Source organism: Perognathus longimembris, chromosome 8 (assembly GCF_023159225.1).
Source record: "Perognathus longimembris pacificus isolate PPM17 chromosome 8, ASM2315922v1, whole genome shotgun sequence".
NCBI lineage: Eukaryota > Metazoa > Chordata > Mammalia > Rodentia > Heteromyidae > Perognathus > Perognathus longimembris.
The window spans coordinates 64,791,245-64,863,333 of record NC_063168.1 but is presented as its reverse complement, the minus strand read 5'-3'; positions in this window follow the sequence as shown (position 1 = coordinate 64,863,333).

Here is a 72,089-nt window from a genome sequence, read left to right as displayed (position 1 = left end):
CCCTGCCTACAACTCGTAGTCTCCATGATGCCTGAAGACAGAGTATTCAAATGAAGGTTTATCCCTAAACATGAGGACCAGAATATCATGTGAAACAAACACAAACCAACAAGATTGTTCTAAATCTAGAAAATTCCCCTCCAAAACCTGAAAATGGTATCATCATTTGTCACAACCAAATCAATTTGTCAAATATTAGCACAAAAGTTTTCTTCCTATCCAGATATTAAAAAAAAATAAAATTTGGCCAACTCTGTTTAAAACCAAATGGACAACAAGTAAACAAGCAAGTAAAATAAAGCAACTAACTGGCTAGCTAGCTAATTAAGATGGATGGTTGGCTGGATGCATGCATGGACAGTGGATAACATACATGCATACAGGAAAGGGAAAAGGACAAAGAGAAGAGATGGTAAGTTATTTTTACTGTTCTTTAAAGAACCAAGAAACTCCGTGTACACTATTGCAGTTTGATCTAATCACAAGACCCTAGATTTTTTTTTTTTCCCTGTGACTCAAGTGTCCTTCTCCGGTTCACAGAATTCATGTTCCTATGAGCCATGACCCCTTCCAGCCTCAGAATGTGTGGAGCCAGGATGCTGACGTTGCTCCCGCTTCCTCGTCCGCTGTCTCTGATCTTCTCTGAACTTTAAAGCACAGGGAAGCAAGTGCAGGTGAAGCCCCGCCAATGTTGGAACTCAGGCGCAATATTGCTCTCATCATTGCTTGATCCCTCTTTTCTTCCCAGAGCTCTATTTTAGTGCCTCCTGCTCATGAATCAAATGTTTTCTGCTTCTGAACCACATCATGCACCTGCCTGAAGCACCGCTTAGATTTTCTCTCTGGGGCATCGTTTGTGTGAAGCCCACTGAGTTGAAAGTCCTTCAGCATTTTCTCTTTCCGACACCTGGGAGGCAGAGCCGCAGCAGACCGTTTTGTATTCCAGCCGCTAAATGTTAGAAAGTCAGGCGGAGACAGAAAGTTCAAGGTCTGGTCACATTAAGCATTGGTATCACAGTGCTGCCCATTTCCACGACCATTTGTGAGGCAGGAACACTAGCTTTAGGAACATTTTACATTTAAGATATAAGAACAGTCAAATCCTCTAAGTCCTCAATTTTATTCATTCTCCGGACCCAAATCATAAACCCAGGCACACACACACACAAAAAAAAAAAGAAAAAAGAAGAAAAAAAATCACTTGTTCTGAAGTAGTGTCCAAATGAAAGGGCAGAGTTTTCTTATGTTTACAAGGAGGAAGAACATGATTCATTCTACTGCAAGAATACAGATGTGTGAGAAAGAGCCTGGGCGAGTATGTCCAGTTCATTGTTTTCCTGAAAAGGCCAAGGAGATAACACCACTGGGAATTTGGCTTTGATATGGTTAAAAAAAAAACTCCTCAAATCCAGAAACGCACAAACTCAAATAGTAAGATTTTTTTTTCCCTCTCCAAGTCTCATAAGATGGAAATTGAAGCACAGAATGTGATCCTGCTAGCAAAAGCCTCGCTTTTATACTAGCATGGACCAGCAACAGAGATCAATGCCGGCTGAGATACCTTCTAGCTGTAGAAACCCGAGGGGATTATCTTGCCCTCTCTGAGCCTTTTTCTTGACAATATCATATGACTAATTCCATTTGACTTTCAGGATTATGATAAAAAATTGTTTAAAAACATACAACATCGAGGGTCTAACTTTGACCATAAAGAGCCTAAGTTTTTTAATGATGTGTCTTATGAAAATCAAACATATTTCTTTTTCCCTCAGAGGTGTAGTGCTGGCTGTCCTGAATGCATTAGCAAAAATTGAAATCTTTCCTGAGAGGTAGAGCTTTGCAAAACTTAATGGACTAAATGTGTTATGGCTTAATTTATTGATGTACTTCATATAAATTTAATTTTTCACTGGATTCTCTGACCCTCAAAGTAAATAACTGAGTATGTGATCTGATCACTCCGTCCACACATTAATACAAGTGCTTGGGAAATGTAGGGCAAGACTTTTAGGTAGACTAAAGAAAAATACAACCTTAAAACAAATCTCTCAGTAACAATTTTAACAATTATAAAACTAGCTAACAAAAATATATGTCAAATTCATATATGTTTAGATGATGTCAATACTTTAAGGAGAGTATGCTAACATAATTAAACTGGCTGAGATTGTTTATGAGTATATAGAATGATGCAACCTTTTGTTTTTTTTATATTTTTTTCTCTAATGATTAGAAGAAAATAAGACCTTATCTCCGTGTAGGTGGAGCCTTGAATCTAAGCTCAGTTCCAGGCAATTAAGCATTTACAGAGTGAAAAGGAAAATTTGGAAACTCATTATTTTTTATTAGTAAAGCCAAAAGGATGTTTTATGATATAATGAGGAAACTCTCCCAGGCTTACAACCAGACATCTTTAAGGCTCAGCCTTAAACTCCTTGAGGTCACAAGGCCTTTCTCAGTCTCCTATCTTCCCAAGCAAACATTTCAAAAGTCTCAGCTCACACCCTTTAGTGAAGAGCTATTCCTTTCAGAAACTTCTTGAACCCTGCTTTAAAAAAAGAAAAGAAAAACATTACATCTGTTATGAACTTGCATCTCAGGAATCTATGCTTCCCATACATACATCATTCTTTCTCTGGGGACACAATTCCTAAATCAGCTTATATTTCTCCATATGCATCCCTCTTAGGAAAAGGTTGAGCCGAGAGCCACCTACCTGCCAATGCTGTTTGTGTGGAACCTGTAGTAATGGCCCAAAGGGACTCCATTGAACCCTTTAGAGTTGTAAATTTCATGCTTACAAGAATCTCTTCCTCTTCCCTAATTTTACATGCCAGTTCACCTGCCTCCTTCTTTCACGATTGCCAATACTGACATCTTAGCTTTGACTCTATTTGGAGCTGGAGGAGAATGGCACGGAATAAATTCAATTCTTGTCTCAGTTTTTCTAACACATTAAGTCTGTCACCCCTTTTTAGTGTGTGTTCAATCAGCATCCCTTAGGTCTCCATTTCTAATTGTTTGGGCAATGTATCCTCCAGCGCCTTTTACCCTGAGGTTACTGAAGGACAGGAACATTTCTCTCCCCTGAGATTTAGGGCAGCATTGTAATAATGGACAATGAAATGTGTTAGGACAATGAGAAGTTGAACAACTTATGTGAGATAAAAATAGAAAACTTCACAGTATTTCTTTATTTGACAGAGTAGAGCAATCATTCTTAATAAAGTTTACGTGTATGAATTATTCACAGCCTTAATGAAACATTAGAAACTTAGGTAGACATAATACAGGGGATTATACACATGGCCTTGGAGCCAATTGAGTAAGCTTCCTAGTAAATCTAAACCCATGGGCTAGCTGAATAACCTTCGTATGAACTTTCTTTTCTTCATTTATGAAATGAGGATAATCATTTCTATTAAACTCTGTTTCAGAGTTGCTGTGGGAATCAAATAAAAATGCATTAACAAGTGAATTGAAATCTGAAAAGCATAATCAAATGGCAATTCAATAATACTATTAGATCCTGAAATTTGTCATGTTAAAAGGGGACCATGTATTACCAGAGAAGAAGTTTTACTGTAGGAAAATTAATTACTCTTCAATCAGATAGTGACTTGGGCATTGGTGATAAGAGAGTAGGATGCATTGAGCTGAATTCTGTATAAGTAACATATGAAACTGTAACCTCTCTGTACATCACTTTGACAATAAATAATAAAATAAAATAAAAGCTTGCTATGGGCTCTGGTTGGGGATTCAGATCTTTGAGACAGGAGTCCATCTGCAGACTGCTGGTGCTCTAATAAAGGCTTTGCATTCGACCTCTCAAAAAAAAAAAAGAGAAAGAAAACAAGTAAATTTGAAACTCGTTTAGTAATTGTCTGACTAGGAGGATGTTAAGCATCACAGAATCTCAGAATCTTTTTATCTATACAATTAATATGAGTATGCACCAATTGAGTATCACTTATCTGAAATGCTTGGGACAAGAATTATTTGGAATTTTAGATTTGTTTCAGATTTTGGAATATTTAAATATACCTAATAAGATGTCTTAGGGGAAGTCATCTATGTATAAACACAAAATTCATTTGCTTCATAAGCAACATAAACACATATATATATCTTAAGGTAATTTGATATAATATTTTAATTATTATATAAAAATATATAATATATATAACATATATAATTATATGTTTTGATTATCCATGAAACAAAGCTTCATACTATGAAAATATTCACTTAATATTCAAAATGTTTGGAATTTAAGAGCCGTTGGGATTTCAAAATATGAATATTAAACCTATCTTTTGTAGGCCAGGAGTTTTAAGCTTACAGTATGAATGTTGAAAACTAACTTGACAGTGATCATGTTAAAAAGCAGGGCCTTTATAATGAGTGTGGAGTTGCGAGTTAGCCTAGTCCTCCCTTCAACCACAAGAAGACGCATAGAAGGTGCTGTGTGCATGGAATTAGCTCTTACCAGACATGAACTTGTCTCATGTTTCAGGCTTGTACTTCCCAGCCTCCAAAACAGTGCACAAAGCATTGCCATTGTTGGCAAACTATGCACCCTAAGATATTTTGTTACAGCAGCCTCAAGAGACTAAGACTGAGAATGAACAAACACTTGCTGGTCAGAGAGCCTGGCTCATAGTACTTAAATAATAATTGAAATAAAACATAACTTTAGCAAGCTATGGAGAACAGACTACTTCTTTTTCAAACTGAAAAAATGTATTAATCTCTCAAACATGATTACATTGCTTATTGTTTGGGACTGGTACTTTGTAATTGTTACAGATTAGTCTGTTTGGTTCAGTTCTTTACCGAGTACTGCTTATCATTGCCTGACAAGTTGAATTTCTGTTTGAGATGATGAAATTATAAAATTTAATCAATCTTGTTGCTAAGCCTTTGGTAATTAAAGAAGATTTTTAAATCATAATGTGGCTTATTAACCATTTGATTTTAAAAATCATTTTGTAGTCTTAAAATACAGTAATAAAAAGTTTACAATAAAATATTTAATAATATATAAATGCATAACATATAACAAAGTGATAAGTAAAATATGAAAATAATAACAATAAATAATAATACATAAAATGTAGAATAAAATAAAGTAATAAATGTGTACAATTTATATTTAACATAATAAAATATAATTCATAGAATAGTAAATTCAACAGTGTGACTTTATATAAAATTATATTATTTTTAGAGTGAAGTTATCTGAGGATAAAATTACCCTGAGTTTAAGGTGGGTCCTAAGTCCAGAGACTAGATTTATATTAGAAAGGAGAAGATTTGATATACCCTGAGATAATACATCATGTGAACACTGGACAGAGAAGAACGTTGGGCTACCACAAGCTAAGAATTATCAGAAACTACCAGAAGTAGGATGAGGATGAGGCATTGGTAAATGAGTGGCCCTTCTAACACTGATTTTATATCCTGGGTGTATTGTTTAATTTCCATATATTTGTGGATTTCCAAGTTTACTTTCTGTTATTAGTCACTAATTTTATTTTTCTGTAGATGGTGGATATATATTGATGAATCCTCTTGAATATTTCAAACCATTTTATAAAAAAAAAATCTAACATACAGTCAACTGGAGAGCACACTTTGTTTACAATTTTGGTAGTACTTGAAGAGTTTTGAGCCTTTAGTTTGGGAGATTAATAGTTTTCTTCAAATATTAGGAGGTTTTAATCCTAAACTTTATCCCTGCCAGTATTTCTTCTTTCTTCCTTTCATTCTGGTTTTACCACTCTCAGTATATTGATATATTTGCTGCAAAAGCATAGGATTTTGAGGCTCTGCTCATATTTTTGTTCTTTATGAGATTATGTTTATCAGTTAATATATGTTCAATTTTACTAGGTCTTTTTTTTCTGAAGTCTCAAATTTACTATTAAAAATTTCCCTTACGTTTTTGGACTACTGTAAAGTTTTCTCATCATATTTCCATTTCAGTGATTAGACTACTGTACTCAAGATTTCTGGTAAATTCTTTCTAAAAATACAATTTATTGAATTACTGATATTCTCTTTCTGAAGAAACATCTCTAAACTTCCATTACTTTTTAATATCCTGGTAATGTATTTTTTTAAATGTTTGATTACTAATTTGGCTTTGCCTTGGGACAATTTCTAGTGGCTTCTCCCCACAGTGTGGACCATTTTCTCTTTGTTCCCTATATTGTGGGGTTTTTTAAATTAAAAGTAGAGATTTGAAATATTACAACATTGCAATTATGAAGCTAGAACCCATCCCCACCAAAATGTGCTACTATTTTTTTTTTTTTTTTTTTTTTTTTGCCAGTCCTGGGCCTTGGACTCAGGGCCTGATCCCTGTCCCTGGCTTCTTTTTGCTCAAGGCTAGCACTCTGCCACTTGAGCCACAGCGCCACTTCTGGCAGTTTTCTGCATATGTGGTGCTGGGGAATCGAACCCAGGGTTTCATGTATTAGAGGCAAGCACTCTCGCCACTAGGCCATATCCCCAGCCCGTGCTACTATTCTTGTTGAGCGTTGTCTTTCTTTATTCCCTTTCATCCATCAAAAGTGTAGATCTTATTTCAACATAGAGATCTTGGTTGGCATTATGTTAAGTGAAATAAGTCAAGAAGGAAAAATACTGCTTTCACCTGTTCTTATGAGTGGTTTAGAAATATCAGACTCAGAAACAGAAGGACGTTGTTCTTCTTGTTCCTCATTTGTTTACTGGTTGGTCTGAACTAATTCTTTATCACATGTTCATAACCAAAGTCTCTAAGTTTAAGGTTTGATTTTGATTGAATATAGATTTTTATTAAATAGTTTGGTACTTTGGACTTCAAAATCTCTTCGCTTCAGGTGGAGTGCTTTGTTTGTGAATTGCAGTGTACTTATTGGTCAGACAAAGAATTTACAGTTCTTCCAACTCCTGTTTTTGCAGATTCAAGATCAGCAAAAGATGAAAAATGAGGGTAATTTAAATCCTTTCCTGTATAGGTGTATATTCCTACACAGTCAGGCAGCCTCATAGAGTAACAGAAATCTAGAAAAGATTTCCATGGCCCCTGGTACATATTTAATTCGTCATAATTTCCTTTAATTTGTTTTGTTTTTATTTTCCTCTCTCCATTTATTGTTTTAGACAGTAGAGATGTTAAAGTTCTGAATAAAATTTTTACAATAAGCTTGATTTGAATCAAGTAATGGCAATTCTTACCTATGAATATTTTCAGGGAACTGTCAAAGAGATCGATTAAGTCCTGTGGTTTGGGGAAGGAACATTTCTGTGATCTTCTAGCTCATTCTCCCTCCCTTCACTGCCTGTTCTTCTACTGGTTTCTGGGCTGACCCAGAAGTGGAGAGGGAGTGGTACGAACAGATCATGTTATAATGCCAATCATTTCTCTTGCATCAACATTATTTGACGTGTTGGGTGAGTTAGTCCTTGATTTCAAGATTAATGATAATACTGGTTTGGACTTTTGTGTTTTGGCAAGTGTTTTGTTGAATTGGTGAAGACAGAAGCTTTTGGAAATCCTCGTTCCTTTTCATTACCGCCTCTGTCATGGTGGATAGTCTCTTTTGTATTGGAGGTGGATTGAGGTTTTTTGATTGTAACCAACAGACATCTATCATGGTTTAAGAAGGAAGAGAAGAAGGATTTGGAGAATTCTGGTGCTAAAATGATAGCAGAAGGACCAGGTTATAAGAAGTAGTAAACACTTATTGCTACAGGTGTAACCAGAGAAAGGCATGGGATAAAATCCTTGAAAGAGTTGGTTTGAAGAACTGTATATAGAGGTTGAATTTTCTTTGCCCTTTAAAAATATTGAAAGAAAGGAATTAAATATCATTTAAATAAATGAAAAAGGAAAGCTGGTGTAGACCTGGAAGTTTCTGAAGCACCCAAGCCAGCCCAGGGAGTCCATCAGTGCATGAGCTCAGGGTGTGTCAACGTCTCTTGGCAACAGGGGCAGACTGACATTTTTAACAGCATTCTGTATCCAGTCACATTACGTTATCAAACTGTGAGTTGTTTATTCTTCATGCAAAATTCAAAATCACAAAACAATAAAAATTTTCGCCAGAGAAAGAAGAAACCCAGACAAAATGATGTTTTAGACCTCACACCCAAACTGTAGGATTTCTGTCAGGCCTTGCCACTCATCACTATGTGGCAAAGAAAGGGACATGACGAAGAGTAGAGAAAATAAGTTTTTGATATGATCTCGACATGCCACAAGAATACAAGACTTCAGCTGTCTTCAGGGTACAGACATTTGACTTAGTTGAAATAAGGAATATATTCAAAGTTAAAAGGAATTAAGAAGTAGATAGATAGAAAAATAAATACAAGTACATATATAGACTTTGATGTGATATGTGCAAGTTTGCAACAATTCCATACTTAAGCAAACACAATCTCTAAATTTGACATTTTTCATAATTATCAAATTTTACTCTTGCTTTTTACCATTAATAATATGCAAGATTAAAGTGATATATACTTTGCTATTCCATCACCCTACACCTGCATCAAAAATAATTGTGTAACATCTAACACTTAGAATGAAGTCCTAGCTAACCTAAACTCTTCCTTCTTGGCAAACTTTGGTCTTACTTTTCAGTGACATTTTTCTTTGACTATATATATATAATATATCATGTACCATATATATACATATTGTGTCCATGCAAAGTTTTATATTTATGGTTTATTCTTTCTGGGAAGTTCACTCTCTTTACACAAGTCCTTCTTTGTTCTTTTCTTTTTTTTTTTTTTTTTTTTTTTTTTTGGCCAGTCCTGGGCCTTGGACTCAGGGCCTGAGCACTGTCCCTGGCTTCTTCCCACTCAAGGCTAGCACTCTGCCACTTGAGCCACAGCGACGCTTCTGGCCGTTTTTTTTCTGTATATGTGGTGCTGGGGAATCGAACCTAGGGCCTCGTGTATCCGAGGCAGGCACTCTTGCCACTAGGCTATATCCCCAGCCCTGTTCTTTTCTTAATCTTACAAATTTTAAATAGAGTTTACCAATGAATAAAACGGATTATTCATATTATTCATTTTACTTGGTACCCTGTAAAATTCCTTCACACAATGTATCTGTAATTTATTTGTTGGGTTTTCCTTTTACAACTTACAGATCACCAAAGAGAATGACTTGTTTCCCAAAATATTAATCACATGAATAGACAATGTAATATAGCCCGGGAAAAAAAACTGATTTTAGGAGGAATGTTCATTTACCCCTGAGATCATATACAAAAATAAATTCATAAGATGCTGATGAACCTGAAGGAGCTTGAAATATCAAGCAAAATATAATGACTTTTTTATTTACCATTTTCAGAAACATGATTACTGAGAAATAAAGATTATGTTGACAATATTATATTTTCCATTGAAATAAAATCTTATTTCCTTGCAAGAGTTATCATTTCAGTATATTGTATTTTTATAATGATATAATTATCTAGATGGACATTCTTTACTATAATTATTGTTAATACTAAAGCAAATTAGCAAGACAAAGGGGATAGACTCATCTCATTCCTAATTTTATTTCAGATCATAAATAGAAATCCTTCCAGTTCAGACTCACAGACCTGTACAACTATGACATCTTCTCTTTGTAATCTACTCCTGATTCTTTATTTACAGATATTCACAGATAGCTAGAAATTGTTAGCCCTGTAAGGAGATGCATGATTTGAAGTGAATGTCAACAAAGAAGGCATAAAGCATGATTCCTGAGGAAGAAGCAAACTTTAAAAATAAATAGCCAGGCACCAATGACTGAACAGGAGGATTTCAGAGTTTTGACTCCAGCCTGAGGTCTCCCTTGAAAATACACATTTGCTTTTGAATAAACTTGTACTGTTTGCAACTCACTCTATGTCTCTAGAATCAGTTACTTAATCTCCACTCCTGACCAGAATGAAACCAAATCCCAGCCCACTAGTAGCACAAAAAAATCTTTGGCTTATTCTAATATCTCGGTGCCAGTGACAACTAAATGGAGTACATACTTTTTAGGAAACTCTAAAGAAATCCTTGTGGAAATGGTAGTTTCATATTGCAATTTGTTCTGCCATTTCTAGGCTTCCACCAAATATCACTTTTACTGTCCTCAAGAAAACTCAAGTGACCATGGGTTCATAAGTAGAAGTTTTTGATATTTATCTTCCCCCAAATCCGCCATTATTTCCTTTTATATGCTATAAAGCTAGGGTATTTGCTTCCATTTGCGCCTTTGTTTTATGTAACAAATAGAAAGCTGTAAAAGATAAACCAACAGAGCAAAACACAAGCTGTGTGAAAACTGAAACGTGTTTAGCTCAAAGAAAGAAACTACAGTCCCCATCTCTGGTACCTATACAGAAAAAATAATTGCAAGTAGAACAATGCCAATCAAGCCATTTTTCTTTCCCTGGGTTCCAAAACTTACTCCTTAAAATAAAGACCCCAGTGTGATGAATGTTGTCCTTAAAACATTCATGTATGTAATTCTTATCTTTCACTACTAAAACAAAACAATCTTAATATAGCTTGAGAATAAAGGTGTGTACCCTCCCTACAGTGCAACAATGTGTGTTGGGAGTATTTCAACAAGTTTCAGATTCCAAAGGGTGTTCTTAGACTGAACTGTTAACTACCAGATGCACTGAGAGTCACAAAAAAGGAATTCCAGAATCAATTGACACATTTCACTGATAACAAATTCACCTTGTAATAAATCTGCCACTGAATTCATTTTTCATTCTGTTGCTTATAGCCACCTCCATTCTGGTCCAAGAAATGTAAAGGTGACAACTCTTGACTATACCTTTCTTAAATGCAAATTTGCAGTAAAGTACGCACCATTTAGAATTTAAAATGTGAATTAGACAAGAGCAAGAAGTCCTATGAATTTCATGCAATTATTGCATCTGGCACATTATACAACAGTAAAATCGGGTTTATTGAACTTGCTAAACTATTATGTATAAGTGGCTTAAAATTCAATGCTTAAATATTATTGAGTTTAGTGAATAGCCTTGTCAAGACATTTTTTTTCCTTCTACAACAAAACCAACTCAAGCTATTTTCACCTTTCAATTCCATAAACATCTCTACTATATCTGATACCTAGGACCTGAAATAGCCCAGAGCCTTTGCAATGAGAAAATCAGATCATCTAGCTAATATGTCCTAATAACATACTGACTGTTCATTATCTCTCCAAAAATACCATAATACAGAGATGTCAAATCTTTGCTTTAGGAAACGTGAAGTTGAGACAAAAAAATAAGGAGATTTGTCAAGTGGTAGTATAATGAACACACACACACACACACACACACACACACACACACTCACAGAGAGAAACACACACACAAAGGAGTCTAAGAGTCTAAGAGTTTTCCAGGTCAACTGTGGGTAAACTGGAGACTGCAGGTTGAGGGAAGTTACAGCAGGCTGCCTTTTTGTCCAATAACTCCTGGTTTGGACAATAACCACCTCCAAGTCAAGTTCAGAATGTAATGCCACTGGGATTTAGATTGGCACTTTAGTAATAAGAATATTGTGGTCTCCAGGCCATGTTCCACTGTGACCATAAATGTCTTTTAATTTCACTAGAATTAGGTTTCCCCGTTCTTTGCCCTATTATTTCTTTATTTTTCATTGTAGTGGAGAGTTTTGATGTTCTTATCAAAATCTTTCCCTACTTTTATGTGAGATTATTATTCTGGGAAAGATTATGAATCATGGAAACCTCCTATTTGAGACTAATGTCAGACATTACAAGCATAAAGTTCCAGTTAATATCATTTATTCTAAAGGGTCCATCAAACATGTTACCCAGTGCCAACAGCACTCTAACTGTCCAATTGTTGCCAAATCTGAGAATTTATACTATGTCTGGTTTGCTTTGTATGAAATAATTAAGTATTCCACTCTTTATTGGTTCACAAATAATTGAGCTGATCATGAAATACTTTAGTATCTGCTTTTCAACTGGCCAGAACTTGAGCTTCAGTCTTGAAGCTGTGCAAGTTAAAAACTACAAAAAGTGCAACATTCACACATGCTTACAGCTCTTAGTTTCTTTCTATTTGCTCTAAAACGACCAACATGGAGATTATTTAACATGCGCAAGGTAAGACCCATTTTATAAGCCACTAATGGAGAAGCTGCAGTAACTAATTAGCTCCAACCAGTAAAAGTCAAATTGTTATTAACAAAATCTGAAAGTTAAACAGAGGTTCATTACTCCCCCAGTCATTGGCTCCCCCTCCCTGGGGAGTGTTTAACTTGTAGCAATGGTTTGGCTTTGCTTGATTAAATCTCATTATGAGAAAGGAATAAGCACTTGAGCTCAAGTATGAAGGAACCTAGAGGTGTGCCAAGGCCGCCATTAAGCTGGGAAGTAAAGAAGATGGTCAGGGATTGGCACGTAGGCTCTCCCAACTCTTTGAAGAATGAGGGAAAATACCACTTCAAGACTCCTGGCACTCTTGATGTATTTCTGAACTCATCAAAAAGTTGACCACTTCATTCTGTATTCAAGAGAAAACATTTAATAGTTTTGTGTTGCTTTCACTCTTCTCAGAACCTTTCAAAGAGAAAAAAGATGGATGCATAGAGCTTAGTAAGGATGAGAACATGCATTCAGAAACAACCTCAAAGAAGTTAACTTAACACTTGCCATCACCTTTCAGCTCCCCCTCCCCCACTGGGGAGAAAGACTCTCCATTTGTCATACCAAGCAGTAAAAGGTAGAGTAGTAATAAAGTCGCTTCTACTTTCTCTTCAACTTCAACTAAGAGGAAGGAGATGGCACTTATAAAAAATTGTTGCATGCATATTAAATTTGTGCTTTATCTCTGGCAATTGACTGAAAAAGAACAAAAATTCTAAGGTACCGTCCATTTTATTTTATTTTATTCTTTTTAAATTTAGATATTTGATACTTTACATTAAGGGAAGTATATATGCTGCTTAAAAACAAAACTCACATCTCACATATTTTTGAGTTGGTATCAAGGGAATGGCATTTTAAGCCTGGGTTTATCTTCCAATACCTGGGGTAAGTCACATAAGACTGGCATGACCGTCTCCATCTGGAATTCTAACTATGAATATCCATAAATATGGCAAAAACAAAGGTAAGCAGGTGTCTTTGCTGTAGAACTTTCAGAAGTTTAAATTATATGTTAAATTAAGACTTCACATACAATTATCATAGCGATTATTCAAAATGAACAGAACATGTAGGTAGTTCTCCCAGCATTTTTTAAAACCAGAAGCCTATTCTTTATAGCACATGTTTAATGAAATTTGATGAGAAAAATTGAGGAAAATATTTTATTTATTTATGGTTCCTGAGTCTTTGCACTACTGGTACTTTGCAATAGGTAATTACGTGTAATGGGTAATGTTCTGTAAAACTATTGAATATGAAGAAGCAACCTCTTTAGGAATAACTACAACCTGCCAGGACTCTACTGTATTCACCCATTTAAGATTAGGAAATTGTCTTTAGACCTTTTCATTTGTTTCTCAGGGGCAAAAATATCTGCTGGTAGAGAACTATTAGACACTCTCATCTTTCAGTGATTTTCTAGGTGACATGCTTTCTGGTTCATTTCATTTAGAAAAATAGAAGCTCAACAGACAGTTAGGAGATAATGTAGGGCAGTCATTAACATGGTAAGTCTGAAGTTCAAGCACAAAGTTGACCTGAGCTAAGTAACACAAAATTTGGAGACTAGTTTCTATTTATGCAAAATGGCAGCAATAAAAATGCTAGTACCTACCTCATGTATTTGCACTGGGGCTTAACTAAATGAATGTTGGGAAAGGATTGTGATGTCTAGTGCCTGGCAACCATCTTCATTATCTCTCATCATTCTCTCTGGAACTCAGTGTCTATTAACTTTCATTTATTTAAATACCAATTCTTCTTGATGGTCCCTTGCAATCTTGGAAGTAGATAGATCATTTTCATTTTCCTATTAATGCTCTTTAAAAAAAGTCCTTACTATACCCTCATGAATTTGTTCATCAAAAGACTATGGTTTGGAACTTTCTGTGAGGTCCTGCAATGTGAGCAGCCTTAGGATTGTTTTGAAGAAATGAAAAATATCTCTAAGTAAATTTGTTATTCTAAGATATTTCCAAACATTCTATATAAAAAATAAGTAAAATATAAGCTTTTCCATGAATCTAGCTGGTCCCTTGGAATATATATATATATACATATATATATATATATACACACATATATAAACATTGGGTCATATATACATATATATTTATGGATATCAACAGAACATGTGTGTTGTGTATAATATATAACATATAGATCATATATATGAGAGAATGTGTGTGTATTTTGTGTATATGTGTATATGAGAAAGAGAACACATATTCTCCTGGCCCTTACTATGTAGCAGGAAACCTATTTTCTTCTAGTAACAAGAATTTACTCTTTCCAGTTAATTGCTTTCCTATTTACTAGATTACATGCACTTGTTCTAATGAGACATTGTAAGCACCATCTTTGTATCCATTAGCATAAAATTCATTCAGGTGTATTCTGTGGAATTCCAAATCTTTACAGCTGACCATAACTTGCTACTTCATGGCATACCTGTGCAAGTTCCCAGCATTGGGCCTTCTAGGGCACTGGGGTGTAGAGAATCAAGTTGTTCTAAGGTAAAGACATACTTGCAGTTCACTGTCCTTGTTCCCAGTTCAACAGTAAAATGACTCCTGTTATAACTGACAAAATTATCTACTGATCTCATGATTTTATCCACAAGCATCTCCAGACAAGTCTTGTCACTTAGTATTGTTCACACACATTTATATTCTGCTATGCTGCCCTGTTTCTCTTTTTCTGAAAACATGCATGCTGATGTTTACACCATACCTGGCACAATAGTAGTGATAGTAGTAGGATAGCTCTTTAACTTGCAGTTGTTTTGATACTTAATATTCAAGTCCTGAGTAACTGCTGTGTATATTACTACATTTAATCATTTCATTAATCTTGGAGGACATCATTAACAATATTTTACATGTAACAAAGGGATATAAATGTACAGCATCAATCAAACATGCTAATTAACACAACTCAGAATTCAGGCCCTAGGTGCTGATCCTGAGCTTCTTTTGCTAAAGGCTAACACTCTATTGCTTCAGCCAGAGCCACTTCCATTCATCAGAGGGAAGCAGTTCATGGGCGTTCCTGTCTGGACTGGCATCAAACCAGTATCCTCAGATCTCAGCATCCTCAGCAGCTAGAACTACAGACCTGAGCTATAGCACCCAGCCTAGCAATCAAACTTTAAACAATGCCTGGATCCTAAAAAAAAAAAAAGTTAACCATGTGGACAGGCCGAAGAGTAGGAGTAGAGCCCCTTTTAAGCTTTTTTCAATCTTATTTTTCATTCAAATCTATCATACTTCAGCAATAGCATAGTTGAATTTCTTCACCTGTGTCACAAGAAAAATAAACTCCTTACATCCATACATATCAGGGTATCTGTCAAGAAGTAAAAGCTCAAAAGTACCATAATGACCCCTAAATCAAGACACTTTAAATTTTATTTCATGAAAATATGGAAGAAAGTTCTCTTGATTTTTATCTCAATTTAGCTTGTCAACAACACACAGAACTAATGTTACATCCTATTTTTTTTCTTTGTAGAAATTTTGGGAAGCCACATTTCTTTCTTTCTTTCTTTTCTTTTCTTTTCTTTTTTTTTTTTTGCCAGTCCTGGGGCTTGGACTCAGGGCCTGAGCACTGTCCCTGGCTAGCACTCTGCCAACTTGAGTCACAGCAGCACTCCCGGCTTTTTCTATACATGTGGTGCTGAGGAATCGAACCAAGGGCTTCATGTATATGAGGCAAGCACTCTTGCCACTAGGCCATATTCCCAGCCTCAATTTGTAGAAATTTTGGAAGGCAAATTTTAAATGGACTGTCTCCAGAATGCAAGCAATAAAGCCATTGGCTTCGGATTTGTCTCCTGTAAGGTTACTTTAGATCAATTATTGACTGTCAGGGCTTTGTATCCCACAGATGCCTCCACATCTGTATCACTTTGTGATCTGACCAATCCATTACACTGAGCCCTTGGTGTGCCCCGTGTCTGATGAATGGCTCACTCCCTATTTCTACAGCTGATATTCATAACTGATTTTGCTCTATAGGCATGTAGCTTGACTTTCCATGTTTCAGGGACAATTTGCATACAGCTAAAGAAATGTTCCCCCAGCTATCACTGATCAGCTGGAGAAGAGATAAATCAAATAACTACAGCTATCCTAGAGGAAAAACAGGTGTAAATCAGTTAAAATGTTTGTCTGGAAGCTGACAGTTTATCATCTAAGTGATGATCCCTTTACTATTTTACATTACACTGAGATGTATAAAACAATTCTAGATGACACAATGGAAACAGTGTGTTTCCACATTGGAATATTTAACCTCTCAGAGACTATGAGCCAGATATATCTTGCATTTGAGATTAGTACTTTTTAAATTCCCAAAGTTTTGGTCTAAGGGATTTATAAAACTACAATTTTATTCAACTTGTAAGATAGAGATTGTCCTATTTAAAAACAAAAAGAGCAATGACTAACTTTCCCTTAATACTAATAGCTCATTATAAGGACTTCTCTTTCTGGTAATATTTCACTGCCATAATATCACCTGCCGTGAATATGTTTTAAGATTTTATGAAAAATTTCCTCATAAATTCATTATGGTTTAGAAACCACAGACAAGCTAAGTAAGTGTTTATATTTTGTTTATTTTTAATTCATCGTTTTATCTGAACTTCCATTCAAGAAACTAAAAATAATCACTCCGATTAATTAAAATAAACCCTGCCAAAACACATGAACTGTGAATCCTATTTTAATATCAGATTAATCCTGATGTCAAGAAATTGCTCTGCCTCTCTCCATTTTCCATAGAGTGTTTCTTTTAAATAGTTGAGTAGATCGAGTTCACACCATCTTGTGATACTTTTTTTTTTTTTTTTTTTTGGCCAGTCCTGGGCCTTGGACTCAGGGCCTAAGCACTCACTGTCCCTGGCTTCTTCCTGATCAAGGCTAGCACTCTGCCACCTGAGCCACAGCGCCCCTTCTGGCCGCTTTCCATATATGTGGTGCTGGGGAATCGAGACCAGAGCTTCATGTGTAGGAGGCAAGCACTCTTGCCACTAGGCCATATTCCCAGCTCTTGTGATAGTTTTTAAGTCAGTGTCATTTCTTTGTACTCACCTCATGCTGTTCTGGCAATGCATGATTTTGTTGACCAGTACTAATTACCTTTGAATCTTTGGTTTCTTCATCCCTGATCAAAACTCCCAGGGTTTTTTGCAGTCCTGATCCCTTTTTCTCTGGTAGGCCAATAAGAATCAGTCTACCAATGTAACAATCAAAATGCTCCTATTAAAATCCCACAGATAAATCTGTATAGCACAGTAATGAGTAACTAACCTCTGTTATTTCTCGCAGTCTTCATCTCTGTCTCCCTCTTCCCTCTTCTTTCTCCACCAGGCTACTGTGCGTTAAGCTGCTCCATTACGCCATGACCTTCCACTATGATTGGCTAAAATCTTCATGAGCCAAATTAATTTTTCCCCTTTAAATTACCTCTCACAGCAGCCAAACATTGGCCAAAATGTATATGCCTAAGCATATAAAGTTTGGGATTGGGGAGACAATTCAAGATGACACCAATAAGGTCTCAATTACTGAATCAAGAAGAGTAGTCTCAGCTGGGCATGGTGATCATGTCTGTGTTCCGAGAAGCAGAGATCTAGAAGATCATGATTGGAGGCCAGCCTATGAAAAAATTTCATGAAAACTTGTTTTGATGAATATAAAGTTGGGCACAGTGGTACTCAAAATGTGGGAAACTTAAATAGGAAGATCAAGGTGCCAATCTATCCATCTACCTATCATTTCTATCATCTACCACCCCTCACCGAATCCTGGAAACCACTGACATATTTGTCTTCATAGAATTTGTTTTAAACATGGCCACTCCCCATCGAACTGGCAGTGGGAGAAGCAAAGAAAGGATAAACAAATTTTTTTAATTTTCTTAAGCAGAACTAGCAAAATTCTCCATAGCACCCAACTCAAACTTGGTTTAAGGCCTCCTTTTAAAAATTCCAAATGTTTAATTTAAATTTTGCTATGACAGCTATGGTTTCACCAAATGCAGATGCCTTCCCAGTTTCTGTTGCAAAAGGGAGAGGTTCACACTTGTTTTACTAGTAAGGTTGAGATTTTTCTATTATAGGATTAACCCTATGTTTCTAATCACTTTTACTCATTGGATATATGCAATCTGTGCAGGATTTGAGGCATTTTTAAATTGCAGAAAGAGGCATTATGGTTCTTATTGCAAGTTAAGCCAGCATTAAATAAAATCAGCTTAAAAATTCAAAATGTCTAGCAGACCAATTCTGACCACAAAATACTTCCTGGCATTGCCTTACTTATTACAACTCTTATAAAAGTGTGTGTGTGTGTGTGTGTGTGTGTGTGTGTGTGAGAGAGAGAGAGAGAGAGAGAGAGAGAGAGAGAGAGAGAGAGAGAGGGAGAGAGAGAGAGAGCCTACTTGTGAATAGATTACAACATTTCCAAGGATTAAATTTATGGTAAAGGTTAACGGCATTGAAATGGGGCCTGCATGGTGGAGGATGCTGGAGACAAAGTAAATGAAATACAAATTCTGTTATGTTTGACAGAGTATCTCCCATATCCCCTACTCTTCCTTTTACTAAGGATTGTTAGAGATAACTACTGCTTTCCACACCAATAAAAGTCAATCATATGGAGCTTGAAATTCTTCATGACTACCACACTTCCATGGTAGAAGACAAAGAATTAAACATGGGTGATGTAGCAGAATAGTAATAGTATACTTTCTTACTATGCTCAAAACCCTGCCTAGGTCCAATATCCAGCAAAGCCAGAAAGCTAGGGGGAGGGAGGAGGAGGGAAAGGGGAGAAGGAGGGGAGGAGGAGGAAAGGAGGAGGGAGACAATGAGGGAAGGAAAGAGGGACAAGAGAAGGAGAAAAGAAGAAAGGGAAAGAGGGAAGGAGGGAGGGAGGGAGGGAGGGAGGAAGAGAGGAAGGAAGGAAGGAAGGAAGGAAGGGGAAGGGAAGGGAAGGAGGGAGGAAGAAAGGGAAGGAGGGAGGAAAATAAGGAAGTTAGTTTCCAGAAATTGATAGACCTAGAAATATATTTACATGTTCTGATAGCTTGAATGTAAAGGCACTAGAAAAAAAATCAATCATTGGTTTTAAAATTCTGGGCCTTTTCCTAAATGTTGCGTGGAACCTTCCCAAGTGCCATGAGAGTTGGAGGTAGGACTTTACATGTAGAAACTTCCAGGAGTCTTTAGTGGAGTCAGCATTTATGGACTTTCTACCTCTAGCAATCGCTTAGGTCTTATGCTTATGTCTTCACTACGCAACTAGCCATCCTAACCACACACAGCTTTTTAAGATAAGGTGTTCATTCACATAGCTGATCACAGTGGCTATAGCTGCGACTCTCACCTCCAATTAGTTATGCTTGTTCTCATGTTCATATGGAATTCTCAACTTTCTAACTAATCAGGAGACATCTGATTGATTAAAAGTTCAAATGAGTTGTCAGGAAGAAACTTTGCTCTAAATTATCTTAAGTGTATCCAACCAATGGAGCATCACAAACCTCTCTTTCTCAGTGGCCTGTGTTAACAAGCTCACACTTACCATGTCCATGTCTCCCTGTACAGACCAACTTGGATCTAATCAGGGAGTATTGATCTTGCCTACAGATTTGTTTGTTAAACTGACATCTACCCCACTCAGAAATCAAAAAGGATACCCACCATTTTTCTACATCATCTTAATTGAATGTTAAATTCAAGGAATGCCATTTTCAGCAGTGGTTAAAAGTCCCAAAATAACAGTTGTAAAAATTCCTTGTCTTTTAGTCCTTCTTGCTTCCTAGATGCCATCTACAACTGAGTCCTTTCTTTTCTTGCTTAATTAAAAAAAAAAAAACGCTTCAAGTTAACAGAGCTCTTAGTTTATTTTAGAGCAAAAAGAATATTCTAGCATCATGAAAAGAAAGCTTATATTGGCATATGCAGGATCATGTAGAGATCTCGATCAGTTGAAAACATCTGCCTAAGAACAGCTGAAAGGGCTGAAGAAATATCGTAATTTCTGTCACTTAGATTTCTGTAATTTAAATCAGTAATCATGTAATTAGATCTCTTTGGATTAATAGAAATGGGATGAACAGAGAGGAAAGATCTTTCATTTCTTATGTGTTTACTTGTTAAGTCTCTAGAGCAAGTGCTGATTTTTTCGTTCAATCCTCAGAAGTGAAGGACCTATTTATTATTTATTTATCCACCTGTAAAAGTTGTTTATAAATGCATTTTAAGTTAAAATCTCTTTCACATATATACATATAGGTATACATATTTATTTTACTTTATTTGTATTTATCTAGTTTTATATGTAAATGTCTGATTTTAAATGTATATATCTGAATATATATACACATATATACATATGTATATATAATCAGGTAGATAGATAGATATTTCCATATCTATGAAAGCCAATCATATAGAGCATAACATAATTACAATCATAATCATAGCTCAATCCTAGAGTTGATTAGTCAATAGCCAAAGATAGAGATCAATACTACAGAAAGTATATATAAATATGCGCATCTATAAACACATGAAATCACTTGAATATGGTATTGGACAACACAAACACTTCTAAGAAAAGTTTTAAGTAATTTTTTGAAAAGTGAGATTGTAATAAAGATAAAAAGTTTAAAAAGTTTAGGATATAAAAATTGAGATAGATAAAATCATAAACATATCAACTATAGTCATATCAATATAATCACATCAAATATATGGTTTCCTATTCATCAGAGCAATACCACCCAACTATGCACTTGTACAAAATATCTTTTTCACCTTTTTGTCCTGAATTGTATCATTTTCAAACCAAGAATATTTTGAGGATCATAATTAAATAAATAGGACTTTCAAATTGCAGTAATATTTATCTTATTTCATTCTGTAGATTTTCTTCTCACTAGTTTGTTTTGAATTTTCCTCTCAATTTTTTATTTAAATATTTATTTTCAATACCTTAGAGCAAAAAATATTGACTTAAGCTACTCTTTATGAAGAAAATTCTGAAGTAGCTTATCATTTGTAAGAATTTTAATAGGCTAAGACATAAGCTATAGTTTTGAAAGAATCACTAATGTCACCAATGTTGTTTAAATAGCCGATAAGAAAAGAGTTTACCAAAATCCTAGACATAGCAACTTCCAGGAAATGAGTCACTTCATGAGTCATTTCGCTGACCATTGATGGGAAAGTGCATTGTTCTCATTACCCAATGCTGCCTTCATGAATCACTGACGGCCCCCAAACACTGCCCTGCCACTCAGGGCCAGTTCTTGGAAAACCTCTCTCCTGGGCCATTTCTGGAAGTGCTCATTGACCCTGGCGAGACCATCTGCCCAATCTCACAACCTAACAGCAGCCTCATTTTGCATGACCCAGAGCCTCCACTATCCCGGTGCTACATAAGGGAGGCTAGTTTTTTACCTAAACCTTTATTGATTGAACTGATAAACTGTTATAAGAGCATTGAGTACTTTTCTCTCCTCCTCCTGTCTATACTCTTCTTTTGACCTTCAGATCCATGGCTATTTGCCATTTGACAGCTACCATCTACCACTGCCCATTTCTTCTTTGGGCATTGTGAGATAAGGACTCCAGACCCTCTCTTGGTGGTGCCTCGAGTGAGAAACTTTTTCTATGATGGATCCCAGGGACCTCCTCTGTCTGATGTCATTTGGGACTGACCATTCTCTCCTCTGAGGATTTTCTCTCCTGCCTAGATCTAGTATTCGGGGATGCCTTACCTAGTGCAGGTTCTTGGCTCTCTCTTTCTCCTCACTGCCTTCTAACCTGGGGTCCCAGCAGTTTTTTGTTGTTGTTGTTGTTGTTTTTTTTACCAGCTTACAGACCTTAGTTTAACCCCATGTTCACCTTTGCATTCAGATTTGGCCTCAAGGCCAACTGGATCAGCATAATCATTGACTTGAGTATTTTTGACCCCACAAAGCAAATGGTCACAGGTTCCCTGTGCCCAAGCTTCTTTCCTTCCTTGCTCCTGTCATCATATTCTTCCTCTCTGTGGTTCAGATTCTCTTAGGTGAAACTGCCCTCTCTAAACTCCCTCTTTGACCTTCCTCTGGCACCCCTCAGTTCTATGTGGAGAACACATGGTCAGAAAGGGGATGTAAGCCTCCAACTCAACCAGCTCCTCTCAAAATGTAAGGCAAACCTCTTTGTCTTCTAAATGTAGTCATATCCACAAGTTAACGTCCCTGTTTGTACCCTAAAAGCTAGAGAAGGATCCCCAAATGCCACAACAAGACCTCCTTGATGTAGCCTTCAAAGTCTTGAATAATCAAGATGAAGTGGGGATAAAAGAAAAAGAGAGCTAAAGTCAGATGCCACCCCTTGGTCACTGCCCAGTAGCCCCCAAATAGACCTGCTTATGCCAGGACACTCCCAAAATGGGCCTCTGGCTCATCTATGCTCCTGGTGGCTGCTTCTGTTGTGGCAAAGATAGACCCTGGGCAAGAGCTTGCGCAAATCTATGGCCCTCCTCTATGCTATGCCACTTTGTGGTGCATGGGGACACTGGCAAATGGACTGTCCTCAGAAGCGAGGAAGCTGCTCTTTCTCCCTAGCACAACTGACAGCTGGACATCTGACAAAGCAAGATCAGGAACCCAGAACTTTCTTTTCTCATGGGCAGCCTGAGAACCACCAAGGACCCTTGCCCTCTGCTTGTCTCCTGCACCCCACGCTGACTTCCTATCTGCAAGAAGTACCCAGAAAGACACAGCACCTTTTAACCTTTTATTCTTCTCAGGGTCTCAAATGATGGCAATCTGCGTTGTTCTCATAGCCCAATACGGCCTTCTGGCCCACTTCTCCCCCCCCCCACCCACCCACACCCACACTGACCAACCTCCCCCTGGGACCTTTCTAGAAGTGTACATTGCTCCTAGCAAAATTGTCTCCAGACAATGCCTGATTTCACAACCTATCAGATTCCTCATTTGTACTATACTCGGAGACCAGACCTTCCTCCCTCCACACCTCTTCTATGGCTGACTCTTTTGGGTGCTACTTGGAGCTCCTCTTCAGCAATGATTAAAGTCTGATCTGATCTGTTGAGTTCTCTGTGTCCTTCCCCTCCTTTCATCGGCCTGATCTTTCCTAACAACTACTGTGATATGCATCCTGTCATTCCATGATGAAAACATGAAAATTCAACAATCCAGCACTTTGCATACTACCTTGCAGAGAAAGAAAATGAAAATATACTAGCATCTTTGGAGTTTCTACCTTCCAAATTACAATGTTAGAAAGAAATACTAAAGTTTTTTTGAGTGAAGTAGTAAAATTATCACTGGGGAAAAATGATACCAGAAACTTATTAAGATCTATATTGGATACTGAACTTTATATTATCAAGTTAAAAAATGTAAGAGTAATTTATTTTGATAGCTATTACTTGGAAAGAAATCCCATTCATTTCACTTTTTGCAAAGTAGTTCCTACATCATCATCTCTCAACACCAGAGGGTGAAACCCTGGACTCATTGGCCTGGTAATAAAACACTCAGGAGCTGGGGCTCTTCTGACATTTGTGCCACAGAGACCTAGATTTAAATGTTTTACTGTAGAAAACAGCAACACAAAGAAAACCCCACTCTACTTTCAATCCAGTGGCTCAAAAATTAGTATTTTTAATGGAAATTCAAATCTGCCTCAGATTTTAAATTAGAAAATGCTTTTTAAAAAGTAATTGTATGTCTTAGTTAATAACTGTTTTTAAAATAGTACTTCACCCAGGTACATGTAAAGTTGCCATTTTCATGTTGCTTTACTTGTTAGTAAAGAAACATACTTATTGTCTTATTTACATTATTATATACTTTTCAGAGTGTAAAAATAAATAGAAATATATTTTCACTTACAAAATACTTACTAATAACACCATATTAACTAAAGTTTAGCTTAGAAGACTTCAACCATGAAAAAGAATATAATATGCACCCTTTCTGAGCCTAAAGATAAAAACAAAATCACCAATTGCAGCAGACCTGTAGCCACATTTAAACAACCCACTTACGTTGATTGGGAGTCTTTTGAGTATTATATTGATTTTGAATAACATGAACACCAAACCCATTCACTACATTCTCACAGTGAACACTACAAATCACATTAATAATTAAGTACAACAGCAGCTAATGCCTTGAAACAGGATGGCTAATTTACATTTTTCATCTCTAGCAAGGGTTCTCCAATAACATTCTGCCAATTCTACCAGGGATTATGTTTTCTTTAGTGCTGGTAAAGTGTAGAAAGGCATTTATAGCACAAACACAAATATTAATAAAGTTGTAAAAGAGCATATCATTGAACCATATCAATTATTTATCTAATTATAAAGTCATTAATCATTTAAAATTATTCACTAAGAAACTCTGGAGTCTGTGGGGGTAATAACAAGCAAAATGTTGTCTAAAATCATCAATCCAACAAACTCCATCAGACAATACTGTTTCAACATTAATTATCTGTACAGTCTAAAGGATGATCAAAGAAATGTGGAGGTGGCAAATATTCAATGCACAAAAATCTATATTCTTCAGTTTAATAATTTAACATCGTAGAAGATTTTTCATTCACAATATGCCTTTAAAGTTGCCATAAAAATCTATTTTGTCATTAAACTTTTCATTTATTCTAGTAACTAGACAGAATAATTTTCCCTGAGATACCTTTCTCTTGATCCCTGAAAACCATGAATATGTTACCTTAACTAGCCAAAAGTACAAAGCAAATGTAATTACTGAAGTATCTGGTTAGGCATAATATAACGGGTAAGATTTCTGTAAGAAGGAGAGAGAAGGGTCAACAAAGAAGAGGTGGAAACTAAAGCAGAGGTCAGTATGTGAAGGCATTGACTTGGGAAGGCCATGAGATTGGTTTGAAACATGGAAGGTGGAATGATAAGAAAATCTCTAAAAGCTAGAAAGGCAATATATAAGGATCTAGTTTTAATTGGAACGAGAGAAGGGAGGCATAATATCACATTGGAGAGACAAAGGATAAAAGACAAACCAGTGCAACAGCAATACTTACAAAACTGTATGCTGTAACCAAAAGTACAACTCATGGGAGGAGGGAAATGGGGAGGAGGGAAGGCTAGGCGGGGGGGGGGGGGTGAGGAATGAGGAAGGAGGTAACAAGTTGGATAAGAAATGTACGCACTGCCTTATGTATGAAACTGTAACCCCTCTGCACAACACTTTGACAATAAGATAGATAGGTAGATAGATAGATAAAGCTAGAAAGGCAAGAGACTCTTACCTGTACCCTACGCAACAAATGCAGCCTTGATGAACCAGTTCACACCTCTGTCTTCCAGAACACAAGGGTTTTAATCTTTGCTTTAAGCCACTCAATTAAAGGTAGTCTTTACAGTAATCTTAAGAAACAAATTCATTCACCATTATCTCCACAAAATTAAATCACCACCATCATAACATTTCACATGTCTATCCCCAGGCTCATTAAATGGCATACTAGTTACAGTATTTCCTGTTTACATTTGAACTAAAGGCATTTGTTTCAAGAGACTAACTAATAGAAAGTATGAAAATATGGCATGAAAATATGATGATCGAATCTCAATATATCAGAGACAAATAGGGCTTTCAGTTATCACCTTAAATCACAGAAATATGAAATAAAGCACAAAACAAAATGAATGCCATGAAAGAGTTCCACTGATAGAAATGATGAGTAATTCTTATGACATATTACGGTTTATGAGATACCTAAAATTACAATAGTATATAAGTTAACACATCTGAATAACAATGCTGCCTGGGAAGTGTGGCTAGAGTAGACAGTGGAGCCACAATTGCCCAGACTGTCAGACTACCACGTGTTGGCAGTGATAATGGATGTGGAAACAATCAATTGAAGTATAATCTTTAGTCATTTGACAATGTATATTCTTTGTAAAGTCTCTTGTATTTCATCCTGGCTTGTTCCCAAACGTACGTTGAGTTGCTGAGCAACAATGTGCATTGGTCTAGATGTGGAAGTTAGTCTTTTATGGCTATCATTTCCTCTTATAATGTCCATGCTTTCAGACCAAAAATACTTTAAGGATTATGTCTCGATGTCTAGTACTCATTCCTGGTGCTTTCAAGTAGAAATTAAGAAAGGCACTCATGTTTCAATGGCTGAGGATTTAGCCCCAGCTTCTCCTGAGCCCAAACAACACAGCTGAAATGGGCTTGTTATGGCAGTTGCTTATTGAGGGCACTTAGAGCAATGAAAAGGACTGAGTCATTCCTTCTTATAATATCAGCATAATCTTCTGTCCTGATTCCTCCAGAATTCATTTTTTATAGAAATAAACATGACTCTGGTCTGTTTCTACTGGACTATGGGAAATTCAAATCCTTCCTAATATTTCTGAGGATCACTGAAAGTGTGGTGAACTTGGCTTCCTCACTCAATTTTCACTCCTCAGCCCTATAAATGGTCTTTCCCATTCCAGACACATTACTTAATATACAATTAACAACACCATTTTTTTGTAACACTTACTTCTGATGATTTGAGTATAGCTAAACAATTTGAAAACACGCCAAAGAAGAGAGAACCATTTACACAAATTCAGATTGAGCATAACTATATTGGATTTCTTAGGTTATCCACACAGAGATTTCCCCTGGCCAACCTTTGATTCCATCAGGTTAGGCACCAATGGCTTCCTCCTCTCAAGGACGATGCTTCTCAATCCACAATTTGTACCTTTATTAATATTCCAGGAACAACCCTAATTCCTATCACTCTGCTACACAGAGTGACTCCCCTTCCATTCTCCTTATCTATTTTATTTAAACACACACACACACACACACACACACACACACACACACACACACACACACAACAAGATCATCTCAAAAATTTCCATTCAGCTATTTTCCAAACAAAAGAGTAGTGCCCTTATAAATATCAATGGAGGCCACAGGTGCAAGCTGCAGGCATCTTCTAACGTTGCAACTTAGTTTTCCTGGTGCACAGAAATTAATTTCTGTGGCTCAGCAGTCATTCTATGGTCAAGTAGCCTGTAGCTTTAGTTTATTTCTTTCAATGATCATCTAGAATTCATATATATGTATTTTTAAAGGCTAGAGTTGCATTAAGCATCTGTTCCCACCTTGGATCTTTAAAGATTTGATAGGAACTCATACAGCTTCTGACAGACAGACCAAAACTAAATCCCAAAATTGAGCAAATATCTTTCCTCCCTGGAGAAAAGTTGCCAGACACAAGAAAACATTCCATTGTTCAAGAGAAAGCAATCAACAAATGCTACTCTCTTGCAAGCAAGTACATTGTATTCATGCATGGAAATATCACAATGAAATTCCTTTGTACATTAATGTATGCTAATAAAAACCTACAGAAATGCCCTTCGTATAATTCAAATAGACTTTTCATTCTCTCCCTCCACATGTATGTATATATAGATATATAGGAGTACAAATCTGTATATTTTAGATGAGCCATTTTATGATTTGATGTTTAAAGTGATTTCTTCACCCTGAAATTATTTTTATATTTCAACTCAATCAGAAACTGCTTATTTTCTTTGTCTGAAAATAATAAATTAAAAGAGAAAGTTCCAGGCCAGGTGCAATGACTCATACCAATAATCTCAGGTTCTTGGGAAGATGACAGCTAAAGCCAGCCTGGGAAAACAATTGACAAGACCTTGCATTAATTAGTAATTTTGACATGGTGGTATGTGACTGTAACTCCATTGGCTTGGAAAGAATAATCAAGAGGATCATTTTAACCAAGTTAAAAAATGAGACCTTATATGAACAATAAAAGTCAAAGAGGGCTGGAAGCATGTCATAGCTCTTCCTTAGATAACCTGTGATTCTAAGTTCAAATACCAGTACTTCCAAACCCAAGCCAAACAACATCAACAACCCCTAAATTTTCAAAAGTTAAAGAAACTATACTCAAAAGTATTCTATCAAAGAAAGAGCGGAAAGAAGGTACTGTAGCTCAAGCCTGTAATCCTAACTATGTGGGCACCAGAGATCAAGACCATAGTTGAATGCCAACCTGCTCATAAAAGTTCACTACAGAACAATTTAATGTCTGAGCCAGGTGGCTCATGCCTTGCATCCCACTTAGTTTGGGGTGCACAATGGCTGAGCCCATTGGTATGCACCTCTCATCCCCCATATCATGGGGGATGTAAAAGTAGGATAGCAGTCCCACTGGCCTGGACATCAAGTGATACTCTACAACAAAATAACTAATGCAAAATCAAGAGGCTAGAGACATAATTCACATGGTAGAGCATCATCCTACCTGCGTACATGCATACATACACACACATTCATACATATATTCACACACACGGACACACACAACATGCAGACACACACATATATATGCATGATGTGCATGATATATATATGTAATATTATATATTATATATAATATTATATTATATATGTATCATACAGAACATGACTAAACTTCCTCAAGGTGGGGCCCAGCCATGGAAGCTTAATAGGATCAATCCTCTGTGACTCCAGTATATGACCATGTTGAGAAATCTACTTTAAATAAATTTTGGGGAATGCAGAAAATAGCAGAAGGCAGAGGAAACAGAGGACTAAGAGGAGGAAGAAGAAGGGGAGATGGAGAAGAGGAGGGAGAAGAAAGAACAGGGAATGGGCAGAGAGAAAGGCAGAATGAATTAATTTGGAATTCATCCTTAACAGATCCAACTCTTCTTATCCTTGTGTCAAAATCTTCAATTATCTTAGGCCCTGAAGGAGCTGCTAAGTGATCGTCTCATTGAGCTCTTCTCTGAGAGAATTCCAGTAGCAAAGGAAAAAGAGGTGAATATTTGTCAATCTCCCATTCTAGTAAAATAGAATTAGCTTATAATTTTACTTTTAAAGAGTTAGTTGCAATTTAACTTTACTGGAGAGATCTTAGTTACAATTCTACTTATCATTATGGAATTCGGTTAACCCTTTAGCAAAGTTTTATCAATTTAATTTGACACATATTTTATCTTTTAAAGAAAAGGAAACATAAAATAATCATAAGAACCTCATAGCAGTAATTGCCTAAAATACATAATCCAATTCTCCAGAATTGAAGATGAGAGTCATGTGGGATCCATAAGAAAGGTTGATTTGGGATTTGGGTGAGGAACCATTCAACCGTAGCCCGCAGATAAAGAGATACAGAGGAAAATCAAAAGCTAACTGGTAGGAGAGAAGTATGCAAATAGGGCTGTGAGCTGGAGATGGCCTTATTAATTTTCCAGGGAACCTTGTATACAATATCATGAACAAGACCAATCACATTACACATTCTTTAGAAATCCACTGAGGAATAGAAAAAACATGAGGGAAACAAAACCAAATTCAAATCTAGTGCTGTCAAATTCAGACGGGGGGGGGGAGGGCACATGTGTGTGCCTGTGTGCGCACGCGCGTGCTTGCACACGCACACACATCTACATTTAGTCCTGCACAAGCATTAAAGCTTGGTGTTGTCTGGAGCATATGCAATATGGATCACTAGAAATTTGTTTACAGTTTTCTATTTCTAACGCAACATCTTTCTGCAAAGAACAGACCTCCTGCATTATTTATATTTGGAAGGCTTGTATAATAAGGTGCAGATACATTTCCATTACATTGCATGCATTTCTATAAAGGTACTCAATAGCAAAACTGATATGGAGACTAATGAATCTTGTGCTAGGAAGGTGTGCTACTACGGTGACTTAAGTTGGGTGGCAGCATACCAATTTTACAGATCCCTGCACTACTTTTATTGCCCACTTATTTCCTAACACTCATTTTAAAGAATAAGTATCCATGCCCTTTCGTAAGATTTCCCATCTTCTGAATGATTCAAAGGATTATTCAGAAACAAGACCCTCCACAGACTATCACAAAAGAAAAAAAATTTATAGACGTGAATTCATTCCCTAAAGATTTTCCTCAGCTTAAGTCTACAGAAAAATTTGTTTCATGAAACAAATGTGTGAATGTACTTTAGTGTATGAGATAGGGCATTCTTATTAGATTTTGGATGCCATTTCTCTGTTATAAACAACTTCAGTTCAACTATTCTTCAAGACACATCTGTCAATTCTTTAAGCATAAGGATTTTTTCTGATACCTACATTAAAACATGTTTTGAAAATTATAACAATTTTACTGAATACTTTGCTATTCGGTACAGTCTGATAATTTTCTTGCCCTGCTAGCTAATAGAGTTTTTCCACAGCACCACTGAAATGTTATTCACACTAACTGTGGACTCCTAAGTGTCTAAAGTATGGAGAAATAATTTAGGTTACTCATCCTATCTGTTTAACCTCTTTATTAAGTTGAATCCAAACATGTTCCATACAATTTTAGAGGTTGGATTGAATCAAGTCTAGTAATAACTTACAAAATAATAATGACATCGTTTGTCGTTACCTGAATGTTCTCTTCACTAACTTACTCCATTGTCCATAATCACAAAGTGAACCATAAAAATATAATAAGAACGGCAACAAAATAATAGCAAAACCTTACTTTACTTGTGCTTACTCACTAAATGCTTAAAGTGTATGATGTGTACACTAATTGACAATGTACACTAAGAAACACAGTCTAAGGAATAAAAAGTAAATGGCTTATGTAAGAGCACTGCAGATGGATCAATGGGAAAAAACTTATTTTTAAAATGACTTCCAGGGGCTGGGAATATGGCCTAGTGGCAAGAGAGCTTGCCTCGTATACATGAAACCCTGGGTTCAATTCCCCAGCACCACATATATAGAAAACGTCCAAAAGTGGCACTGTGGCTCAAGTGGCAGAGTGCTAGCCTTGAGCAAAAGGAAACCAGGGACAGTGCTCAGGCCCTGAGTTCAAGGCCCAGGACTGGCAAAAAAAAAAAAAAAAGAAAGAAAGAAAGAATAAAATGATTTCCAATTATGTCCCCCAACAAGCTACGTACATACACATCCTACATAAAAAAGTATATTTTTTCTCATGCTAATGAAGTTTTAAGGCAAATACCTTGGTCATCAGCAACTCCAGACAGCCAGAGTTGTGCTATGAGGGCTATACTACATGGAAAATCTAGTGTTGCCTGAAGGGCAAATGAAACAAAGGGTATCCAATTTCTAGTGTGGTTTGTTTTCCTTTCCCGCTCATCAATATAAAGCTCAGCATGAGCAAGGGCAGTGGGTGGCTTCATAGCATGAAGTTCTTTTTCACAGTACTACAGAGTGGGTGTTCTAAGATGAAGCTGTGAGCTGCATTGGTGTTTGGTCAGAGCTCACTTCCTGGTTTGCAGATGACTGTATTCCCACATGGCAGAATATGGGAAATACAAGCAAGACCCCTTGGTTCCATTTTTTTTAGGGGTACTAACTCAATGCATGAGAACTTAACCCTCATGATTTTATTATTCCCCAAATTCACCTCCAGTTATCATCACCTTGGAGTTTCAGCTTCAACATATGGGTTTGTGAGACACATAATCCGTCTTCTTACAGTAGTAAGGAGCTGCCCAATATTAATAGTGTTTCAGCTTGTATGTTCTCATCAGCTATATATACATGCTCTACTTATGTTTTATCTACCCACACCCATATTTCAATAATCTTTTAAGAATGGTGAGCAATACATATGTGCATGGTGGCATATCATTGGGGATTTAGACGCCTGGAGTTGCATTTCTCTTGTGACTAATGGGTTCATCACAATTTTATAGGTGCTTTTCCTTCCCAGATGGCTTTTATTGCCAAAATTTTGGTTCAAATTATTCCATTTTTTTATTTAGCTGTTCTGTTATTATTTTAGATATTTTTGTGGGATCTCTGTCAAATACACAATATGAAATAATCATCTCCTAAACAAAGTTGTGTATTTTTTCTCCTAGGATATAAAACACAAAGGAGAAAAGTTTTAAATTTGATTTAAAATTTTCAGTCTAATATTTCCACAGCTACCTTCTGATAAGGATATTTTTGTTCCAATGAAATTTTATTGTGTTTTTATAAGAAATAAATTGTTCAAGTACTTGTATCTACTTTTGTATGCACTATTGTGTTTGTCGATTTGTTTCTGTCTTTACAGATTGTTCCAGTATTTTGATTTATTCTATACTAAGTCTAGAATTTTGACTTCGTTCTTTTTCAAGGTTGTCTAGTGATTATATATTTCCACATTTCCCTATGAACTTTATAATCGGCTTTTCATTATCTATAAAAATGTACTTGGATTTTGATATAGTTTCATTGAACTTTACATCAAATTCAGAGAATTAACATTTTAGCACTTGAGTCTAACAATGGACTTAATACATTTCCATTTATTTAGATATTCTTCAATTTCTCATTTTTTATTTTTTTTGGTCAGTCCAGGGCCTTGGACTCAGGGCCTGGGCACTGTCCCTGGCTTCCTTTTGCTCAAGGCTAGCACTCTGCCACCTGAGCCACAGTGCCACTTCCAGTCATTTTCTATATATGTGGTGCTGAGGAATCGAACCCAGGGCTTCATGTATACGAAGCAAGCACTCTTGCCACTAGGCCATATCCCCAGCCCCCAATTTCTCAGTTTTTATATGAAATTCTTGTGTGTATATGTGTACGTGTGTGTGTGTGTGTGTGTGTGTGTGTGTGTGTAATGATTTAGCACTTTATGGCAATAAAGTTCTACCTATTTATTTTAATTTTCAATAATTTGATGTACTCATTTAAAAAGGAAATTAAAATTTTTGTATGTGCCCTAGATGACAGACGCTCAGATCTGTCTGATGAAGAACCAGGCTTTGCACAATCCTTAAAACCACTACAGGGATTTGGTACAGCAGTGGCTTCCATTGTATGACAGGTCAGCATAAGACAAAGTAGAATTTTTGTTTGTTTATTTTCATATCTTGGAGAACTAGGTCTTGATATCATCTTGAGGAAGGCATACTGCATGAGACTGAACTACTCTAGAGACTTGATGCCAGAAATCCAGAGTAGTTCAGGAGACTTTTGGGAAATCTGTGAGTGTCTGGGTAGGAGAGGGCCATGGAAAGTGGTTGAGGGAAGGAAAAGTGTGTAATGTGCACTCATTAAGAAATTTTATCACTGAAATGGTATATGGGCAGCAATGGCATAGCAGTCAATTGCCCCCAGGTTTCTGTCAAGAGCAAGCCTCATTGTTTGTGGATCAAGGAAGAAACACAGAACAAAGACTGCAGCTTGAGGAATGACTTGGAAGTAGCCTATTGTGGTCAGAGTTACTACCAGGCAAGAGTACTACCAGTTAGTACCAGAGAAGAGTCACTATCAGTCAAGTTATGACCTGAGTTACTCTGGGGATGTTAAAACCACAAACAGTTATAGCTCAAGGCATCTTGGGATACCTAACCACGCTGTCTAGGAGGAAATAAGCATGAGTGGTGATGAAAACTAGGGATGTTTTGAAAAGTTTAAGTTGTGGGAAGCATGGGAAGAAATGTGCACAATCTTTAGTGGCATCAGTCTCCCGAAAGAAACCAAGCATGCTTGTATGAGTGCTGCTACAAAAGCAGAACAGCCTGAGGCAGGTAGGAAATTCATCCTCTATGAGCTATTGCCAGCTGTTGGGATTTGGTGCTAGGCAGTCAGAGAACTCAGAGCCCAGGAATCAGGGATAATGTGATCTCCCCCAGTTACCTCCTACCAAAAGGGTGGGAAACTGCTGGGAAATCTTTAAATACGTGTGAAAATTAGAAAGAATACTAATGCAGGAAAGTTAGAATAGAGTTGGCACACCATGAATTAAGGAGTTAATCTTGTGCCTAAAATCAACGAATTAAAAGTTAAATGAATTAAAGCAAGCTACAATTGAGTTACTAAAGGTCTAGCATTGTAACCTGGTTACTTTGTGGGACAATTTTACAGGTGTGACAACTAATTGTGTGTGTACCTATGAGCATAAATATACCGCCATTCACTTATTTAATCACTTTTTCATTTGTTTGTTATATGTCCAATGGTTCCCTTGATTGTATATTGGCTCCAAGTTATTGCCATGACTTTATTCAAAATCAAGTAAGAGAAACTCTCTTAACTACTCTGCTAGGCACTGTCTTTTTCCCTCCCACATGGTGCTGGGATTGTAGGCAAAACCAACAGTTTTTGTAAGCCTGTGTTGTTCTTCTGAGTGCCTACTGCATTCTACATTCCTGTGGTCTTTTGAAGGAGAAACAAGAACTCATATATTCAGTCCTTTACTATCAAAAGTATTATCACATAAATTCTTAAGATTAAAGCTATATGTGAATTCTTATGATAAAAACTGTACATTTAACTTAGTATCCTACAAGTTCTAAGAATTAATGGTTTTTCTATTGTCTGTAGGCCTTAGTACCAAATGATGGCCTTAATAATAAGATAAGGAATCAAGTGTCTCTCTCCTTTCACTAGGACAATTTATCACTGGTCCCACTTCTAACAACTGAAATTTGATCTAAGTTAGCCAGGTCACTCAAATTCAGTTCAGCTTAAATTGAACACTAGAAAACAGTAGTACGTTATTAAGCTGACTCCTTTCTGGAGTTTTTGAGGAGGAGGTGGACATATATTTTAATCCAACTTTCTTTAGTCCAGAAATGAAGAGAAATTCTATTTCTCTCTCTTTTTTTTGGTTGGGTTTTCTTTTAAACTGTATTTTTTTGCCTTGTCTTTTTTGGTACTGGGGATTGAACCCAGGATGTTGCACTTTCTAGGCAAGCGCTTTGCTACTGAGCTACATCCCAGCCTATATTTCTCCTTTTTAATGCAGTGGGAAGTAATTTCCACAGTGTGTAGACTTTTTTTGGTTGAAGACAATGGTTATCAACCTGTCTTCTGTTGTAATTGAAAGTGTTCATCAGGACATTTTGAATAAAAAACCATTCTAATGGACTTGAACTCTCCATTCTTAGATGCAGGAGGACAAAGTATAATTTCATCTATGCCCATCAATTGAAACTAACTCTATTTGAGATCTATTTGAGAGATCACATAAGAACAATTTCCCCCAAACAAGATACGGAGGTTCCCTAAAATTAGTCATATTGTAATATGGTCCCTAAAAGATAAGAAAGAGTAAGATTTAAGCAGGATGGAAGTCAATTTTTGCAGGTGTGTAATGTCAGAAATAGCGTTCAGCAAATCGTCAATGATCTTGTATAGTTAAAATGCACACTAAGAATAAATATAGATAGATATTAAGAGTAGAAACTTGAGAGGATAAAAGGAGAGTGAACCGATCATAAATGGGTTTCTTTCCTTGCAAAAAGAAAGCAGAATTAACTCTTAACAGACTCTTCCCACATTATAACCAAGTCATGAGAAAACCTACCTGAAGTAGCCATGTTCTGAGGCACTGAATAGTCAGTAATGTACCAGAAAATTAACAATTAATCTTTTGAGATTAATTACTTTAATCCTATGAGATTAATTCCTTTAGGGATCTACATATTTTTTCCAGGACCTAAAGAGATAAAGATATAGCCCAATGTCTGCTTCCTATCATGAAGAGATAATATCATTCTCTTTCCTAAAATTGGCTTCTCCTTCTATCTGACATCTCATTGTCAATCTTATTGTCTTTCTCTTTGCTTTTCCATCTACATTGTTGGCCCAGGTAATTTATGCCAGCTGCCACAACATATCACTCCTGAAATCTCAGGAATTGAACAAAACAAAGATTTATTTCTGGCTCACAGAGGGTCTAGTAGGGCAGGAAGTAGGCTTCATTTCAGAGGCTCAAAAGAGTGGAGGTTCTAACTGCCTGGGGTTCTAATTACCCTGGTTTTAATTGTCTCAAGCTGCACCACTTTCATTCACAGTTCATCAGCCGGGACTAGACATCATGTTCCAACCTCAGTGTAAAATGGCTGGGCAATATGGAAGAACACAGTGAAAGATTGCATAGAATGTCATTTTTCTCTTCCAAAAGGGTTAGTGTGGTTGTACATCTATATGCTATACATTTATGTCTGTTTGCATGTATGTTCCTCCATTTCTCCCTCGCTTGTTCTCTCATAAACTAATGTGCACTTAGAGTGTTTTTTGTATTTTGTGGCTTTGCTTATTATTTCATTTGATCCTGCCAACAGCAATGATCAACAGGATTGGCTGTGTGTACACAATCTGCTCAAAGTAACAGCATCACTAGAAAAGTGATCCAAAGTTTTACTTAGGGCCCCATTGCTGAAGCCTCCTGCCACATTTAAGTCACATTGAGGAGTTGTAAAGCATAATTAGTGAACACTGCTTCCGATGTTTCTAATTCGGTGGATCAGGTGCTGTCCAACAATTCACATACACACATTCACACATACACACAAGCACACACAATACTGTTTGTTGTTTCTGGTCTTGAGACCAATTTGGAGCAGTGGGTTGTACACTTAGGAAAAATGTCATAAGCTTAAAAAGCATTACCTGTAATAAAATACTCAAATAAATACATATTCCTAAAACAGGAACAATTCTTGGAGGACAGGCTATGCTGGACGCAATGCCTACAGAACTTTTAATACCCTCTTTTCTGACAAGTTTTCTTTTCTGCATGTCATGATCCAGAGAAGAGGCCACACTTTGGCTTTAGTAAAAAAAAAAAAAATCCAATTCTCAGGTTTGCCTTCTTTTCATCAGGGGAAGGCACTGCCAACCTTTTTTTCTCGAAGCATCCCATCTGCCCAGCCCACACTGAGCTCCAGTGTACATGTTCCCTGTTTAGAGGGGAAAGAGAGCAGGAACAGTTTGCATTTCTGTCTGCCCAAGTCTCTGGCAGGCATAACCACGGCCCATCTGTTCTCCTCTCAGATTCAGCCCACCCTTGATCTTTCTTTTACTTCTAGACTTCACACTTGCCAGAAGACAGAATTATTATCAGGTACTCCTCCTCAACTCTCAACTTCTCAGACTGTCTGAAATGCTTTCCTTCAACATTGCAAACCTCAGCCTCTAAACGTAAAAGTCACTAACAGTTATCAAAAAAAACCAACATTGATTCAGACAGTAGTAGCAGTAGCAATTCTTAGTGAGATACCTGGGTTATTAATAACAAATGAATAAAATTAGCAAATATACAGCTAGATATAGATGTAAATATATATATACAGTTTAATTATTTTAATATTCAAAGTAATTTACTGTAACAGAAATTAACTTAATTGTGTGGAATATATTTCACATTTTGCCATAAAAGTCATACCAAAAATTCTAAGATGAATCTGAGACCTTGTTTGCCATTTCTTGAGCCTTGTTTTCCTCTGCATCCTATTTTACCTCTGTGTTTCTAAACATTATCCCAGAAAGTTGAGGTTGAGATGTTTAGTGAGACAGGAGCTTGGTTAGCCCCCAGAGACAATAGTATGAGACTGAGGATATTCAAGGCTTCCCTACTTCCATGCATGTGCTTGTGTTCAGGTAGAGGAGCTGCAATCTCAAAAGGAGTCTACAGGCCTGGCGCCAGTGGCTTATGCCTAGCTACTCAGGAGACTGAGGTCTGAGGATCAAGATTGGAAGCCAACCCATGCAAAAAAGTCCCTGTGAGACCCTTATCTCCAATTAACCACTGAAAAGCTGGAAGTGGATCTTTGGCTCAAGTTGTAGAGAGCTAGTCTTGAGCACAAGAGGCTCAGAGACAGCCCCAAGGCCTTGGGTTCAAAGCCCATGACTACCAACAACAAAAAGTAGTCTACAGATTGCATAGAATCATAAGGTTATCATTTTCTTATCAGCAATGTCTGTGTTAATGTTGCCAAGTAATCTTTACTCACCCATTCACCATTGGGAGAGAAATCCAGCCAGAAAGATGAACTACAGGACTTCAGCTAGACCATGTTACACAGCCGCGTTTAAAAAGTCATTGAAAATAAAGCAAGCTGCACATTTTACTTCCGAAATAAACTAGGAACTATGAGGCAGAAATAGAGATGACTGCATTATCACCTGAGATTGTGTTGGTTTGGGGAACACAAACAAATTCACAAAAATTTCCAAATGATCAAATCATCCCAGAAACTAATAGGCCTGAGTCTCTGAATCCCTGAAGGATTCATAGGTGGCCACTGCAGTGCTTTAAGTTCAGTGCAGTGCTTTTAATTCATTCAAACTCAAGACCTTTATTAACATAGATAAAGCCAACTTTCTTGGCTGTAAGTGGGTTTGCAGTGAGAGGGCAGGTTGGAACGGAAGAAGAGATTTTTGGTGAGGAAATTCAATACCACTCATTGCACATTTGAACTGCTTCTCTTTATTCTTTATGTAATTAATGAACTTAACTGATTGGCATTAAAAAAGATACAAACTAAATAAGGTGAAGCCACTGACTTTTGAATCTATGGGAAAAGTCAACAGTTACAAATAAGAAAAGGTGCTCGAGAGGAAGACAAACCCTAGAGGGCATGTAGAGAAACTATCCAGTGGTAAGATCCATGGACAAACGAATGTGAGAAGTGATCCTAAGGAAAGCTTGAAGCCTAGGTGAAAGTGTCAACCACACGACTATCTACAATCATGACATGTGAAAACACCTCAGCAGAGATTTTAAAAATCGAGGGAACATAGATAGAAATAGCTCTATATTGAGCCTTCTGAGGAATCTCCATACTGCTTGCCAGAGTGGCTGAACCAGTTTACATTCCCACCAACAATGAAGTAGGGTTCCCTTTTGGCTACATCCCCTCCAACAACTGTTATTGTTAGTTTTCTTGATATATGACATTCTTACTGGGGTGAGATGGAACCTCAATGTTGTTTTGATTTGCATTTCTTTTATGGCCAGTGATGTAGAGCACTTTTTCATATGTCTCTTGGCCATTTTCATTTCCTCATCAGAGAAATCTCTAAGTCTTTAGCCCACTTGATTATGGGGCTATTGGTTCTTTGCAGTTTTGTTGAGGAAGGTAATTTTTTTAGTTCTGCATATATTTTAGATATGAGGCCTTTGTCCATTGACTGGACGGTAAAGATCTTCTCCCAGTCTGTGGGCTTTCTGTTTATCTTGCAAGCTATGTCCTTTGCCGTACAGAAGCTCTGCAGTTTGATGCAGTCCCATTTGTCCAACCTTTCTTTGATTTGTAGCCTTTCTGGGTCTTTGTTAAGGAAGTTCCATCCTGCGCCAAGGAGCCCAAGTGTTTCTCCTACTCCTTCCTTTAGTGTTTTCAGGGTGTCTGTTTTGATTTCGAGGTCTTAAATCCATTTGGAATTGGTGCAGGGTGATATATAAGGATCTAGTTTTAGTTTGTTGCATGTGTTGAACCAGCTTTGCCAGCACCATCTGTTAAAGAGGCTATCTTTCTTCCAAACTATTGTTTTAGCTCCTTTATCAAAGATTAAGTAGGACTTGGAAAAAATTATACTAAGTGAAGTGAGCCAAACCCAAAGAAACATGTACTCTATGGTCTCCCTTATTGGGAATAATTAGTACAGGTTTAGGCAAGTTACAGCAGAGGATCACAGGAGCCCAATAGCTATACCCTTATGATCACATAAAATGGTGCTCAGTGAAATGAACTTCATGTTATGGAAATGATTGTTATATCACAGTTGTTACTACTTTCAACGTCCCATGTGTATCTGTAGTTTCTATTAATGATGATGTTCGTATATCACTTTCCTGTGGTTGTATCTACACTATCTCTGTAATCTTATCTGAGTATATTGGAAACCATGTATACTTGTATTAGAACTAGGAAATTGAAAGGGAATGCCAAAATTGAGAGACACCGGGTAAAAAAAAGAAAAACAACTACAAAAACAATACTTGCAAAAGTGTTTGGTGTAAGTGAACTGAACACCTCATGAGGGGAAAGGGAAAGGGGGAGGAGGGAGGGGGTATGAGGGACAAGGTAACAAACAGTACAAGTAATGTATCCAACGCCTAATGTATGAAACTGTAGCCTCTCTGTACATCAGTTTGATAATAAAAATTTGAATAAATAAATAAATAAAAATCGAGGGAATATTAATAGTGCTATAAAACTAGGGTATGAAAGGGAGAAATGGAGTAAAAAGATAGAATTGAACTCAAATATTAAAATATAGCCTGGAGTTGATGAAATGGAAAAGAAGGACCTAGCAAATATTAGAGCAGGAAAGTGTATTCCAAAATTCTTATTTTCAAAGTAATACAAGGTGACCGATGAAAAAGAGATTGCACAGCTAAACTAACAACTACAAGGCTATTCCAAAGGTACATGTGCACATTCACCTGGCCTATAATTATCAAAAGTATAGAATATGTTTCATGTTTTATTCATTTATTATTCCACCTAAATGTATTCACTGAGAGGTGAGTTGTTAAGAGTCTAGATGTTGCATGTAGCAGAATAAACCACAAAGAAAACGCTTTGCCTACATGGAGCACCAATCCAGAGCCAAACACCGACTCTGTTAGGCTTTGAGAATCAGGATAAACTTTTCTTTTTTCACGAGTATCATTGCTGCAGAGTTATATTCCTCAACCCAAAGTGATATCAGTCCATGGCTGCTGAGGTTCTTGTGAATCTATTAAACATGAGAACCTGCCCATATGACAAATACATCAAAAAATACACCCATAGCCCTAAGACAGTATCGAATATAGACTTCTATGACTCAGAGAAGGAACACTTATGCCTGAGTACCTTAAAGTTCATTCTTCCTATTCATCCACCCCTGTAGTCCCCAATTCACATGGTTATATTTGTAGATATTAATCTTTTCAGCTATGCTTTTCATCTCATCTCATTCTATCATTCACACAACACACACACACACACACACACACACACACACACACACACAATCTCCCTCCATGTTTGTCTTTTTTTTTCACTTTGGCATTGGACATTGGAAATAACAAAGAGCCCTTGAAGAGACTTAAATCTCTGCTGAGGAGCTCAAAGTCCATGAGGATAAAGGGACATCTGAACAGACAACTCTGTCTGATTTGATAAATGGTGAGGATTCCTGGGGGAGGCCAAGGCTGACAGTTTCTGAGGGAAAAAGCAAGGCCTCCTGGAGCCACAGTTCTCCCTCATAGAATGTCCCAGGCAGATAGAGTTTGAAGAATGTTGTCAGAAAAAGAGAAGTGGTGACATTTGAGCTTAGTTTGCAAGGAAAATAAAAGATAGCAAATAAATACTGTAAATTCCCAGCTGCCTTTGAGAAAGAAAGGCAGTATCTACAGGTTTTGGTTTGGGCTTCTTTCTCTGAGACTTGGATATAGTGGGTTTCCTCTCTGAGATATGTTACTCTTTGAAATGTTAGTGATAGCATTTCCATAAGTTAGCATTGCAGCTAATTCAACTATATTTTGTTCTTTCTCTTCTCCTCTTTCAACATCTTTAGCAGTGTATATTAGTTCTTTGTGATAGTTCCATACATGCATAAAATGGATCAGGGTCAAATCCACTGTCTGTCATTTTATCTTCTTCCCACTTCTTAAAACAATTCAGCAGCTTCCATTGTACCATTTACATGCATGCCTATCAAGTACTTTGACCAGATTCATCCTACCTCACCTTCTCTCTTTGGCCTCCCCTCCTAGCAGGACCCACTCTTTTACAGCACCTGTTCTACCTTCTTGTCCTTCATTTTTAGTGTGAATTATGCTCCTTAAAAATGTCAAGCAAGACAAGCCAAGCTCCGGTGGCTCATGCCCATAATCCTAGCTACTCAGGAGGCTGAGATATGAAAACCATGATTCAAAGCCAGCCTGCGCAAGAAAGTCTGTGAGGCTCTTATCTCCAATTAAACACTAAAACACCAGAAGTGGAGCTGTGGCTCCAGTGGTAGAGCACTATCATTGAGCAGCAAAGGGACAGTGCCCAGGCCCTGAGTTCAAGCCCCAGTACTGGCACACACACACACACACACACACACACACACACACACAACTGAGGATATTATATGCTTTTATCATAAGAATTATAACTGTAAGAGATACATTTATTAGTTAGCTAAACTTAAACATTTCATGATGTATATATACTCAACATCCTGTGGTACACAATAAAAATATAATGAATGTATAAAAGGTGCATGTTGTAGTTTAATGTATCCTAGTCTAAAAACCTATTCTGAGATCTCTAGCAAAATATTCAGAACATGTAGGAATACAGATTACATTATCTAAACCTGAGGAAAGCCAACTACAAAGCACAGGCCAAATGTGACCTAATAGGAGCATTTGTAAATAAAGTTTTATTGGAATATAGCCACAGTCACTCATCAACATATTGTCTATGGATACTTCTGTGCGATAGTTGTGACAGACCATATGTCCTTCAAAGCCTAACATATTTACTATCTGGACTTCATCATAAAAGCTTACCAATCACTGATCTAAGGAGTAGTTAAAAAAAGATGAAGATATTAAACAACATTTATAGGCTTTAGAACAGATATACTCACAACACAGTCTGTGGAAAGGTGTCAGGTGGTAACATAAAAAACCCTCAAATTTAAAGCAAACTTTTAGATACTAGTTGTAATTTAAAAACATTGTTTTAATTTCTGTTGAATCTAATAATTATTTCAACGTAAAGCTTCGTGTTGTCATTTCATTTTACTAGTTCTGATGTTTTGGCACTCTTTCCATTGCATTTTGTTTGCATTGTCTCAATGTTTTAAGGAATTGGAATTTTTAAATGAAATGTTCTTCATGGCCAAATAGTTCAAGTAACACTACTTACTGGTGGCCAAAGCTATTGTAATGGAAAATGTCAAACAGCACAAAAGGTTCATGATAGGTTATTCCGCTCGCAAAATACAGTCTGGAATATTGTAATGATTAAATGGTTTGGTATCTGGGGAACATTTATCTTTGCATTGAACTACATTTATCTTTCATCAGAACATCTGTAAACCTCACAGTGACAATGTATTTGATTTCTCCAGCCAAGCTACAGAAAAGAGAAAAGAAAGAAAAGGAAAAAACAAAGGAAACCACATGGAACTCAGGGGATTCATCCTGAACTTGCAGCCAGAAAATTGTTTAGTTTTCAGTGTGTGTGTGTGTGAGAGAGAGAGAGAGAGAGAGAGAGAGAGAGAGAGAGAGAGAGAGAGAAAGAGAGAGAGAGAGAGAAAGAGAAAGAGAGAGAGAGAGAAAGAGAAAGAGAGAGAGAGAGAGAAGGAGGGAGGGAGGGAGGGAGGGGACTTGACCTTAGTGGGAATCAACTCTGAAACTGTTTATGAATCTCACAATTGCCAGTTGTTAGCTTCTTCACTGATGTGTATTTAAATTCGGCTGAATTTTATTTTAGCCTAGTATATCTTAAGCAAGGAAGAAAATCTTATAACACGGCAAGATGACAATGTTGATTCTTTGAGTCTGAAAATTACTTATCAATTACTGTGAGTTCCTTTAAGACCTAGTTGTCACGACCTCTCTTGCCCATTACCATTACTAATTTAAGTGGGTTTAGACATAATATGTAATTCTAACAACATCCAGTGAGACAGTAACCCCCAACATGACAGTTGGATAGGAGAGGGATTGTCTTTGTGCATGTTCATTTTCCTGTAAATATGCCCAGCTCACATTCTAATCTGTTAGCATCTCTATAGGTGGTTGTGTGGATTCATTTCTACATTCCATGTGGGGAGGAGGTCCTTGCTGGGCACTCCTGGTAAACAAATTAGAAGAACTCCATTCTGTTGTGTGAAAGGCCTAGCATTTTTCTCTTGCTGATTGTAATTAAGTTCATCTAAAGGTCAGCTATGAAAGGCTCTCTGCCATCTCAGCTGCTGGATATGGAGGATCTTTGTCATACTTAATAGTACAGCTTTGCTGTGGATAGTTCATAAGAACTGGAACCCCTCCAGCGCCAAGACTACACTGCTTTGTGTCATGAATGCTTACAACACATCATATTCTGCAGCTCACAGCACTTGCAGCTCAGGACAACAACAGAGTGGAATGGGGAGAAGGGAGTCCTGGAATTGCGAACACAGCTGCTTTTGAGGCAGCAATTCCCAGTTACTTACCATTATGAATAGCTAGATCCCCTTACCTTCCTGGGATGAAGCGCCTTGTAAATTTAACACATTAGGTAGTATTAAAATTGTTTATAAATGTCAAGTATCACATTTAGCAAGTGGTTCCAACTCAGACATGGCTATGGTGATGCAAGTTGTTCTAAGTGTACCTCTAAGCTTGGTGGAGAAGCTTCTAGATTTCTTAGATGAGCATTCTTCAAGGGGCGATGAATAGCTGACGAACCCAGGACCCACCTACAGGCCTTCATGCCTGTCCTCGGGCTCCCGTGTCAATGGAATGAGTCTGAACCGATCACAGTGAAGAGCGGCTTCCCCAAACTTCATTCAACGTTGAGCTGCGTGGGCGGCCTCGTGGGAATGTTTAATCCCACTGGATCATTTTCCTTTTTGTAAAATGAAGAAGTACAATTACTGAGCCCATAATTACATGACAACATTGTTAATCAAACTAAGCCATAGACTGCTGAGGGTGAAAAGGGATTTAGGATAACTGATAAATCAAGACCTATCCAGACACCTTGAAATATTTGGTTCTTTTTCTTAGACCAATTGTCCAGGATAGGAAGATATGGCCATATGTTTCGAGAACCCTATTCAGCATAGATTTACTGCAATCTTATTGCTGCTCATATTGTCATTCAAAACTCCAGAACCAGTACCTCTCTTAAAGGAACTATTTCTGAGACCATGCTGGAAATAATAAAGTCACTGCAACTGAGAAAAAGCCAGTCTCCAAGAAAGTAATATTCAGAACTAAATTACAGAAAATGTAGGAAGTTGTGAATAGTGATCTTATACAAGATAGTTTGGGAACATTTTTAAATAGAGAATTTTTTTCTTGAAATGAAAGTTCTTTTGTACACTGTGAAAGACATATGGATGTCCACAAATGCAGCTTCCTCGGAGTATCTGACTGGGTACTCTCGTCCTGGAGCATGGGAACTTTCTACTTAAGAAAAATCCCATGTGGTTATCAAAATTGTTTGGTGTAAGTGAACTGAACACCTGGGGGGGGGAGGGAAAGGGGGGAGGGAAGGGGGCATGAGGGACAAGGCAACAAACAGTACAAGAAATGTATCCAATGCCCAACGTATGATACTGTAACCTCTCTGTACATCAGTTTGATAATAAAAATTTGAGAAAAAAAAAAAAGACCAACAACTACAAAAGCAAAAAAAAAAAAAAGAAAAGAAAAATCCCATGTGAAGAAACAAGTTGGAATTTGTAATGTTCTTCTGAATAAATAAGCAGTGCTATAATGCTAGTTGGTTCTTTGATCTTTAGTTGACACGTAAGTTCCAGCACATCGAAAAATCTATTATAGCACTATGTCATCTCCATAAAGTTATGCTTAAAGGAAAATCCAAATGTCTACAGCTATTATTATTATTGTTGTTGTTATTGTTATTTGCCAGTCTTGGTGCTTGAACTCATGGTCTGGGCTCTGTTCCTAAGCCTTTCTGTGTGTATGGCTACCACTCTACCACTTGAGCCACAGAGCCACTTGGGTTTTTTTTCTGAGTAGTTTATTAGAGCTAAGAGTCTCATGGACTTTCCTTCCTGGGCTAACTTTGAACCACAATCCTCAGATCTCAGTCTCCTGAATAGTGAGGATTGTATGTGTGAACCACTGGCACTTGGCTTTGGTTATTATTTTTAAAGATAATTTTGTTCTTCATAGTCTAATTGTCAAAACTTAGAAATAAACATCAATATATAACTAGTCACTCCAGAACAGACTGTAGACTCTTAGTTATAATTTGCAGTTTGGAGATATTTTGAGCCCCAAGAAAATTATTTAACATATCTCAAATGCAGAGAACAACATTCAGCAGTGAGAAAATGGTTACTTTCATACCAAGGCAATCTCCTTTTTCCCTGGGGTGGCTTGCATATAGTACATACGTGCATATAGGAGGAGGGGTGGTATTCATTTTCTCCCTCTTAACCATTCCACATTTGCATGAATCTCAAGCTTATCAATTGCCTCAGAAATTCAGTCATTCACGACATAGCCCATTCTATCTTCAAATCATTTTTTTGACTCGCTTTACCAAAAGAACAAAGGAGACTTTGACCTCTGAAGTGAGCTAATGTGAGGTCTTAGGAGTCAACTAGTAGGTAGAGTCCTATTTGAATGGCATCATTTTTACAAGCACATTGTCACACTTGGTGGCTTGGCTGGGTTCTGCCAATGAAAATAACATTGAACTCAAAAAGCTCCAAGTGTGAGTTTGAGTCTAAGCTTGAGTAGGAGTGTGTAGCCATGGGGTGATCTTGGGAAAATGGCTCAGTTCTCTTCCCTTTGGCATGGCATCTTTGCTTATGTATCAATGGCAATGCTCCCAAGGAAGTTGTAAAGAATAAGTCAAATGTCATGTACTCTTGTTTGGAAAAAGCATAACAGCTCCACATGCATAACATATGTCCTGTACCCTCCTCAGGGGAATTAATAGAATGATGAATTGATATTCAAGCCAGAAAAGGGAATTATTGAATATTGGCTTTTATGAATACTATCTCTTAATAAGGAATTTTGGTTCTTTAGGTTCTTGTGATTACTGGCTGCAACTCTTAAACTTACAGGTTCTTGTGACTGTCAGTTGCAACTCTTAAACTTATCTTTCAACCTGACATTTCTAGTTCAAATTTTGTATCAATACAGAAAATAATTGATAGATATCCAGTAACTGAAGGTTATAAACTGGTTCCATATGTCAAGCCAATATTATGTGCTACTTTTATTTCCTACTTCAGACATCTAAGACACCTCCTAAACTCTAGTTTTAACCTGTGTTTCATTCTCTGTCATCTATTGATCTTCTTTTTTCTTTTTTTTAATTTTTATTTTATTGTCAAATTGATGTACAGAGAGGTTACAGTTTCATACATTAGGCCTTGGGTACATTTCTTGTACTGTTTGTTACCTCCTCCCTCATTCCCCCTCCCCCCTCTCCCTATCCCTCTCCCCCCATGCAGTTGTTCAGTTGGTTTACACCAAATGGTTTTGCAAGTATTGCTTTTGGAGTCGTTTGTCTTTTTATCCATTGTCTCTCAATTTTGATATTCCCTTTCACTTCCCTAGTTCTAATGCCAGTTTCCAGTGTACTCAGATAAGATACAGTGATAGTGCGGGTACAACCACAGGAAGGGAATACAAAATGATCATCAACAATAGAAGCTACGGTTTCACATGGAATGTTGAAAGTAATTACAACAGTTATATAACAGTAGTTTTCATAACATGGAGTTCATTTCACTTAGCATCATCTTATGCATTCATAAGGGCATACCTATTGGGCTCTTGTGATCCTCTGCTGTGACTAGCCTAAACCTGTGCTAATTATTCCCTATGAGGGAGACCATAGAGTCCATGTTTCTTTGGCTCTGGCTCACTTCACTTAGTATAATTTTTTTCCAAATCCTTCATTTCCTTATGAATGGGGCAATGTCATTCTTTCTGATAGAGGCATAAAATTCCATTGTGTATATGTACCACATTTTCCTGATCCATTCGTCTACTGAGGGGCATCTGGGTTGGTACCAGATTCTAGCTATGACAAATTGTGGTGCGATGAACATAATTGTGCTGGTGGCTTTAATGTGTTCTTGTTTGTGGTCTCTTGGGTAGATGCCCAAAAGTGGGGCTGCCGGGTCATAGGGGAGCTCTATGTTTAGCATTCTTAAGAATCAACAGCCCCCTCAACAAGTGGGCTAAAGACTTAAAAAGAGACCTCTCTGATGAGTAAATGAGAATGGCCAAGAGACATATGAAAAAGTGCTCTATGTCACTGGCCATAAAAGAAATGCAAATCAAAACAACATTGAGGTTATAAGAATGTCCTTTATCAAGAAAACTAACAATAACAAATGTTGGAGGGGATGTGGCCAAAAGGGAACCCTACTTCATTGTTGGTGGGAGTATAAACTGGTTCAGCCACTCTGGAAAGTGGTATCTGATCTTCTTATGGGACAAGTTGGCTAGGTTATAGATTTCCACTTAGACAATCCAATTGTAATGTAAATATCCTTGAAAAAGTTCTGTGTAGAGATGATTAATGTCGTGATTCCTGTAGATCAGGGAAATTGTCCAGGATTGTCCAGGCATGAGAGTGGGCAAATTCAAGCAGTTGAAAAGACTTAAAAGTAGACTGTAGGTTTCCCTAAAGGAGGTCGTATTTCTATGAGGAGCAACTTTATCTTGTGGCCAAGAGTTCTAGGCCATACTTCTTCACTTGTCTATTGAACAAAGACTTGATCCTCAGTTGAGAGACAATTCCTACCTAGTTACTAGGTAGATCCTGCTGTTTATATTTCTTTTGTTAAGAGTAAACTCTGCCTGATATAGTTACCAACATTTGGTTATATTCTATGCTCAGCTTATTTGGTTCATGAGCACCAAGTCAATGCTTATTAACTTAGGTTTCGTTTGACAGGATCCCACTGTAATGAACCAAACTCTGTACTGGCTTAGTAAAAGTTTTTGTAACAGAGAATATTTATAATTCAAGGGACTAAATGAGATAGAAGATTACTTATTTCTCACATAAAAGTTTGACAAAGCTATTCAGGACAAGCATGGCTGTTCAACAGTAATAACCTTTATTTATGAAACAATATGTTGTTTTAGGTACCTATTCATTTTTCTACCACCTTTGAGTTATGCTTTCTATTTACTTTTTATTGCTTGCTTGCATTTTGGTTTTTAAAATATTTAATGTTAATTGCCACACAACTTTTCTCCCCAGTGACTTGTCTATTCATAATATTTGTGTACATTTCAAGATTTTCTTTTCATTTGATTTCTATTGCTTTATATTGTAAAAACATTTTCTAATATTTTTCAGTATTTTAACTTACTCCAAGAAAAAGGCTTAAAGATCTTTTCATTTCTCCAATTCTAAAAATCTTTTCAACCCTTATGGATTTTTTCTTATTATTTCTATTATTTCTACCTTGTTTGACATAATAAAATCATTCCTGTCATCACAATATACAATTATTTTATTAGTGTCCAATGTAATTTACAAATTTCCCTTACAATACATTTTACAATTTATTCATTAATTCTGAGATCATTTTCAAGTTTCTTCCATCACATCTCTACAAATTGCATTATATTGTGTTTTTGTGCTTGGCTCAATTTCACTTTTGTCCATCTAGTCTCTATGTACTGCATTATATTTTCTTTTCTCAGCTTGGAAATGCCTTTTCACAATCATTCTTCTAATTTGAAGATGCGAAGGCAGTTATGTCCCTCAGTTCTTTAATTTGGTCATTTCATTCTAACAGATTCTATTGCTGGTGAATATTCTGTTGCCGTTTCCATTATTCTTATAGCACTGGCTCTCTGGCTTGGGTCAGCATAGTAGGTGGATGGCATCCCTATGGTTACATTTCATGGAAACAAGGCGTAGTTCTAATTTCTATGTAGAAACAGGGGGCTGGGTTTCCCTTCCTGGAAAGCATGAGATGACTTCCACATGTTTCATATGTGACTTTGAATATTGGACCAAGTCATCTACATGATATCTTAACTGCTCAAAGATACTCTGGGTTTTCTCTCATTTGGGCTCATATTTTTTATGTTTATAATTTTGAGTACATACTTATCTAGAGACCTAAATTTTTGCATTGTAAAAGTACTATGTCAACTGTACGTATGTGTATCCTAATAAAGGGCTGTATTTGATACGTAATTCCCATGTATAATTTTAATTATTTTTATTTTGAAAGTAAAATTCCTTAGCCCTTTTTTATTTTAATATGCATTATTTCCTGCATATAAATGTAATGTGTGCTATTTATAAAACTTCAACATTACAGAATTGCATTTTTAAAACAATCTCTCCTAAAAAATAAGGCACTGTTAATGACATTAAAATGCTACACTATCATGCCAGCAAGGGCCATTCAACCAAATAATGCAAACACATTTAAAAATCAATTGTATATTAATAATTTTCTATGATTTTTTCCCCAGTTCTTTTAATCAATCCGGACACGTTTTGAGTTTGTTTTGGTATTCCATTATTCAGGCCAATTTTGTAGCAATATTGACTGACAAATCACACACTTTGATATGTTATTAATATTTAGAGAGCACCCAACCCAGGTTTATCACTAATGTCACCTTGAGTGGGAAAATGATGCTCAAACATTATTTAAATTTATGGCAACAAGCAAAAGCAATTATTATTATTTTTATTTTAGAACCCAATGCAGAGTTCATCGCAAATGGCTATCACACTGAATATTTATAACCTTGAATAGCTGTCAACTTTTCTTTGAAGAAAAGGAGTTTAAGAAAGTTAATAAATACAACCACAGATAAGTCCCAAGAGAGATATTTCTTTCTTTCTATTTTTTTTCATATCTTGCTCTTCTGGAAATAAATGGCTGTTCCCAAGGTTCTTACAAGATGGATGAAGACTGACATTGTTTTGAAATTGTTCCAGATTTGGGCACACAGTGAAAATCTGACCCTATGCAGACAGGCAAAACTCAGGACGAGAGCACAACATTCAATTTGAAGAGGTAGACACAATTCACCAGGATCTCTTCTTATGCGACGAACCCGAAGAAAGAGGAATGAAAGCACAGCTCTTTCTTCTTTCTTCCAAATTACACTATTTCAACTCACCATATATGGCATTTTAGTATATAAACACACACACACACACACACACACACACACACACACACACACACCATCTGAATCTCAGTATGCCTTTGGGGGAGGAGGAAAAGCTGAATTTAAGACACAAATTGAGATCAGAATTTTATTTTAAATTGGGCTTTAGAGGGTATCACACTGTTCAACAACCCTCCCTGGGTATTCAGGCAACCAATGATTGCTACTCTTTCCAGTGACTTCGGTACCATCATTAATAATAGTTCTGCTTCCATGTATCAACAACCAAGACTCGAAATTACAGTAGAACACACTACTAACCCAGTGTTTTTATGTGGTATTTTGTTCTTTGTCCCATGTCATTAGCAACGGGATCAGCATATATTTTTTTATTTAGTTTTGTTGTCAAGGTGATTAACAGAGAGGTTATAGTTACATATGTAAGGTAGTGAATACATTTCTTGTCAGACTTGATACCTCCTCCCTCATTTCTCTCCCACCTTCCTTCCACTGCACTCCCAAGTAGCCATTAGATATAACATGAGAACATGACTTCCACATCTCTGTTTTTCCCAACTGGTAATTCTTATCTTTAGTATGATTTTTTTCCATTTAATTTGAAATGTACTTTTGTTATGCACCAATCAGTATTTGTAGATGCATCCATTCAGAATCTGCAAATGGGAATTGGGCTTGCAATAGCTTCTTCATGCATGACTGTCAGAAATTTACCTTTACTTTGAAAATGAGTATGGATCTACTGAAACTAAAAACCTTTATTTTTACTCCTAGATTTTCTTTTTTTCCCCTTTTTTCCCCACTTCTATAGTCCTAGCTCTCCTAAGTAGTTGTGATCTTTGACGTTTGTCTTTTGCCATCTTTAAACATTTTGATCATATTTGATTTAAAGTTTATATCAGATTATTTTGTGATTTATAATCCTTAGCTTTTCAATGTGTGGATTTGGATTGCCCTATGGAGAGACCACAGACTTTGAGGCTGAAACAACATAAATGTAGGTATTCTGTACACTTATGAAGGCTGGAAGTTGCAGGCTAGGTTGTTGGCAGAGTAATTTCTGGTTAGACCGTTCTTGCCTAAGGTCAGTTCTCTCTTCCCTGAGTCCTCATCTAATGGGTGTACACAGTTAGAAACAGAGCTCTCTAGTACCTCTTCTTCCTTCTCTTATGTGTTCACCAGTTTTATCAGATTAGGGCCCACCTTAATAAAATCAATTAACCTGAATTCCTTCCTAGAAGGCCTTATCTCCAAATGCAGCCACACTGGGGGTTAGGCCCTCAGCATATGAATTTGAAGGAGACGTAATTCCACTTGGAACAGTGATCAAAACATTTGCTTTGCTCAGAATGCTTACTCTGCACTGTGGTGACTTATTTCCTGAAGACAAAACATCAATTAACAATTAAAAATCTGAAACAACTTTAAATTGGGTATAATTACAATGTTCAAAGAGCTGAAAGAAAAAAAAGATCAAAAGGCAATAGCTAAAGTTTCAGGAATTGAACAATACAATGAATTATCAAACTAAATAAATGTGTATTTGTCACTGTTGGCTGAGAAACCATCTGCAGTATCACCACCACTCCCAGATAGGCCATATCTGGAAGTGCTCTGCAGCGCAAGTCAGGTTCCCAAATGGTGGTACTGAGGAATTTCAGTTCAGCATGGCACAACTCACACCTTTCATCCAACCTCTCTCTACCCTACTTATCCCTTCATTTTTCCTATTTCCATTTTCACCTACCTACATTCAATATTATGACTGCCATTCTCATGATAATCTAGCTTTTCAGAATGCTAGCCAAGGGTGATCCCATAAGCCTGGAACTCTGGCACTCAGGAAGGCTGAGGAGGAGGATCAACAATTACAGGATAATCAAGGCTACAAAACAAAACTTAAAAAAAAAAAACAAGAGATAGAGGATATTTAGGATGTGGTCACTGGCAGAGAATTTGTAGAGTATGCACAAGGTCTCAGGTTTAATCGACAGTCCAGAAACAACAACAAGCAAGACAAAAATGATCAAAATGTTTGATCATTCAACATGGAGTCAATAAGCCACTCCACAAGAGAGACAATATTATTGTTTGCAAAGAGTCTCTGAAATTCAGAGTGTATTTGTATTTATCAGAGTACTCTAGAGTGGCACAATTAATATGACATATAGAGAGAGGCGAAAAAAAATGTATTATGGAATAGGCTCTTGCAATTTGGGAGGTAGAGAAGTCCTTCAAGATGCTGTCAGCTAGCTAGAAACATAGGATACACGAACCAGGGCATTGTTGAAAACATAAAAACTTAGAACCTGAGGAGCTCATGGTAAAGAGTTGAAACTGAAGACCAAAAGTCTGGAAAGCCAGCATGTCACTTTCTTATGTACTATTGCCCAAAGTTTGGATAGCCTGGCATTCTGACATCCAAGAACAGGAGAAGAAGAATGCAACCAATTCTCTTTCTGTTTTTCTTTTTATCCTAATCCCCAGCTAGTTGGATGCAATCCACTCCCCCTCAAATGGGGGTGGGTCTCCCTTACTTAATCCATGCACACTTGTCTCCTCTGGAAAAATCCACTGAAGCACAATGAAAAAAAATAATGTTTTACCAGTTATCAAGGTATTCCTTGAAACAATCAAGTTGACAGCTAAAATTAACCATCATGCATAACATTCAGTTTTACCACTACAGTGAAAACAACCAAAACAAGTCACATTTACAATAGAGGATCACATCAGTGTATTTACGATTACAATGTCTCACAGGAAATGCATCTCTTGTGTAACCAATTCCTAAACTGCTCTATTTAATGGATTATACACCCGTTTAGAACGCTTTAAAAACATTTTTCTACTGTTTATATTTGAAAACATGTTGACTTTTTGGTCCTTTCCCACCAACAATGTTGCAAGTCGATGAGGGCTGGGCATTCTAACTTATATCCAGGGCCACTAATATGTGCCAGATACTGAGCTAGACACTTAAAAATCAATTTCATTTAATGGTATAGCAATTCTTTGAGGAAGACATTTATTTTATAAATATTACAACCAGGGAATTGAGTCCTTAAAGAGTGAATCGGATCAAATCATTCAACTACCATTGCAAAAACAGTGTATAAACTAGGCATTTAATTCAAAGACATAGTTTTCATAGAAGATGTTTTTATATCGTAATTTATATTCTATTGGGGTAGTTTTATAATACTAGCAATTATAATATACATTTCAACACATCTATCTAATTACTTTGTTTTTGAAACAAAAATTTCCTGGAAATATTTTTAGATATTTTTTGATAGCTATTGGTAAGAGTTACATTGGAAAATTCTGGAGGAGCAATTTTTGTTTAGTTTTCAAAAAGAGAAAAATGTCCTCATGAAATTTTGAGACAAGATACACCTTGCGATTTTATTAGTTCAAGTAATATAAGAAAAGGCTAAATATATTCGGAACACAAGAAAAATTATTGCAAAATCTATCCTATTTGTTACAATTGAAATGCATCAAACTGCTGTTATCAGATAACCTTTGTCCAGGCTCACCAGGAAAAGTTGACAAACCATTATATAATTATGCTATTAATCTGAATAGAAATGAGCCAGGTACTTCATGTAGAGTTCCCTCATCGTTCCTTTTAGTCATATTACCTATGCAATGCGATGGAGGGCTGGTGGGTGTGGGGTTACAAAATCACATAACTTCAGAATAGCAACAGGGAAGTTCAGGCTGCTGCTTGTGATGACCACTCTATCCAGATTTGTCAAAAAAGATCCCAACCCAAACACTATGGCTCATGTTTGTACATGTTTAATCATGCATGCCTTTGAATATCAGATACGTGCATACAGTGTATCTTCTTAGAGAATGTTAATAAAAGAACTCAAGCAGTCAGGCACTGGTGGCTCACACCTGTAATCCTAGCTACTCAGGAGACAGAGATCTGATGATAACAGTTCAAAGCCAGCCTGGGTGGAAAAGTCCTTGAGATTATTATTAACCACCAGAAAATCAGAAGCGGCACTGTGGCTCAAGTGGTAGAGTACTATCCTTGAGCTGACGAGCTCAAGGATAGTACCCAGGCCCAGAGGAGCTCAGGTTATAGACATGAACCACAAGCTGAAGGCTAGTCAAACTTTTGACTCAGCACTCAGCAACTCAACCACTCAGCCACACAGCAAGAAAAGCACTTTCGGGGCTGGGGATATGGCCTAGTGGCAAGAGTGCCTGCCTCATATACATGAGGCCCTGGGTTCAATTCCCCAGCACCACATATACAGAAAATGGCCAGAAGTGGCGCTGTGGCTCAAGTGGCAGAGTGCTAGCCTTGAGCAAAAAGAAGCCAGGGACAGTGCTCAAGCCCTGAGTCCAAGCCCCAGGACTGGCCAAAAAAAAAAAAAAAAGAAAAGAAAAGAAAAGCACTTTCCCCCAGAGCCAACAAATACACTAAAAAGAAAGTTAAGAAGAATAAAGAAAAGCACTTTCTATGAAGCTATTATATTTCCCTGAACCTACTAAGTTTCTTATTTATACACATAATACATACATTTGGACATGTTCCACTTAGTAGGTATATGCAAATGGTTATTTAAACCAAACTCTTTCCATTTTAAGGGATCTTCTACTTTTTCAGGAAATGTATAATATACATTGTAAAATATTAAGAACATAGAGCCTGTAAAATTTTAATGCACACACAAATGTCTTTTACAACCTTCTCACTCACTAAGTGGTCTCACATTAAAATAAAATAAATCTTCACCCAAAGAGAAAGCACTTAAAATGTGCCGGCTTTTCAGATTTTAGTCCCACCAAAGAATTCATTTTTCTTAATAGTGTCAGATATAATAAAATCATCAGTTCCAAAGGAAAAAAAATATAATTAAAGCACTTAGCATGATGTTTTACTCTCAGTATTTAAAATTCAGCTATTTCTTATGATCAGTACTTTGGGATTCCATTAGAATTTATGATACTACATATAGATTTGCACAATGTGTAGTAATAACTCTGGACTCTCAGACACTTGTTACTTAATTCATAAACTGGGATATTTGCCAAGAACTTACATTGCTCAAAAGCATGCCGAGATTACCAGATGATTACAGAGTAGAATGTACACAAAAAAAGAGGCTAAATCCTACCAAATGAAGTTCTTACGTGACTTCAAATTATTTCTAAGCTACAGTCAAGCTTTGGAAGAAACAGTCTAACTTCTTTTTTGTTTTTATCCTTCTCTCTTAATACATATACATATATATGTATATATTCAAATATTTATTAAGTTTATCTTACATATGAGTTACAATCTTTTGCATCAGGGATGGGAAAATAACAAAACAGAAAACCCAAAATTTAAATCCTACTCTTCTACCCTCAAAATGCTGAGCAACTAGTGGCAAAATATGAAGGCAAATACATACAGTTGAATGAATTATGGCAACATTTTTGAAGGTAGAGGCTTCCTGAATGCTCAGTTGATGTCTGGGAGGGAGCTTTGACAGCTGAGGACGCTCTACAGACAGCAATCCCCTGTGTTGAATTGGCTAAGTGGAGCGGGAATACCATCACAGTGGGCAAAGGAGAAGCATCGCGTGCAGAGAGAACTGCAGTGGCACTGTCCAATCAACACTGACAGAAGGAAGTTGTAGATCCGGTCTTTTTTCTTTTTGGTGCCAGTTCTGGGGCCTGAGTGGTGTTGTACCTGAGGTTCTTTTCGTCAAGCTTAGCACTCTTCACTTGAGCCAAGGAGCCAACTCTGCCTTTTCTGAGTAGTCTACTGGAGATGAGCGTCTCACAGGACTTTCCTGGTCAGGCTGGCTTTGAACCTTGATCCTGAGACCTCAGACTCCCGAGGTGTTAGGACTGTAGATGTGAACCACCAGTGCAGTGAGCCACCATCTCCGCCTTACAGATTTATAGCATCACTTATACTATCATCATGCTACAAATATTTTGGTTTCCATGATTAAACTGTCTTTTTTTTGGCGGGGGGTGGGGGGGGGGGGTGGGGGGCGGGGACGGCAGTATTGAGGTTTTCAGTAATGGACTCCTGCTTGGCCTTTATTACTTGAGCTACATTTCCAAGTCCTTATCCTTGTAGTTCATTTTTCAGACAAGGACCAATAATGACTGCTCAGGACAACCTGAAACCACATTTCCCATACTTCTACCTCTTGGGTAGCTAGAATTACATGTAATTCTACCATGCCTGACCAAACTGTCTTTTATAAATAATTAAAATTGACTGCTGGGGGCTGGTAATATGGCCCAGTGGTAAAGTGCTCGCCTTGTATACCTGAAGCCCTGGATTCAATTCCTCAGCACCACATATGTACAAAAAAGCCAGAAGTGGCGCTGTGGCTCAAGAGGTAGAGTGCTAGCCTAGAACAAAAAGAAGCCAGGGACAGTGCTCAGGCCCTGAGTCCAAGCCCCAGGACTGGCAAAAAAACAAAAACAGAAACAAAATTGACTGCTGTTGTTTAATATTATTATAAGTATAAATTACTCCATGAAAGCCTATTTATAATAGCATAATTTATTTGTGTTTTTATTTCTGAATAAAAATGAACTTTCTACAATCTGTATCTTCCTTGCAGTGCTAGTTTTGGAGCAGTTTTGTTTCCAACAAGCAGAATATCTGTGAGGTCATATATAATAGTTACATAAATTAGTTCACACAAATATCTCTTTTATGATAATAGTAATAATAATAAAATTCTAGCAAGATTTGCATATCACATTTAAGATAAAATCATGCAGAACTTTCATAGGAGAAACACCTGGCTATAATTTGCAATGCCTCTCAGTAAATTTTAGCTTTTATCTATTACTCAATAATTTAAATCTGATTATATCTCCCTGATCTAAATAACAAATTTTCTCCCAGCTCCCTTCTTAAGCTTAGAAGACTTCTAATCAGCTTTCATTTCAATGATAAGCATGGACAGAGAAAATATTATCTCATTATAGGAAAAGTAAAAAAAAATTCCTTAAATGGGCCAGATGCAATTTTGAAATCACTTTAACTTTTCAATGAGAATTTAACCTCTTGCTCTTGGAATCCTTAAAAGTCACTATTTTTCATTTACTTCCTGAGGTAAATCTTAGAAACAGAATTATGTCATAGCAGTTTATTTCTTCTTTCCTGGTAATATTTATACACTTGAAGGTAGTATATAAAATCTCAAAATACTTTTGTTCTATTTTTGTCTCCTGAACTGTGAAGTTAATAGGATCAAAGTTCTCCAAAGTTTTATTGGTTGGTAGAAAGTTTCAAACCTACTTCAAAGCTTTGACGTTGGAAAATACTTGAACTGTGCCATGTTGTTTTGACTGAAAATTGCAAAAGAAAATGTTAAACCAAACTATATTTAAATATGCATCTGCCATTTTTATCAATTCTGGAATATAAACAGGACAACCATATCTTTAATTTAAACAAAAGTACACTTAAAGGAGTGTTCCAGTGGTTCATGCCTGTAATCCTAGCTACTTAGGAAGATAAGATTTGAGGGATTTCTGTTCAAGGCCAACCTAGACAGACAACTCTGAGGGACTCTTATCACCAAGTAACCACCAAAAAGCCAGAAGTAGAGTGTGACTCAAGAGGTAGAGCTCCAGCTTTGAGCAAGAAAGCTAAGGGAAATTCCCATGCCTTGAATTCAACCCTCAGTTCCTGCACACACAAACAACAACAAAAGAACCACCTAAATGTATGGTAAGAAAAGTGTCTACTCAATTTATAATATGATTTATATGATGCTGTATATCTTCTCAAAAAGATTAAAAATACCGAACAATTCACTCAAACAGTCCAAAAATTACTATTCTTACTTAAGTTAAAAAAAAGATGAGCACAGCACTTTATTACTGACAAATAAGCTAGATTGAATTTCTGTCATAAATTCCAAAATTGACTCACTCATATCAAAAGTGACTTTACCATACCTGTGTGATATGAGTCTGAATAAAGTAGCTCATAGGAGCTAGGAATGTGGCTTAGTGGTAGAGTACTTGCATAACATGCATGAGGTCCTGGGTTCGATGACTTGGTAGTACATAAACAAAAACAAGTAAAACTAGTTTAAAATAATGTAGCTCATAGTCCAATGGAGAACTAAGAGAGCTAAGATAAAAGAATAGCTTAGGTCATGAACTTAAACCTCCATTATATAAGGAACTACAAGAAATATTTGTCTTTCTCTGACATTGTATGAACCAAACTTGCTCTTGTGGGCTTTAACTTGTTTTTCCATTAATATTATATCTCTAGCAATGTGTTCCCGTTCTGTATGTGGCTTCTTCAAGTTTGCACTGACTCTGAAAGAAAGATATAACTGCTTTCATAGATTCTTGGACCCTTCATCCAAACTTATTCACGTGAGAGATGAAACATGCTTTATATAATGTTAATTGCAATGTGGTGATGTGTGGAACATTTCTACAACTTTTCAATGTTATGTAAATTAGCTCAAACCCATGCACATTTCCAGACTTCTGATCTGGATCTAAAATAATCTCAAGAGTTCATAAGCACTTTTTTTTTTATCACTATGAACCTCACTTCCTTGCTTGAGCATTTGGAATAAATTTTAAAAAATTAAAACACTACACACAGATGTAAATGGCTTAAACAAGAGCCAGATGTCAGGGAAATGGCAGCCAGTAGAGGCGGAAATGCTCTAGAAAAAAATTCTGAGAAGAAATACGAGGCAATGAAAAAGTTTAGGAAGACACCAGCCTGTCCCCAAAGACGTGGCTGACCTATTGCCTGAAGAATATCAGTCGGTTGTCTCTGTGGATACTAGGTTTTTAATAGCAATTGATTACAGGGGGGCACATAAAGTTTTCCAGGTTTGGAAAAGGTGGATAAATGAATTTTTCTCTCTTTGGTTACTTCTCCTGTGGTTTTACTTGAGCTGTGTGGTTTGACAGGCCACTTTCCTCTCTGTCTGTCACTCCTCCCCTGCTTTCACCCAATGAGTAAACTAGTCCAACCTCCCATCAAACGAATGATAGAACTTTCCAGCATCTATGAGCGACTCTTCTTTAGAGTGAGGAAACATTGCTAGGGAAAAGATGTCCATACAGACAACTTTGGGGAGTAGCTAAAGCCAGTATGAAACTTGAAGTCCCATAAAATTTCCCCCTTTTCTATAAACCCATGCAATTACACATTCATTCAACAAATATGTATTGTATATCTACCATATTTTGAAATATAGCAAACAAACCAGAAGGTAGATACAGAAATAATTCCAGAAACATGAAAAGTGCTAATTTAACATGAGGAAGGAGGAAAATAGGAAAATCACCACTTGAGGTGAAAAAGCCATTCACAGAGTTGTGTGCCATATGGCATGCAGTACTAGCCAGGTAAGGATCTGAAACTAGCATAGTTACACTACCCTATAGACTGAAAATGCTGCATGCAGGAAGCTGTTTGGAAAACCAAACCTCTAAAGAAAAATAAAGCTGAGTGCTGGTGGCTCACGTTAGCTATTCAGAAGACTGAGCTCTGGGGATTGCAGTTCAAAGCCATCCCGAGCAGGAAAGTCCATGAGACTTTTATCGTCAATTAACCACCAGAAAACCAGAAGTGGTGCTATGGCTCAAAGTGGTAGGGTGCTAGACAATGTCCAGGGCCCAAGTTCAAGCCCCATGATGGCCAAAAATTAAAAAGAGAAAAGAAAACTAGAGAAATATGAATATAACTAGAGGGACATAAATAGAAAATGGATTCTGTTTTCTCTCTTTGTTTCCTTTCCTTCCCTTTGCTACTTTCTTTCTTCCCCTTCTTTCCTCCTATTCCTCCTTCTTTCCTTTCCTTCCGTTCTCCCTCTCTCCCTTCCTCCTCTTTCTTTCCTTCCCTCTCTTCCTTTCTCTCTTTCACAAGCGCTGTTTTCTCTCTCCTTTCCCTCTTTTCCTTTTACAGAAACTATCCTATCCACCCTTTGTAATACTGGGAATTTCACACAGCACACTGAACTAACTTCCCCAGCGCTTTATACATGACATGCTAAACTACTCACACACTCTTCAACTTTATGATCTTCCTTTGTTAATCCACAAATAACAGGAATTACAGTTGTGTTCTACCACACCTGTGTGCTTTTTTTAAAAAAATAAAAAGTACTAAATATATTTGTTTATATAAGTAAGAAAAAGCTGAGCAAAGTGTGATGGAACTGTGAAAGAATAAAGTTTTGGGCAAGTTCAGAAAAATTGAGCTATATATGGTCCAGGGGGAGAGAATGGAGCCGAAAGAGGCTCGTGTAGGCAGGGTTCTTTCTGTGGGGTATGGAGTTTTTCTCCTTTAACTTATGCCTCACAGCCAGTCATCTACCACTTGAAAGTTGCCAAAATATCTTGAGAAAAATGAAATGCCCTTCAGTGTGGAAGTGTGAAATGCATTTGTTTTTGCTTTTCCTCCCAAATATTCCTATAGGAGATGTTCACTGTGACTCATAACAAACTACATTTAAAAGTTAGCTATATTCAAGTGGGCACAGAAACAGGCTTGGGAAAACTAATGAACAATAGAGAGATTTTTGCAGAGGTAAGTCATCATGTTTTTGCAAAAAGATAGAAAAAATTTACTGAGGACTTAAACAGGTTGGATAGTGATTCCAATTTAGTAACGTGCAGTACTGAAAATAAAATCCTTGCCATTTCCTTGATATCATTGTTTATTGGAGTAATTCAAGTGGCAGTAAAAAGAAAACTTGATCTAAATGTTTCTAACAAACAATGGAATTTACAAGAATCTTATGGATAGTCCAGAGAAATTTAGGCATGCCTCCTTCACTGAGGATTCAAGCAAATTGATCAAGCCTTATATCTTTTCTCCCTTCATAAATTTGTTTTGCTTTCTTTGATTCAATCCTCATGTAAGTTCAACTCTCATATACAAGATTAGGGCATAAGACTTCCTTTTAAGTGCTTATCAAAGGCACTATAAAGGATAAGAGACAATCAGCAAACTGAGGGGAAGGATTCTGAGCATCTAACAAAATTGGACCTGTGCCAAAGACCTGTAAATCAGAAATAACCAAAAGTAAAGCAATAATAGACAAAAGAAAAAAATACATGATCATGCTTTTGGTGGAAAAATAAACACAAATGCTTCAAAAATACCGCAGTGGCTTAAAAGCATCAAACACCACACAACACTCTAAAGTCACAATGAAATTCTACCCTTTACCCACTAGAGTAACCAAAAATTTAAATATTTATTGAAGGCATGATACAAGGGAGCAATGGATCTTCCCTATTTGATAGTTGAAATGAAAACTGTTTGCTACCCTGAGAAAGAAGTTGGCATCTTCTTATAAAACTAAACCATCTACAGCTGGTCTTTTGTGCCTGGATACTTATCCTACTGGAATTCTCCATCTGGAGTCATGTAAAAATGTTTTTAAGTGGGGCTGGGGATATGGCCTAGTGGCAAGAGCGCTTGCCTCGTTTACATGAGGCCCTGGGTTCAATTCCCCAGCACCACATATACAGAAAATGGCCAGAAGTGGCGCTGTGGCTCAAGCGGCAGAGTGTAGCCTTGACCAAAAAGAAGCCAGGGACAGTGCTCAGGCCCTGAGTCCAAGCCCCAGGACGGCCAAAAAAAAAAAAAGAAAAGAAAAAAATGTTTTTAAGTGGAATGATGATAAAAAGGTTTATCGCCTGCAGGCAAGACAAAGTAATAAATTGTGGCATATGTTCTATTCAAACAAGGAAGCGTATATAGTAATGAAAAGTGGTAAACTGTGCTGTATCAGTCACAATATGGATCCTAAGAGTAAAATGATATGTAGGTGTAATTGATTGATGAAGTTGACCAGTTAATCAGTAGCAAATGGTAGTAACATAATGTATGATTATATTGGTGTACAATTAAAAGTGGAAATCTTTCCACCAAATTTTACTAGAGTACAAATATCCCTAAACATTTGATATAAATATACATGATAACACCCCATATAAGGCTGTAGGGATCCTCTGTGGAGGAAAAAGAAGAGGAGAGAAGATAACCTGGCTACTAAGCCACTAGAAATCCATTGTTTCTTAAACTTTATTTTGGACATGTGTGTTCCTCAATTATTATGTTATTCTGTGCTGTGTGTATTTTTAGCACGAATAAAGATCATTAGAGACCTAACATGTTCACTGTAGTTGTAATGCATTGATGAACTGATGCTTGCTAAATTGTTTCGCCCTTTCTCCCACCATTTCTGTGCTTTCCATTCTCCTCCCCAAATCAGATAAACTTGTATACAAGACAAATAGTACAGAGATCACAGTGACAGAAGGGAATAAACCAAAGAAAAGAAGAAAAAAGAACTGAAAATAGTGTAATATAAAACTTCTTGCTTCCATTTTTTGGAGCTCCTTTCAATAAGCATAATTTTATTTGATCCTACACTCATAGTTTTTGAGCCCTTGCAATCCTCTCCTAAGATTATCCTCCTTTTTTCTCACTATGTGAGTATTTAGATTGCTGTTTAATCAATCATGTCCAGGAGTAATTATTTATCTTCTACTGTCCATTGAGCCTACTTGTAGATTTATAGGCACATTCTAGTTGTTATAAATTGGGTAAACCATGTAGGCTATGTTTCTTTGGGTCTGGCTTACTCGCTTAGTATAATTTTTTCCAGATCTTTCCATTTACTAACTAATGGGGTGAAGTCATTCTTTGTGATGGAAACATCAAATTCCATTGCATATATGTGCCATATTTCCTTGATCCATTCATTCTGCAGCACCCCTTCTCAATTTTTCAAAAGTAAGTATCCACTTTACTGACTGACAAGTAAAGAAAAGAACCAAACTTTTCTGAAAATGCAACACTATTAGCAGTTTTAAAGATCCTATAAAACATGTCTAGAAAGCATTCAGTTTAACTCTTTGATTATGCTAATTAATGTCTCCTAGGATATTTTCAGGCTAGTATGGTTTTCTGTATGAGAACCCAATCGGAAAATGAACATGAGATATCCACCATGCATATAGTATACATTCCATCAACTCCAGAACTTGATAACCACATACTGTTAAACTCACCCTTCATGTGTTTTAAATGATATCTTCAAGCTTTCCTAGTTCTAAGAACACCCCAGACATTTATATTAATAGCCCAGAGTGGAAAACAATTGCCGAGAGCAAAAAAGTCATTTCCTAAGATTAACTAAAACCTTATTAAAATTAGTTATCTTACCTTTTTAACTTACATTCTTAAGTTCAATTAATTATTAATTCATGTAGAGAAATAGATGTCCTTATTAAGGTGCTATCATGTGATGTTATAATATAAGTATACATGCACTATGTTAAAATTAGGTTAAGCTTATCTAGAATGTGAAGCATTGTTTTATTTCTTTGCAGCAAAAGCATTAAAAAATCTTTTCTAGCTTTATCATATATAAAGTACATAATTTATTGCCCATAATCATTTGTAATAGTTTGCCAGAAATGTTCACTCCTGTTTAACCATAACTAAATCTATTTTCTACTACCTTTAATATTGCCACTGCAGTTGACATGCTTGATCTACCAACAGGTAACCAAAGGTTCTGAAAAGCACATCTTCACCTTGACTTTGAGTCCATGGTTATAGCACTTGGATTCAACCTGTCTAAAACCAGTCTCTCTCCTCTTGCACAACCACCATTCCACCTCTCCCCAGTCGGAACATTTGAAAGACCAGTTTGTTCTCCTTCCTTTTAATCTCTCCATTTAAATCCTTCTTAAATAGCACTATACAATAAACCTTACTAGGGTATACCTTTTTTGTCATCTTAGCCAAACTTCTGGATGCTTTGTATACTCATCTCTCTTCCTCTCCTCACGCATGTCTTTTCTCATCCATTCCCTAATTCCAGCTCAAATTTTGTCTGTTCTTCAGAATTTTCTCTGACACATTTCTTATTTAAAAGTTTATAAGCAATTGAAATTACATAATAATTTGACTTCTTGCTCAGTAATTTATCAAAAGTCACCGTCATCTTTTTCCCTATAGAACATATAAACTTAAAAAAATTCCACTCTAATTTGTTGCCTCATTTCAATACCCCCCAACTATTTGTTACGCAGGAATATTTGTTAATTTGATACATGCTCACAAAATACTTTTGTTACTCCTAAAACTAATACAAAGCAATACAAAATTATTCATGCTATTACCTCAACGCAGTCAGGGAAAATTATTCCTATAGCTTCTGTCTGGATTCTCTCCACTTACTTGTTTTGATTTGTTTGGAGACAAGGCCTCACTTTGTACTTCAGAATGACCTTCAGTGCAGTGCAGGAGCCTCACTATCCCATGTATAAAATAATATGGGGAAAAAGTGTATAAAATTATATCCCTTTGGAAGGCATAGGATTAAATACTAAAGTAAACATGTGAGAGGTAAATATACACACACAATTCATAGTTAGAATAGTCACATGCCTAGTTAGCCATATGCAAACTTTCATATTTCCACAGGAACAACAGTGAGCATGACTTAATTTCAGTAACAGTTAAGCATCGTTCACTGTGTTCTAAATAGTGATATCAATATTTCTTCTCAACCATCTATTTGTTGAGATCACTCGGAGTTGACCTACCTATGGTAAGATACCATTGAAACCTCTTCCCATTGACATATCAAGCATTATCTAGAACACCAGGGAGAGTAGGTCCAGTTCTCTGGTCTGCTCAGTCCATAAACTAATGAACTTGATTTGAGGAAGTAAGTGAATGTGGCCTTTTTTTTCTGGGTCTTTCAGAAAACAGATCATGAACTCTCTTTTTTAGTTCTGATCCATTGAGTGACTTCACATCATTAAATATAGCTGCCTTTTGATTTGGGGATGTTCAATATAGTAAAATAGAGCTCATTTTTTTTAGACACCAGAACTCTTCAAAGCTGTCTGTTTCACATTCCCTTTTTCCTGTTTAATATTCTGAATCTCTCAAATAACCTGAAAAGTTATGGACCACATCTTTTCCCACTAGAAAAGGACTCATTTTAAACCCCTTAATTCCAATGTCCCTTAAGTAAGTGGAGGAAAAGTAACATCTAACCCATTTTTTCTTCAATGCAGGAGAATTGTGAGGCTGGAATAAAGAATAAGGTTTACTGAATTTTCATGTTGAACTAACATTGCTTCAGATGCCACCTGAATGGGAGGGGTCTAGGAGGTACGTGATAGGGCATCAGGCAAAAGGTGAAAATGGTTTCCCTTTCTCTCACTTTTTTCTTTCACCAAGGGTTCAAATGTTCAGTCTGTCCTTTCTATGAACCTGCTATTTACAGCAGCCTCTTTTAACCTATATATAATGCATGAAGAAATCTAGGCAGAATAATATTGCGTGTAGGCGCTCACATGACTGATTGTGTGGAACTCTGAAAGCTTTTGGATGTCAGGATCATGATACTGCCAGGTCCCCAGCTAACTCCACCTGCCAAGGCAACTCTTGTCAACTCTCAGAAAAATTATTCATAAATTTATGAAATGAGATTGGGAGTGTAGAGTCTGTCTCGATTTGGAGGACTTATGTGTCCTCTTCACTCCTCTGCATTATTTTTCATAACAGAATGCCTTCAGTAGGGTTTCATTAATGCATTACACTGAATGACAGAGTCTATAAATTTATGCACTGATTTAAAGAGCACCTATGATATCTGAACAGGATGTGATGCTGTAATGAATACCGATTTTGGCCTCTCTTCTTTTCTGATTGTTATAATAGCTACTGCTGCTTCTGTTACCCCATCTCTCATATCCTACTCAGGGCAAAGGAAAGTAAGACAAGGAGTAGATAAGGATAGTAGGCATAGCGTAAAAATGAGTGAATGTCCCAGTTCTGTCTCACTATTCATGACTCATTTCTCATGCCTAACTTATACAAATGACTTCAATGGACAGAAAGGAACCACAGAATCCTGTTTTGCATTTACTACAAAGTTCTAATATTTCTAACATCTGATTGGTAATAACCACACCTTTCACATTCTTACTCCATCACTTACTGTTTAAAGGGAAGATTCATTGTCTAAGTTTGGGTTCACCCAAAAAGGAATATGTGACGTCATATTGGGCCCTGGTAGTTTATTTCAAAGTAGGAGTGATAGAGCCAGAAGAGCAGAGAGAAAAGAAGAATCCGATAAATGGTGAAGCACTGTGAACAGATGAGGTCCAGTCCCACAAGAAAATCACTGAAGAGCCATATAAAAGTTGTGTGAAGGATTGTCTTTGAAATACTGGAATGCTCAGCCATTTATCTACCAATTTCTATCCCAAATCCTTTAAGGTTGTCCTCCAAAAACATTGATTTCCTTCTACTTCTAATTTGCTCAGAATACACAACTTGGAGCTAATCAAGTCGGTAAGTTCTTGGAAAATAAATCTCTAAGACAAGAAACAGAAGCCTTATACACACTAAAAGGAAGCTCTAGTATGAACATTAAAAACAGATGTATAGCAAGAAATGTGGCAGGCACCACACTCAGACCCTTTTAGACAGTTTCAACCTCAGCAATGTGGACCTTTGAACCTGATAATTCTTGTTGTGATCTCTCCTGTAGATTTTTTAATGTCAAACAACATCACACTCTTGTATCCATTACATGCCAATAACAATTCTCAATTGTGACAACCAAAAATTGATACCAGGTATTTCCAAATTTCCCACAAATTGCTTCTAATTTAGAGCTGTGAGATGGAACAATTTATTTAATATGATTTGATATTTCAGAATTCTGATTGTCTAAATTGTCATAAAATATACAGAAATTTCAGGTTGCAAATTAGATTCCTCTTTCCAACACATACAGGTGAGGATAAAGAGAGAGAGAGAGAGAGTCCAATTTTCCTGCCTTTATTCCTCCTTTCCTTCCCTTTTTCCTTTTTTTCCTTTCTTCCTTCCCTTTCATTTTTCCTGCTTTCTTCCTTTCTCCTTTCCCACATGACCTCATTTCCTTCTTTCTTGCCATCCTCTTTTTCCTTTCGTCCTTCCATTCTTCTTTCTGTAATCACATTATCTTCCAAACATAGCTGTTGGAGTGCCTAAGGTATAAATTTAGATGAGAAACAAACTTTGTTGTTTTTTTTTCCTTAAGGATCCAACATTTTTAGAGAGGAAAATGATGCTAAAATGTATAATAAAGAAGATCAATTCAAAGTTATTGCTGACAATTTTGGTATTGGACTTCTCAATAAAATTTTACTTCTTCTTCCCATCCAGAATATGAAAATACTGCACAATGGCTAAAACATGTTTCTTGCAATTCACTACTAATGGCTAAGATTGTGCTGTGCTTATATAATGACAGGTGCTGTTAAACATAACTTTGTGTACTTAGTTATTAATTCTGACCATATTACAATCATGAGAGTGTTATCATTGTCTTCCTTATTTAGAGTTATTTCACAATTTGAAGAAACTGTAGCCTGGGAAGCCACAATAACCTGTCCAGCCTCTGGGATTGATCGTGCTGTGATTCTAACCCACAGCATTGATGTTCTGAGTTGTCACCTAAACTGTGAAAAATATCCTTAACTGTCACCATTCTCCAAACTCTATCCAAAATTTTTGCTAAATGGCTCTATTCTGACTCTAGGAAGACTCATTTTTTTTCCTATAAGCCATTTTCCTATAAGGACTAATTCAATTACCATAGAATTTCTATATCAGATGTCTAAATATATATATAAAGAATATACAGTTTCCAGGCAACAGGGTATTGACCAGATGTCATTATACAATTTTCAAATCAAATCAAGATACTTTTGATCATCAAAGGGATACTCCTGATGATTATCCTAGGATGGTGGATTTTAATATGAAGTAGTTTGCTAAAACTGAATCCTATGGAAAGTTTACTTCATGACATGTTTTAAAATGTGTACTCTGACTACTCATCTATTGGAAAGCCCATGAAGTTTGGGTGAGACTGTATTTTCATATAGGGCAAAGTAATTAAAACATTACTTTCTCTAATTCTGCATTCCCATCTCCTACCACTTTTTGCCTCATGTCATCCCATTCCAAATCATTAAATCTGTTAAAGCTATTTGGGACTCACAGCTTTGAATTTTTTCTTTGTCCTTGCTTAGCACATTCTGTCTTCTCAGGGCTCTTCCAATTTTCTTTGAATTTTTAATCTCTTATTCAACATCACCTTTTATGACATCTTATTCCTACTCTTCCTTTAAGAATGACTCCAACTCATCAAAGTCTTCTGAAATATCTCCTCCTATCCTCTCTGTAAATAGACTAAGTCTGTTCCTTGGTTTCTTCCCTGATTCTGCTAAGCTGTATTTCTGAGGAATAAAACCATAGCTTCCAAATTCTTACAGAATACCATACAACATATATAATGGTCAATATTAGCTCATTTTTTTTCTTTTTCTCATCCTAGGTTTTGTTTTTTATTTTCCTTTATTGTCAAAGTGAAGTACAGAGGGGTTACAGTTTCCTATGTAAGGCATTGAGTACATTTCTTGTTCAACTTGTTACCTCCTCCTAGGTTTTGAACTCAGAGTCTCTTTGTACTCAAGGCAAGCACTCTATCACTTGAGCGACAGCATTATGCATATGGTTAATGTTAAATGATGTTAATATGTCTATATTAACAGGTCTATATTTACCAACTCTGCAGCATGTTAAAATACCTGATTTCCAAGATCAATGAAGAATCTATACAGTCTTCCTGCACATTTTGTAACAAGTATTATAGCATTATTTTGAAATACTATGCCAAATCAACCATGTGGAGTACTTGCCAGAGCAAAAGATTTGCTAACTGACTATCACTAGAATGAGCTATGTTCTATCAAACAAAATACTGGTTGATAAAAGAAGAAATTAGAAAACAGGAGAACTCTTTCTAGATGACTTTTACAGTGGATTGTGCACAAAAGTAAGCCCCACAAGTTATAAACTTCCAGAAAAGTAGCCTACACACAAAATGTAGAACATATGAAAATAAACATATATATTTATAACATGCTAAAACCTTAATATTATTGGCATCTACAAATAATAAGTTTGCAGAATCTGTTTTAATGCAAAATAAAACTGAACACACAAATATGTGTCAAACCTCATTTAACAAAGAATAATCCCTAATCCATGTGTTCAAAAGTCAGAGTAAATGTATTAGAAGAGAGGGAACTTTCAAGTGAAGTTTTTTTGTGGTAGGCTGAATAAAGCCTCCTAAAGATGGCCGTGTCCTCATCCCCAGAAGCTATCAGTGTGTTATCTTCACAGAGCAAATAGAATTTCATGCTGTATTTAACGAATAGTTCTGTGGTAAAAAGATTACTCTGGATTATTATAGTTTATGGAAAGGAGTTGCTGGAGTTAGAATGGGAGTCATGACAACAGAAGCAGAGGTCCTAGTGATGTACAAACCTGTATTTTCCTTTTTTTGTAATGGAAAATGGTCACAAGCCAAGGGGTGCAGTCAGGCGCTAGAAGTTGAAAAAGGCAGTAAAACAGATTTTCACTGGATCTCTACAAGGAACAAACAGCCTTACTAACCTTTCACTCTGACTCAGTAAGACCTCTTTCAAAATTCTGTCTCTTGAAACTATCAGATGGGGGCTGGGAATATGGCTAAGTGGTAGAGTGCTTGCCTTGCATGCATGAAGCCCTGTGTTTAAGTCATCAGCACCACATAAACAGAAAAAGCCGAAAGTGGCACTATCACTCAAGTGGTGGAGTGCTAGCCTGGAGCAAAAAAAAGCCTGGGACAGTGCTCAGACCCTAATCGAAGCTCCAAGTCTGGCAAAAAGAAAAAGAAAAAACTTCCAGGTAACAAATTGCACTGTTTTAAGCCACTCAGTTTATGGAAACATATAAAATTAAGAGGAAACTAATAGTACAGTTTATCAGAATGCTTTCTCAATCTTGGCATTTTTACCTTAGAATATATGGATAAAAATTACAAAAATTGGGGCTGGGAATATGGCCTAGTGGCAAGAGTGCTTGCCTCATATACATGAAGCCCTGGGTTCAATTCCCCAGCACCACATATACAGAAAATGGCCAGAAGTGGCACTGTGGCTCAAGTGGCAGAGTGCTAGCCTTGAGCAAAAAGAAGCCAGGGACAGTGCTCAGGCCCTGAATTCAAGGCCCAGGACTGGCAAAAAAATAATAATAATAATAATTACAAAAATTGCAAAATAAAAATCAAGTAAACATTTTGAGTATTTGCTGCTAAGTATAATATACATACATATATATGCATATGTGTATATGCATATATATGCATATATACTTCTCCCTATTTCTATCACTAAATATCATTAAAACGTTGGAATGAAAGAAAACCTTAATGGAGGAGGGTTATTAAAGCATACTACTTAATTAACTGAGAACACAAGCAATTAGTAAAATTTCTGGAATTGCTTTTTGCTCAGATAGCCTGCACATGAAACAAACAACAAAAAAAAATTGTGAATCCAAAAAGATAAATGAAGCAAACTATAGACTACGATATGTTTTATATATAGAGAGAGAGACTCTAATAATTTTCTGATAAAAACTCTAGAAGGCAATACAATGAAAAATGGCTTATATATCAAAATGAATTTTAAAAAATAGCACAGGATACAGCTCATTTGTTAAAGTATTGCTTAGTATTAAAACAAAAAGTTCAAGTAACTAGAGGGAGACAAGATAATAGAATAAAAATCAAAAGAAATGGACAAATAAAAACAAGAAAAGCAAACTTAAACTCTAACATTATTAACTATATTAAATACTAATCTAAATACACAAATGAAAGAAATTAGCAGAAAGCATATTTAACATTCCTGACTGAACTCTATATTGCATAAAAGCACATAAAAGCAGACTTTTTTAAATATAAAAGTATAGACAGATTGAATATATAACAGTATGGAAAATATCCATCATGCAAAATTTCACCAAATGACAATAGTGGCAATATGAATACCAGATTCATAGATATGTAAATTGCTGAAGAGAGAAGGGGGAATTTTGTAATAATATAAAGATCAATGCACTAAGGCATGGAAATCCTGCAGAAAAATAATAAAACAAAGCCTGCAAATTATGCAAATCAAAAGCCCATAGTATCTAAAGGGGAAGTAGATAAATTCCCAATTATCATTGGAGATTTAAACACTCTTCTGTCAGGAATTTATAGACAGACAGGAAATCTTTGAA